The 66,954-nt window shown below is 49.6% G+C and overlaps 1 protein-coding gene across 1 annotated transcript; it reads right to left on the bottom strand.

Annotated features, from left to right (window-relative positions):
* Positions 1-8,149: 8,149 nt before the first annotated feature.
* Positions 8,150-48,790, bottom strand: Wdr1 (WD repeat domain 1). The gene is made up of 15 exons (XM_046423533.2): positions 48,632-48,790; positions 48,140-48,261; positions 38,586-38,676; positions 33,725-33,872; positions 32,517-32,697; positions 24,350-24,427; positions 24,060-24,140; positions 23,518-23,751; positions 20,991-21,078; positions 18,895-19,051; positions 17,246-17,333; positions 14,485-14,595; positions 11,541-11,714; positions 11,142-11,286; positions 8,150-9,260 (listed from the first exon to the last, which is right to left on the bottom strand). Exons 1-15 carry the CDS (start codon positions 48,645-48,647, stop codon positions 9,154-9,156), a joined length of 1,821 nt encoding a protein of 606 aa, XP_046279489.1. The 5' UTR covers positions 48,648-48,790; the 3' UTR covers positions 8,150-9,153.
* Between the last annotated feature and the right edge of the window lie 18,164 nt (positions 48,791-66,954).

The raw sequence follows: 66,954 nt of genomic DNA, 5'->3' as shown, positions 1-66,954 counted from the left end.
AGAGAGGCCTACTGTGATTTTAGGAAATGACCAAAACACCTCACTCAAAATTGCTCAGCTCCAACATGGTTAGTGGGCACCCATCAGGGGTGCAAAGGACTGCCCCCCCAGGCCCCGGGCTGAGATTCCACCATGGTGGGTCTTGGATGAAGTCGAGAGGGGCATGTGTGTCTAGTAAAGGTATGGATCTTAAGGACATGGCTCAGGCAAGTTTGCACATGTAGGCACAAATCTAAAAAAACCACCATTCAGAAGGAGGTGCTGAGCGTGTCCCATGCCCCAGCTGTCTCCCGCGTGCCTTTCCTGAGCAGGAACTCCACCATCCTCCAGGCACCAGTGGTCTAACTCTGCCATCATGGTTTCTCCTGCACTTGAGCTTCCTATGAGTGGACTCACTCTCTGCCTGGATTTTCTGCTCAGCAAGCTGAATGCATTCTCTTCATCCAAAGTTATTTACTTTTATTGCTGAATATGGATGGACCACATTTGTTCCCCGGTTCTCCTGTTGATGGACAGCTGGGTTGATTCCAGCCTTGGAATCTTTTGAACAGCACTACCCCAATAACCTTATCTGTTTCTTTGGATGCACACAAACACTCCATGCTCCCGTATAGACTTAGGAGTGAGACTGATGGGTGCAGGGTAGTTGAGGCTTCATTGCCACAGCTGCTGCCAAACTGGAATAAACACTTCGGTAAGGAGTTTCAGATCCGGGCAGTCTTGGAGCACACCTTGAGAAATGGTCCTTGCCTAAAAACTCCACTATATGGGCAAAGATATCCCCTAGTCCACCTTTCTTGGGGTTCGAGTGGGGAAGAGCTTGCTTTCGCCAAGGTGACCTGAGGAAGAAGAGAAACTCCATCCATATCAGCCATCAGCACGTCTTGGGAGAGTCATTGCAACTTACTCCTCTCTCTGCCCCAGAAAGCAGCTGAGAATAGGGGATTTCGAACAGGGTCAGGAAGGTGAGAAGCCAGAAATCTGTGCCAGCACACTAGCCCAACCCTGAACTAGAATAATGTTCATTATTTCCCAGTAAAAAGAGACCTCCCTGGAAACTCAGGTTATTCCTGCAGGGAGTGAATATCTCCTCTGCTCATCTTAAACAAGATAATTGCAAGGCAGTTTCCTGGTAGCCACCCTCCTCACAAAGGAGGTGAGATCAAAGCTGGCATGCCTCCTGCTGAGCCCGGCAGGCTTGAGAACCAGTGCCAGTGAGGGGAGCTGTCCCTTCCAGCCAACTTCAGATGTTTAAAACAGACCCAGCCAGTTTCTCTGAAGGCAGCCAGCCAGGAAACAGGGTTTCCTGCTTGGAGGCAGGGAAGGAGGCCTGCCAGGCTGCTGGCCCACACGGGGCTTCCTCTAGCCTCTCTGGCCGGAGCCTGTTAACCAGCACCCTGGCTCAGTCTCCACCAGCCATGATCTGAAGCTGCTCTCTGCTGTTTTTAGCTGTGCACTGCAACCAGGGACCTCGGAAACCAGAGACATGCAGGCCAACAGAATGGGGAGAAGGGCTTCTGCCTCCCCTGCAAGTCAGGAAGTGTGGGAGGTAGGTATGAAAGGAGCCAGCTCTATACCAGGCTCTGCGCGACCAGGCTCTCACTGGAACCTGAAAGGTGGGTTAATGGCCAGCCGTGCCCCCACGCCAGGTGGGTCTCACATCCCATCTTCAGGAACGTTATGCTCCCTGGATATCCTCTACCACACGTAGCACGTTCATTCCAGAATCTTCCTTCAAACTCCTCCCACCGCTCACAAAATTCAGGGAAATGACAAACCACATCTGCCCTTCTCTCAAAGCCGAGTGTGTCCCCCAAATTAAGCAAGGGGCTGGTATTAGAGGAAGTCCAAGGAGTATTAGTCATGAAGGAATCAAAAGTACGCCATTCTGCACTCCGACTACTTTAATTAAATGCATCTTTAAAACAGCAGGTGTAATAAAAGCACTCCAAACTTTGTGACATTTCTCAAACCAGATGACAGCAGATGAAGTTCCCATGGGAAGGATGCCGCATGCTTCTCAAGCTCGTCCGACAAGGAGGAGAGGTGCGGCGCTGTTTGCTGCCCTACCATTGAATACATGAGCAAATAAGCAGTTAAGTGAACTTTGAATGAATACAGTGAAGAAGTCAAATATATAATTCATGGATTTTTTTTAAAAAAATTAACTTATTAATTAAATTTAGAACGTTACAAAGCTCTTCTGCTTAACAATGACAGTGAAAATCTAGCTCTTAGAAATAAAAAGTGACCCATTTAAATTAGCAATGTCTAGAGACATTTTTGGTCATTACACCTGGGCAGGGGGTGCAGCTGGTATCTAGTGGGTAGAAGCCAAGGATGCACCCAAACTTCTTGTAAAGTTCAGAATAACAACCACCCCATGAAGAATTGTCCTGCCTGAAACATCCAAGGCTCTGCTTTCCCTTCCATAATTAGATAATTATTAAGAATTGATCAATGGTACAAAATAGAAGACACAGAGACAAACTCACATAAATACACTTATCTCATATTAGACAAAGGCTCCAAAATATTCACTGGAGAAAAGAAAGCCTATTCAATAAATGGTGCTGGGAAAATTGGAAATTTGTTACACATGTAACAAAATGAAATTAAACCTCTATCTCTCACTAAGCACAAAACTCAGCTCAAAGTGGATCAAAGACTTAGGCATTAGAACAGATACCCTGCACCTAATAGAAGAAAAAGTAGGCCCAAATCTTCACCACGTCAGCCTAGGAATTGACTTCCTTTAATAAGACTCCTAAGGCACAAGAAATAACATCAAGAATCAATAAATGGGACAGATTCAAACTATAAAGCTTCTACTCAGCAAAAGAAACAATCAAGAACATGGAGAGAGAGCCTACAGAATGGGAAAAAAATCTTTACCATATGCATCTCAGATAGAGCATTAATTTCCAGGACATATAAAGAACTCAAAAAAGTCAACATGAAAAAAACAAATAACCCGATCGATAAATGGGCTAAGAAACTGAACAGACACTTCAAAGAAGAAGGAATACAATTGATCAACAAATATATGAAAAAATGTTCAACATCTTTAGCAATTATAGAAATGCAAATCAAAACTACTCCAAGATTTCATCTCACTCCAGTCAGAATGGCAGTTATTAAGAATACAAACAACAATAAATGTTGGCAAGGATGTGGGGAAAAAGATTCACTCATACATTGCTGGTAGGAATGCAAATTGGTGTAACCATTATGGAAAGCGGTATGGAGATTCCTCAGAAACCTTGGAATGGAACAACCCTTCGACTCAGCTACCCCACTTCTTGGTTTATGCTCAAAGGACTTAAAATCAGCATATTACAGTGATGATACCTCAGTGTTTATAGTAATAGTGGCTCAATTCACAATAGCTAAACTATGGAACCAGACTATGTAACCTTCAAAAGAAGAATAGATAAAAAATGTGATACACACACACACACACACACACACACACACACACACATATATATATATATATATATATATATCATGATATATATATGATATATATATGATGAAATATTATTCAGCCTTAAAGAAGAATGAAATTATGACATTTGCCAGTAAATAGATGGAGCTGGTGAATATCATGCTAAGCTAAATAAGCCCCAAAACCAAAGGCCAAATGTTTTCTATGTGAATGGAGGGAGGCTAGGGAAGAATAGAATTACTTAGATTAGGTAGAGAGGACTGAAGGGAGAGGAGGGGTATGGGGGTAGGAAGGATAGTAGAATGAATCAGACATTATTACCCAGTGTACATATATAACTATACTACTGGTGGGATTCTACATCATGTACAACCAGAAGAATAAGAATTTATACTCCATTATATATGATATATCAAAGTGCATTCTACTGTCCTGTACAACTAATTAAAAAATTAAAAAAGAATTGATCATATGACTATACTAATTTATATTAATATGAATAATTAAAATATTTAAACTATTAATATAGCAAAGGTGAATAATTGGTTTATTGATAGAAAGTTAACCAATTATGACCCTTAAAAGAATACTCGTGATGACAAGTGGAGAGCAGGAGATAGCTGGGTGGCCCAAACTCACACCTCAAGAGATAAGAGCACACATGTTGTTACCAAGGCTCCTGTCACCCGCCGTCATCCCCAGAGTTCCTGAGCAGAGGCGTCCCCCGGATCTTGCCTCCCTGTTTCCATTTCCTAATTGCTGCTAAGGAGGATTCCAGCAGGCCCTGGTTTAGACAGGCTTATGACAACTGGTAGTGAGTCAGGAAAGAAAAGGCTTACAGAAATCTGGGACCTGAGACAAGAAGGGGGAAAATTAGGGACTGGAGGGTTAAAGAATCGTTTATCCCCACAGAAAGGATGAATGAATGACGCCAAGTGAGAAGAACACAGGATGATACTGAAGACCTGGAAGGATGTCAGGGGGAACGTCGGAGCCACCTCACCTGAGAAGAGTGGCAGCGAACAGGGAAGGCAGCGAGACAGGCAGGACACGCATCTTGGTTTGGGCATTACATTCTGCACTGCCACCTGCATGCAGGAGCCAGATGAGCCCAGGTCCCCAGGGAAAGCCGCAAAACTGGATTCAGCCAAACTCTGTGTCATGGGTAGTGGCCTTCTGAAGCAAAGCTCATCCACTGCTGACTGCTTTCCTGACGTGGCCCTGAAGCCATCTGGACAGAAGCTCAAGAGGACCCTGCAACCATGGTCAGCCTCCCAGGAAGCCCAACATAACATCCCAGCCTGGTGAAAGCCGCCAGAGGCTCTTAGGGACAGGGCCACTGAATTGGCGTGCTCTCCTGTGTGAGAGAAAACTTGGTGTGGGAGGGTCATCCCACAGAAGTACACTCATAAAGTGGCCAAGGAACAAAGCCTATGTCACTATGACAGAGGAAACTGTTATTTAAAAAATAAAGAATAGAAGCAGCCCACCTTGGACATCCAGGATGAAAGCACCCTCTCCCAGCCTTGAAATTCTGGGTAAGATTTTTTTTCTATAAAAATTATGTTACTGAAAAACTTGACAACCAATTTTTTGGATCATTTTTAAAAAGCAATAGTTTCTTATTACTAAATAAAAACCAACTTGATTGATTGATTGCAGAACTTAGATCCAATCCAGGGCCTCCGTCATGCTGGCCAAGCACTCCACTTCTGAGCTACATCCCAGCCCTGTTCTCTTTTTAAATAAAGGGATCGCTAATACTAGTCCTACTAAATTGCCTCTTAGGTGTTAGAGCAGAAACGGCATGGGTTTTCTTTGGGGGACTGTTTTGCTCACCCTTAAGTAAAATATATAAAAATAGTTATCAAAGGTTAAAAGTTAGAATCTTTCTTTCTGGGCCTAAATACTCATGGGCAAATTTGAAATTGGTTTTCATTTAGTAATAAGAAACTATTGCTTTTTAAAAATGATCCAAACCATTGGTTGTCAAGTTTTTCAGTAACATAATTTTATAGAAAAAAAAATCTTACCCAGAATTTCAATTTGTAAAAAAGTGGTAAGTGGATATTTATTAAAAATAGAATGCTCTAAGTTCAAATATATATTAATGCAAAATAGGTCACAATTAAAACTCAAGTTTGAATTGCAGATTGTATCACATTGACATGATGAGCATTAGTAATTTTATATCATATTTATATTATATAGTTGTTATTTTTATATCATTTTATATCATATAGTTGTATATCAGTCTCAACAATTTCATGTCAATCTCAGTAATCGAACATTTCTCCATTTCATTTTAGATGCACAGTATTGAGGAAATCGCGATTTGTTCAGATGGGACACTTGCAAATGAGATTTGTAAAAATTCAGCTTGTTAACCGAGATATCAGCAAAAATCATCTATCCCCAGATTTTCCCCAAAGCCATCAGAGTTCAGCAAGGCAAGTGAACGTCTTGATGGTGTTAGAATTTGGTACATATCTGAGGTCCACTGGCTCTCCTCCTCTCCCTCTTCTGGAGTAAGAGCCATAGTCAAATTTTTTGGTTTTGTTTTTTTTTTTGCTATTGTTTTGGAAAATATTTTTCTTAAAAGCATGCTATGGGGTTGGGGTTGTGACTCAGAGGCAGAGCACTCGCCTAGCATGCATGAGGCACTGGGTTTGAGTCTCAGCACCACATAAAAATATTGTGTCCACCTACAACTAAAAATATTAAAAAAAAAAAAAAGCATGCTACGATAACAAGTAGTGGGTTTTACTGTCCTAAGCTACAGTAGTGTTTTAATTTTTTTGCTTGGTTTTCAATGTCTGGTACAGTACATCTCCATATAATTACAACCTCTTTGGGGCCTTTAATGATTCCCAGGAATATCAAGAGTGCCACTGTGACTGGTCTTCATCACACTGGGGCTCCACTTGGCTCTGACAGGCTCAGGGGCATTTACTGAGCAAGTGAGTTCCTTGGAGGAGAATGCATATGCCCAGCTGGTTGTCTGGTGTTTGATACCATTATGCAAAGGCAGAGATCACGAGCTGTGGCTGAGATCCCTGCTACAGGCAGGAGGATTACAAGTTCAAGGCCAGCCTGGGCAACTTAGTGAGACATGACTCAAAAACAAAGACAAAAAATAAGACACGTAAATGCGGAGACCGGTGTCAACATGAAGGTTTTCTTTTTGTCAGGGATTCCATTTGGCATATCCAGTTTGCATATTCAGTTTGCATCGCTCAATGTGCTCAAGTGCAGGGCATCCACTCTGCCATCCAAGAACAGGAACACTGGAGAAAGCAGCTTTGCAATCCACAGAGGCCCACCAGTCCTCTAGTCATGCTTCCTCATCTCAACCCCAAGAGGTCAGCATGAGGGTGGAAAACAGAACCCAATTTCCCTGACTGGTCCAGCTCTTTCTATCACACTGTACAACACCTGGTCCAGGGTGAGGACCAGGTCTACCTGCTGCGCAAAGTAGGCAGATGAGGCTGACATAGGGCGCGTGGCCGCTCCCTCTGCCATCAGACATTGCTCACTGATAGTGCAGCCTAGAGAGGCCTTGGAATCTTAAATGGCTCTACAAAATGAATTTGGCCTACACTAAGGAATTGCTGTTGCCATAAACAAAGCTAGAGGGCAGGTCCCATCTCACCTGTGAATTTCTCCTCTCCAGAACTGCTTGCGATTTGGTGCAGGTGCGCGACCACTGATAATGAGCACACTGCTGACTCTCAAGTGCTACTTGCGCCTGTCTTCTCCCTCCAAAGGCAAAGTGGCCTTTTGATTTCTAATTTCCTTTTAAAGTTTACTGTGTGTACAAGTATCTCCCTCATTGAAGCAAATAAAGATCTTGGGTGCATTTTTAAAAAATCTGATTTTGTGAGAGATGCTCTTTTCCTTCCTCCCTGGGAACCTTCTCTCAAAACTGTTCTAAAATCCCGAGTGGCACTTTTTCCTAAGTGCTGTTACTCTACATGCATTGCTCTGTGACTCAGTCATGTATCTTGAAATCTATATGACACATGTAATTTCCATTAATATGTGTTAAAGAAAAACTAACATCATACACATCCTCTGGCCTGGTAGTGTCTGTCATGCTTTTGTGGATGGTATTTTTTTTCCCCTCTTCAATGTGGATTTAAAGTATTTATACACACAAACGTATATCCCTTTTACCCTCTAATTTTTGTTCTTCCACACTTGTACTGGTGATTAAACTCCTGTTTCCTTCTTGTACTCTAGTGTAAATGGTCCCATTTGCTAAATTTCAGAACTTTGATCTATAGCTAACTTGGCCTGGTCTAAGGACAAGGTAACCACCCCATCCCCTCAGATTGTCACAAGTTTCATCCACACCATTATTCAATAATTCCGTGTCCACCCCAGCTCTAGACATCAGAGTAATATTTAGTCTCCTCTTCCTGACTTATAGCCGCTTTACACATGAATCATAGGAGCCACTGATTAGCTCCTTAGGAGGAGAAAACATTTTATTGGGATTGTAAATTCCTACCTAATTTTATGATGTCTGTCCATCAAGATCAGCGCCTTTCACTTTACAGCTTATTTGGATGCTTGGGAATTTTATTTTCTTCATCTAAATGCCCCAGAAGGAGCTACCTGAAGCCATGAGGGTCCCCTAGACCTTCCCACGAGTCCCCCCCACAGGCCCCATCACACAAAGCCAGTGACCCACAATGAAGAGAAAAGATATTTAATTATTTCTCAGGCTAATGTCTTAAAGCGCTCCAAGTGTTTTTCACAAGTGCAAGGCGGGGATTGTTCTCAGCCAACATTTACCAGTGATTCCGACACACGCAAAAGACTCCAAATCATGGTGCTTTATACTTACTTTTAATTTCTGCACTGAAAAAAAAAAAAAGGTAAAACGATGACAATTAGGTAACAGTGACTTCAACTTTGCTGTTAAATTAACCTTTGCTCCTGTGGCAGAGGGGCAGGGAGACAAAAACATTGAAGTGTGACGATGGTGGTGACCAGGACATCTTAATCTGGCTAATAAGGGCTCTGAACGCCTGGACCTGGTGCTGTAGCCGCTAGCTCGGGAACATGACAGACAACAGTCAAGATACGTTTAAAAAAAAAAAAAAATCCCACAATTCCATTCTTAAAAGCAAGCACAAAATCGACAAAAGAAATACATCCAGGGTTAATATGTGCCCCTGTGTGATCTGGGGGCGGTTGCTGGAGGCAGCCCTGTGGCAACACACCACAGGGGAGACAGACATCGGCTCCTCAGAACACAGCCTGTCGGCTGCAATGCTCGTCCCTTCTTCCCTCCCTGTGCAGGAGGAAAGGGGGAGCCCACTCACTCCCTGTCCAAGCTCCCAAGCTCCCGTGGGACAGCAAGAGTCATGGGCTGGGTCTCTGTGCTTTGGAGGCTGCTGCCTCTGGAATGTTCCGCGTTCTCAAGCTCTGGTTGGGCTGTGGGTTTTAGTTACGCTCCACACGCTGTTTAAGTGCTCACTTTATTTTTCATGTGCAAACTGCTACTGTCTAAAGCTTTCAGAAGGACGCGTACAGACACGAGCACCCTGCAGGGACGGCAGGTGGCCACCCAGGCCCTCTTCCCTCCTGGGCGGTGGGGGGCGAGGGGCGCGTTACAGAAACAGTTAAGAGAATATGCTCCGCTGCGGTTAAACACTAGTCCCTGATTCGGTCCATGGGTGGGGAGGGCGTCCTCAGTAGGTGATTGTCCACTCCTTGACAGAGGCGTCGTGGGAGGTGGTGACCAGCGTGTGCTCGTCTAGCCAGGCCAGGCTGCTGACATGGTGTAGCCGGTGTGCATCTGGGGAGAAAGGGAGCCACTTAGGAAGCTGGACCTTCTCTGCTTCTGTGTACACCTCAGTCTAGGAAGATGGAAGCAGGCCTGTGCCATCCACAGGGCTCTGGGAACCTGGTGGCTGTCAGCCAGATTCCCTTCCACCTTCAGAGGGACAAGCCTGGAAGGACAGGAGCGGGGAGCAGCCATGGTTGGCCTAGAGCTATCGACACTGCAAGGTGATGAGCAGCATCTCTGGCCTCTGCTTGCAGCCCCCAGCAGCTCCTCCCCAACACCAAAATGTCCTCTCCCTCCACAGGGAGAAAAACTCCTTTCTCTTTTATGCATAAAGCATAAAGTTTTAGGTAAGAAAATAGATACTCAGCCAATCCTCAGCATCTGGATTTTTTTTTGTACTGGGGTTTGAACCCAGTGTCCCTTTACCACCGAGCTGAACTCTATCCCTAGTCCTTCCTTCCTCTCTTGAGTCAGGGGATTACATGTGAGCACCATGATGCCTGGGGTCTCAGTAATTGGGTTCTGCATCTGTGTTCTCAACCAGCCAAGGATCCGAACTGCAGATTGCCCACAGTGGCTATATCTATCAGAACACAGACTTCTCACTGTTCCCTAAACAACAAGGTATAACAATTATTTACACATTGTTACATTGTTTTAGGTATTATAAGTAATCTAGAAGATGTGTCTAAATTATATATCGATACCTGCTTTATTCAAGGGACCGGAGATCTTGAAATGTGATGATCTGAGATCCTGGAATCACTCCAGAGGGACTACTATGCATATCACCAGTGGTACTGAAATGGGGGGGTCTTTCCAGTTCCAGGAATGGGGTGCCTACCCTGGGTGGCCCCCCAACTCTGGGTCTATACTCCCACCTGGACAGGAGCAGATACAGCCCCAGAAGTTAGCCATGAGGCCTTGATCAGGAGCCTCTGAAGGCGGGTGGCACATGGTGCTGGTGCCCAGGTATGGTTGGACCTCAGTGCTGTATCCACATCACCACACTGGTGGGTGCGCAGCTCACCCTCGTGCACAGAAGGCAAGCTAGAGGCAAGTGGTGTTGGAGGTCCTGGCTGAAGTGCAGGTTCAGGACCCCCTTCTCCCCACCCTGCTGGCTCCTACAGTATTTGGTCCTTGATTGGTCTCACTCATGAGCCTGCTGATTCTTACTATGTGGCTGAACACCTCCTTACAGACCAGGACGGCCCCCGGGAACCTGTCAGGCCTCCTCCACCTGGGCCTTGGCACACCCTTCATTCCCTGCAGCTCTGGGGTGGACTCGGGTCATCCTAAATAGGAAAGGATCCAGCTGTACTCAACATAAAGATTATCTTCTGTGGGCAGAGTAGAGGAGTGGCCAGGGCAACATGGAAGCACTTGGGAAGAGGGGAAACTTGAGAACCTTGCTGTCCCACACAGGGTCGACAGCCACGGGCCACTGTAGAGCCCTGCGGATGAGCCGCTAGCATAAGTGAAAGTGATTAGATGCTGGGCTAAATCAAATATACTCTTAAAAATGACATATTTCTTTTCAAAACAGAAAATCTACTATCCACATGCAGCTTACGTTTTCGTTCTACTGGATACCATCATGACAGGAAAGGCTGGCTGTAGATGGAGAGTTAGGAGAGTGGATAGGAAAGACATCAGGAGCCCTGCTCCCAGGTGCCACCCAGGGAGAAGTACACCAGAGTCCCTCTGCTGGGGTCAGCAGAGCACCTTCTGTTAGCCAAAGAATGAGAGTCCCAACTCTACTGGTCACCTCTCTAGACGACGATATAACCCTAGACACTCAGCCCTGGGGACAGTAGCCAAGGTACAAGTCTCTGGAGTGGCCTGGAAGCCCCGCTAGGACATTCCCTGCTAAGGCGTGGGTGGAGTCACCTTGGATCTTGACTCTGGTTTCTGGGTCACTCAGGGTCCAGACGTACACCATCATGTCCATGCCACCAGAGGCAAAGTGCTCGTTGTCTGGTGACCAGGCCAGGCAGACGATTTTTGCATGGTGTCCATAAAAAACGTTGTTCTCCTAATTGCAGGTTGAAAACAAAGGTGGAAAGGTTAGGGTTCAGATGAATTCCTCCACACGAGGGCCCACGTTCGTTAAGCACATGCACTACGCTGACAGCACTTAGGGGTCTCCATCTCCTTGAAATAATCACAAGAGGTGTCTGGTACCCCCACGGACAAGGAGACAGGCTCAAAAGGCACAGCCAGGAGCCTCCTGCCATGGGTTCTCCAAGCCCATGCTGCCCAGCTCAGAAGGGTCTGAGGCCCACTCACCGAATAGCCATCAGCAACGCTGAACACGGTGACCACCTTACTGGCATCACACACGGCGAGGAAGGCGCCATCATGGGAATAGGCCACGTCTGTCACAGGGCCCTTGGCCTCCAGGAGCTTGCCCTCATCCTTCAGTGTGCTGCCCAGGATTGAGTACACACGGACATTGCCATCCTGTAGGTGTGGACAGAGGAGGGGAGTCACTCCCTGATGTGCAGGAGCTCTCACCTCTTTTGAAAGGAAAGGGCAGGCTGTTAGGAAGCAAGCCTTTTCCCCTGCCAACAGGGCTCTGGCTGCAGGGGAGCTGTTCTTTCTTCCCTGGCACCAAAAACCCCCAACTAAGGTCTTTAACAGTTCTCTTGGCTTCCTCCCAGCAGGGAAGAATGAGCAGGAGGTTATTAGAACTGAACTCCAGGCCTCCCTATTCCGAATCTGTGCACTGAATGCTTAGGAGCCTGCTCTTTCTGCTCACACCCCACCCCGTCAGTTGCCAGGCAGTGCTCACAGGCCAATCTGGAGAAACCCACGCACAGCCCTCCAGGGTGCTCCACAGGTACCTGCTCCCTCCAGTGGGAGAGCACTCCCTGTCCACATGCTGGCAAGCTTCCCAGTCACCTTGTGCTCAGATACCTCCTTTCAGGGAGGCCACACCTGGCTTCCAGGGACTTTGACATCTTAGTCACCACCGGCTCCACCTGAGGGCTGGCCCTAAGAAGCGTTACACATGCCTGGAAGGAGTGAGGGCTGACAAGATGTACAGTGACCCTGCTAGAATCCCCCCAGCCCTGTCCTCCTGTGCTGTCAAGAGCCCTTCCTGGACTCTTGATGCCTACTGGTAGCAAGGGGTCAGGGATTCGTGGTCTGGTAAGGAGGAAATCGGCCACAGGGAAAGCATTCAAATCAAAGGTGCGTTCCCAGATTGCCAAGATGGCTCAAGGTGCACCCAGGAGATAATGGCATCAACCACCAAACCTAACATCAGGCTAAATAAGCTGAGACACTGGCTTGCTGAAATGTTACCATGTCATTGAAACAAACGAAGCCTACTGAGTGTAGTACATGAGAAAGAGCACCGCAAGTACAGAGTTGTGGCCCACGTGGCTCATAAAGATGTGTGGCTAGATTAGGAGATACCAGGGCAATGGGCACTGTGGAAGCCTGAGAATCGGGTGTGGTGGGGGTGGGGGGCTAACCCAGCTTCCTCCTCCATGTGGCTATGTGAAGGGCACCTTCTCACCTAACAGGAAACAATTCAAGGTCTAAGGAGCAGGGCGTGGTAATGAGGGCACAGACGGGAGTCACCAGGCTCAGACCCAAATGTGCCAAGGACCTGGCTGTCCAGCCCTCATGAATAGACAAACATGCCAGAGGGCAGCTTAAGATGGACCAGGAAAGGCCAGTGTGGGGAAGGAGAACAGTGACAGGCCCAGAGCTCCAGAGCAGAGCCATGGGGACAACGGCCACTGGAAATAGGGCCGGGCTTGGGTACAGGCAAGAGGGGGCGGAAAAGTGATGGACCCTCATGGCAAAGCAAGGAGCATGATGGGCCTGTGGGGTCAGTGGTGCTGCCAACCAGAGCCAAAAGGAAGAGGTGGGTGAGGGGCTGCTCCTGGGCAGGAGCTGCATGGCTCAGGCACAGGACAGCAGGTGCAGCCACACAGACATGGGTTACTTCAGCTATTTAGCTGGCCAAAGGTAATGTTTTACATTTGTGAAAAGTAGAGATGGCAAGGTCTACATGTCACTAGGATCACCAAGGATGGTGACACTAACAGCAGTAAACAGTAGTTGTGATTGAGGTGCTAGGCCCACCCTCCTGGTCAGAATGACCCCCAAGGTCAGCTTTTTCCTGTCCAGCAGGAAACCAAATGGAGCAACATGTCTAACAGGCCCCATTAGCCCCAACTGGCTGATCCCATGGTCCTTGGTCTTATACCCTTCCATAAGCCAAAGCAGTGAGTGCAGGAACAGCTTGTGAGGAGAGGTATGGGGCTGCCGATGGGCAGGCAGGGTGCAAGCTGCAGAGCTGGCACTATAGCATGTTCCCACACGCCAGGCACTAGGCAAAGCCCTTCTTGCTCGCGCCTAGACAGCTGTGAGGAAGCTCACCAGCATCTTTACACACTGTGGCTTCCCGAGGGCCACAGCTGGCTAGGGCAAGAAGCTGACTTGCACCCAGCAGGCTGGCCCTGGAGCCTGGCCTGATGAGGGCAAGAGATTGCTTTCCTCAAGGGTTCAAGGGTGTGTATGATCCTCAGCGGTGGGACTCAATCAGAGGCACCACTCTCCTAGGACAGGGAGAGGAGGGCATGGGCTGCCTGTGAAGCCTTTAGGACTCGCCTAACAAATGATTAGCTGCTCTGTATGCCTGGACTGTAGCTACTAAAGGTGATAAGAATTACGCTATAAATGAACAGAAGCCAGAACTCAAGGCAAACAAAAATGACCAGGTTAATGTTTTACCCAGAGGATGTCAGGTATTCTTTCATTGTTGTCCTGCCAGCTATGAGTCTAATCAAGAGACACCAAGGTACACCACCCTTATTGTTCCCTCTCACCTCTCAAACATGCAGGTTGACTCCAACTCCATGGCCAAAATGTCCCCTCCTAGGTGGCTCCCTGACCTGTTTGCCACCCTTAGTGTCTTGGTCACTGGGCTCCTAAAGCCTGGGGACACCTTGGCCACACTGTGGCCCAGAGGACACTTACTAAAGGTCTACAGATGGAATGACCACAGTGCAAACATGGCCCAGCTCACCAACATACCTCTGGCGATGCTGTCTGCCCACCACAGGCGACACACCCACGGACCTCAGCAAACTGGCCGTGCCAGGAACCAGAGAGGCTCCCACCTCCCCAGCACTCACACAGCTCACGCAGTCCCTAAACTGCTCGCTCATACACAGGTTGGAGGGCAAAGGAGAAAGGAAAAGACTTTATTTACCATGCCTCCGACAGCCACTGTGTCCCCAGCAGGGTGCACTGCCACGACTTCCGGCTCGTAGCCAGGACTGTCGATGCTGAAACACTTCTTCTGGTCCTTCAGCAGGACAATCTGCAGGAGGAGCGGAGCAGCGTTGAGGCAGTGCGCCTCATCCTGGTGGACCTGGGCTCTGAGCATAGCCCAGGGTCAGTTCCAGCCTTTGACCCCAGTCAAGTGGGGCAGTGACAGGCCCTGTCAGCCAGTATCTCAGTAATGTTGGCCATTACTGTCATCACTACATTACGACCAAATACAGGAACCAGTTTCTGGAAAGCTGTGGAGGTCTCTGAAGGACAGGGACAGAAGGAAAGCAGCAGGGACATGACTCTACAGGGTGGGGTGATGGCATAGCATGTGGGGATCCAGACTCTGGTTTCTCAAGTCAGAAGACACAGCCAGTACCTGTCATGAACACATGTTGCCTGGTACAGCTGGGTGTCTACATGGCAGACAACACAACAAACTCAGTGCCCAGCGTTTGCCCAAACCCAGTAGGCCAGCAGCAGAGCTCTATGGACCCAGAGGGGAGGGTGAGGTGGAAGGGCATCACAGTGGGGGCCTGAAGGCCTGGCGCAGCCCAGCTGCTCTGCGGCGAGAGGACACCCACCTCTGTGGGCCCTAGGGATTCTGCTGAAAGGGGCAAGAAGACTGCCTGGGGTGGCCAAACTGCACTGGTCTCAGTCCTTAGAACACCGGATGTGCCAGCCCAGGTGTCCAGGGCTCTGCAAGTAGGCAGTAGCCTGTTTCTAACCCTGCCATCTACTGTTCATGAAGAATCCACAAATGGTCCAAGGGATGAGAGCCCAGCAGGGTCTAGACTGCATGCCCAGGAGGAACCAGGCACTAGGAACAGTAACCAAGCAGCATCTTGCTGTCAGCCAGAGGAGGGCCACCTGCCTCACCAGGAGCACTGAGACCTAGAGATAGCAGGGATCAGTTGTCTCATGTCACAAGGGAGAAACAGGGCAGAGAGAGCTTATGACACATGCCCAAGAGGCCCACAGCCCTCAAGGGGTTGAGCTGGGACTCATGCCCAGAAATCAAGAATCCCTGCCCCTGGCTGCCATCCAGGACGGAGGTACCCAGCAGAGGTCCTACATGCATGGAACCCTCCTCCTCCTGTCTGCCCTGAATTATAACTTCCTAGACTGTTCCCAGACAGCATGGCCTTGGTGTGTTGACAGTTTTGGCTTGGTTCCATCATACTCCTTTTCCTAAGTGTGGCCCCTGCCTTCTCAGGGGCCTCTCTTCTGTGCTGGGGTGGCCAGCACCTCATGTACCCCTCTGCTGTCTACCTGCCACAGGAAGAAGCAGCCTTGCCTCTGACAGGTGTGGATGAGGGCACACATACCTGCCTGAACCTCCAGAGACTAGACTTGAACCTGGCTTTTCTGATCTAATGTCTCAGGCCATTTGCAGTGCTCCTGGTCACATGAGCTATAATGGGCCCCTGCAGAACTCCTCACCTGGACAGGAGTCACAGATGCCCCTGAGAACCAGGTGAGTCATGGCAGATAAGTAGAAGATGCACATGCACTTCCTTGGGCCCCTGAGACTTCTGGGAGCCTGTACCTGGACTGCTAGGACGCTGCAGGGAAGCTCACCAGCACTTCCTGAGCAGCAGCTAGCTGGGCCCCTACCTGGCCCCCTCTGGTAACTCTCACCATGTAGCTTGGAGGCAGGGAGCAAGCACTCTGCTACAGGTCCTGCGCAAAGAGAAGGCCACACCCATATCCTCCCCCACTGCCTAGAAGGGCTGGGGTTCTGATGCTGAGGCTTCTCCCCTGTGGAGAAGCAGTTCCCACCCCAGGCGTCCCATGCTCCTTCTGTGCCCAACTGGCCATTCAGGCTGTGTGATAATTACTTGGCAGGGAGTTCCTGTTATCTGGGACACACAGAAATTCATTCTCCCTGAAGCAATTGGGTTTACAGACCCAGGAAAGGGTGGGTGCATCCAGAATGGCAGCTTTCTTTAGCATGGATTGTCATTGGGCCTATCACCACCTGACTTCCCTGTCCACACAGCAGGATGCCAGGCTGCTGACAAGATGACACGCATCATGAAACAAAATCCTGTTCAAGTAGGTCAGGTATGGATCGCAATCAAGGGCTCTGTGTTCCAGAAGTTCCAAAAGAGAAGTGAGTGGCCTCAGTGCGGGAAAGGGAAGCCAGGCTGTGCAGTCAGCCCACTCAGCCTGGGTGTCACCCTTCCAGCACGAGGCCTGGCAATGTCATCAGACAGCTCTAAACTTCAGCTTCCTTTTTTGTTAAAGGAGCTCAAGATATGAGTCTGACATGATCATATGTGAGTTTGTAATGCGCAGAGAGGGTGAGGCAAGTGCCTAAAGCTGCACAGCTCCAATGCAGCAGGGCTGGGATGTGAACACAGACATGACAAGACCATCTAGCCAAGCCCCTCACAGACCCAATGGGTTAATGGGCTGCAGTGTGGTCTGCTGTTTAGAGACAGATCCCAGCCCTGCCCTTTTACCTGCCTGACCACAGGTAGCAATGCATCCCTTATTTATAAATTGGGGGCAATGTTCTGCCTAACTGGTAGGACGGCAGGGAGCATGGCACAGTGCCAATGGGTGCTAGACAAAAGTGCTGGCTGCAGTTACTGCCACATGGGACATGAGTGGCATTTAGACACTAGACATCACAGTTGGAAGCTTCAACCCCCTATTCCACCACCTGCAGCCAGAATGAGCCAGATCCATACCTGCCCGATGCACACGACCACAGCATATCCCCCAGGGCCGACGGCTACGCACTTTGGTTGAACATCCAGTTTCACAACTCCTTGTCCACTGTGGAGAAAGGAAAGCATTACTTCCACATGCAAGCAGTTTGGCGCAGGTATTCAATATATGTGCACTGCAAACCCACACACTTAGCCATGCAGGAGGAGATCCTGCTGTAACCTATACTGAAGGAGCAATTTTCTACATTATGGAGGGTGGTTTTTTTAAAAAAAAAAAAAAAAAAAGACACCTTACTCTATGGCAGTGGTGGCCATTTATGATGGGAGACTAGCGTGTGGTAAAGGAGGTGGGGAAAGGAAGTGAACAGTCTGTTCCTATTTACCTGTGACAGGACCCTGCCACCCTGTCATTCCACCAAAGCTCAGCTTCTGTCCCCAGGGCTGCAGATCAAACCCAAGTTTTTTGCTACAGACAGAATTGAGCTCTGCTCCCTCCCAACGGTAATGGTAGGACCATTCTTGCCAGTAGCAGAACTTTTAAGATTTCATTACCTTTCACAGACATTACCTTCCTTTGGTCTTGGCTAATGCTATAAAAAATCATCCCTGAATAACTTACACATGCACCCACTTCTTGCAAACTGTAAACTGAGAACACTTCCATGCAGCTGGGCCAAATGTGGAGCCCAGTGGTTCCCTGGACGGGCTCTGCAAGGTCCCCAGGATATGGCTAGCTTTTTGAGAGTCTTGGGTTCTCTTGGAGCGTGTGGCCATGGCCTGCCCATAGGAAGACCTTCACAAGGGACATGTTAGGAACAGGGTCACCACAAAGCAGCAGACACTGGATGCCTTCTGTACTTGACAGGAGATGACAACAGGGTCAGAGGCTGTCAGCGAGCCAGTGAGGCATGGGTATCAAGTGCACACACTTAAGCAGGCTGTAGTGCCTATGAGGCTCAGCTGCTCCCCAGGATCATTGACCCCAGGTGAGACAGGTCCCAGGCAAAAAGCTGGGGTCTGCATAGGATAGCAGCACAGGGCAAGGGAGGGTCAACCCCAGGTGTGGGGACATGGGGTCAAGAGGCCCTGTCAAGTCTGAGTCTCTACGCCCCACATTAGGGACATGCAGCGCTCCCTCCACTGCCCCTCACCTGCACCTGGAGCTTCTGGTCCTTGATAACAGCTATTCCCTAAGCTCTAATGACTTGTCATTTGAAGATATTAGAGCAAAGCCAGGAGGACAGCATCTCTGAATCAGTGCCTGTGTACCCATCTCAAGCTTGAGCAGGTATGTGCTCTGTGCCAAAGCCAGGTGCCCTGAGGGCCTCACTTGACTGACCTTTCCACTAGCCTGGGACTCCACCATCACCCATCTTTACTGATGAGAAAAGAGGTACAGGCGGCCCAGCAAGCTCCAGAAGAGCAGGTGTATGATCTGCTATTCACTCCCGGGACAAAGCCTACCCCTGGTCACTGTTTTAGGAGCTACATGTAGGTCACATGGACCCTGTAGCTCAGACCTGACAACAGAACAATGCTTAGAAGTGGAAAGAGCAAATAAAACATCACTGAGAAAAGCCACTGCCCCTAGTGTGGGCCCTTTGTGGGCAGCAGTGGCTCATTATGGACCCCTCCAGCCCATCCCTGGCCCCACAGGCAGCTCTCACCTGTAGTCCCTCAGCATGAGGTTGGTATAGCGCACAGTGTCATCCATGCTGCAGCTGACGAGCTGCCCAGACTCGTCCACAGTCATCCTGGACACCTGATTCGTGTGGCCTTTTCCAGAAAAGGAGTCATTTTCCCCTGTCTCTGAATCCCAATAATGTAGGGCAGGGTTAAGGATGGCCTCATAAGGGTGGTGCCTGCCATAGCAATCCCTTGCCCAGGAGGCCCAGAAAGAGCAGCAAAGCAGTGAGAGGACACAGGCACCCTCTCAGACGTTCAAGCCCAGCATTTCAGAAAGCAGTGCAGTGCCCTGACTGCAGGGCAGCAGGTTGTCCGACTCCACGGACCGAGGTGGTAAGAGCCTGACTGCTCCAGAACATGGAATCCTATCTGTGACAGCACAGATCAAGCATCCCCAACCCAGAAAGTGCCAAAGTCTAAAACTTTCTGTGGACATGATCCTGTAAATGAAAATCCCATTCATTCACATGATGGTACAGTCAAAATGCAGGCATGTTAAAAATACTGTACATAAAGTTACCTTCAGGGTATAAGGTATACTAGGTACACTATAAAACAACTGCGATTTTGTGTTTAGACTTGAGTCCCCTGCAAACTTATATATGCAAATATTTCCAAATTTGAAAATAATCCAGCCCCAAAATGTCTGAATAAAGGATGCCCACTATGACTCATGGAAGTGCCCTCAGAGGTGGTTCACAAGAGACTAGAGAACGCTATGCGTGGAGTGGACAGCTCAGATGGACACTGTCTGCTGGAACTCTGGGCAAGTAGGCCGTCTCATTTGTTTTCTGTTACACACAGTCAAGCCCATGGCCATCCCCAGTGAGGCTGGCTATGCAACATTGCTCACCAGGTGATGCTAGGTGACAGACCTGGGGTGACACACCTTTCCATGGGCCAGTGTACGGTTTCTGAGCCTGAGGTGTCCAGGTGTAAGTTGTGGCTTAAGCAACGAGACTACTTTTACACTGACAAATAGGAATCTTATTTTCAATGAAGATCATGGTTCTTTGGAAGCTGACTGTGTGTTCAAGGTTGACACTGCTGGGGCGAGTCCAGCCAGGTGCAAGACACGGCTAAAGTCAGGGACTTTAAAGTCCTGACACTAGGACAAGAGAGCAGTGCCCAGGGCCTGCTGAAGTCCAACTGTGACCACAGGAGACTTGTCCTCGGGCCTTGTCTGCCACCAGCTGTGATGCTTTTCCTCCCATCCAGTGGGGCAGAGAGGGGCTTATCTGCTCCCTCTGTAGGCTAGAAGAACCTTCTTGGGTCTTATAAAAACCTCAAAGCCCTAAAGAGACAAGGTGGGCTTCTGAGGCATAAAGAAAGGAGTGTGGAGCAGCTCACTCCAGGAGGGACAGTGGCATGCAGAACAAAGGCTATCTACACACAGGATGGCCTGGCACTGCGGGAACATACATGGCAGGGGGCAGAAGGAAATGGTGACTGCTGACTCAACGGAGTGTGCAGGCACCTGGGCCCCATCTACCCTGGAGTGGCTGCCCAGGGCTTCAGTGTGTCCTTCGAGGACAGAAAGCACAGTAGGAACCCTTGGACAGGGGAGCTAGTGTGGGGGCCCCACATGCCTCCAGGGAATGTCACTGAGGAGACACATGGAACCTTCTTGGGACTTCTGGTCTCAGCTGTGCTGTTCACTGGCTGTGTGACTCTGAGGAAGAAATCCTATCTCTTTCAGCTTGTTTTTCCATTTTCAAGACTCCATCAAGGGGTTTCTAAGACCTTCTGAATTCTAAGACCCAATGACTCCACTGCCTGTGACAGGGACAAGGTTAGCACCAGCTGTCCTTTATAAGAAAAGAAGCTCATGTTCAGAGACGCCAAGCAGCACACTGAGCTGCACAGCAAGAAGTGCCTGGCTGTGCAGTGGCTGCAGGGCTTCCTGAGTCCACAGCCTGAGACTAGGAGCCCTCAGTGCAGGCCACGCACCACAGAGGGCAGCGCTGCTCAAAGCTTGGTGCTGGCGCTTGTGCCACTTGGCTGGCCTGACCTCCAGCACCGTGGGAACAAGAAATCTTGCCAGAGGCTAGAGCCAGCTCCCTGAGTCAAAGGATATTAATGTGCCCATCGTGGCTCCCAGAGTAGATGTAGGACTTGCCGCCGTTTTTGTGCACCGTCAGACACTGGATTGACTTACTGTGGCCCTGTGGAGGAGAAGGCCAGGGCAGGGTGAGCTGAGGACTTGCTGCCCTGCCCTCTGCAACTTGTCAGTCACTCTTCTGGTGAGAGGGAGGAAACAGGTCCCTCAACATGTGCAGACGAGGATGCAGAGACACTGGTCACCACAATGCCCATATACATGTTCCACAAATTGCAGCTGGTCTCCCCATGGTTGATCAATCATCTGACAAACCCATGCCATTTTGTGCCTCCTCCCAGGCACTGGCTCCAAGGACATGGTCCCATAACATACATACATACATGGTCCCAAGACATACATACCTTTGCCCAGCCACTTTCAAGCCACCTATAGGAGGAAATGCTGCTCCTGCCTATCACAGGTGAGAATCCTATCTGGATTCCACCTTGCACTGGATGAGGTGGACATGAGGGTAATTAGTGCTCACACAGCAGGCTTGCCACTCTGGCTTCAGGCCCTGCCTGGTGAGGTCTCTCCCAAATGCCCACTCCCAACCAAAGCTGTCCAATGACCTGACACCCCTACCCGAACCTCCTTGACTGCTAGGGACTAGGGTGCATGAGTTTGAGTGTGTGTGTGTGTGTGTGTGTGTGAGAGAGAGAGAGAGAGAGAGAGAGAGAGTGTGTGTGTGTGTGTAGAGGATTCGTCTAAACCAGACACGTGCTTCCAGAGGTGGCATTTAACCTCTCCTATAACTGCTTCTGGAACAGAAATCCTGGCCGATGTGTGGTCTAATCAACCTCTCCCCGGCCCCAGTGTCTCTCTGTTCTTTATCATCAAGTTCAAGTGCCAGCTGGCACAGTGCATTCTCAGGGCTTTTTCCCAGGAAATTTCCAAGCATTTTGTGGGGTTCCATTTGCTACCACAAGATGGCATTTACCCTCAGAGAAAGGTACACACAGTTCTTGGCAGGATGGAGAACCAGTGAGTCATTTCCATCTTTCTGGTGGAAACATGGGGGTGAACTCATTATGTGTCCCAGTAAGGAGCATTATGAGCCAGAGGATCTCTTCTCAACAGCATCCGGCCCATCCTGCTACTTAAAGTGTGGTCAAATCAGTGGGGCCCTTGCTGGGAATCTAAGGCTGCCTGACCAGCTGACAGAACCTATGCTCAGCAAGACCCTGGGGACCTGCATGCCCACTTGCTGCCTTGTGAAGGAGGCAAGCTCTCAACCTATAGCTATGCTGTCACTGGTGTCCCTTCCACGACCAGAGTATTAAAAAAGCTGGCTCTTATGTTAAGCAAAATAAAGACACTCAGAAAGTCAAAGGCCATATGTTTTCTCTCACGTGGAAGCTAGAGAAATTGCATGTGCAATTTCTTGTCATTGTTCTTGGGGGGCCCAGCAGAGCAGTGTTGGTCTTTGGTAAGCCTGCTTAGCTTCTCAGGCATGACCTCCCTGCCTCTAGGCTATGCACCCCTACCCTTCCATACTTGTCACCCCAAGGAATCTGGGATCTGATGCACAGAAGGACTTCCGATTCCCTGTCTTTAGGACAGCACTGGGCTTCCCCACTCAAGGAGTCACTTGCACGGAGGCCCCTTCCTGTAAGGAAGTTCACCTATAAAGTGGAGATGATGACCTTGCAGAGCTCGGACCCTCTGAGGCACTGTTACCTAGTTCATAGCAGCTAGGCCACAGGGCAGCAGGGAAGTGCTAGGGTTTCCACCCAGAGCAAGTAACCACAGGAGAAAGCTCAGCTGCCAGGATGGGGTTCCTGGCATAGGATCTGGTTGTGGGCTCACCTAAGTGGACTACCAGAGACAGGGAGGGTGACCTGAGCTACCAGCAGATGCAGGGACATGAGAAGTGGCAGGGGCAGGTGGAGGGAGAAGGCAGGCCCCACATGGCCTATGGAGCACAGGAGCCTGCAGCACAGTTGAGTCCTCCCATGAAAGGTTCAGAAGCCATCACCAAATTCTCCCCAGGCTTTCTCCCTTAGACTTTCACGTACTTCCTCCAAGTTCATGTGCTACTGTTCCCTGATACTGAGGGCCATGTCCAAATCATGCACACTGTCTGCCCAGTCTCCAGGTCCTTGCTGTCCACTTCATCCTCACACTGCACTACCACCTACACTGGTCTTGCCTTGCAGTCACTAGGCACAGTCTGGGCTCTCCTAACCAGGGGAGGACAAGTCCCTTAGGAAGTAATGACTCCCAGGAGTAGAGGGCAATCGTCACTGACCCTGAAACCCTCAGGCCCAACTGTCCAGCTTTCACAGTAGCTCAAGCCGACTTGGCATCTGGTCTCCCACCTCTGCTAAACATGTCCCAGAAAAGCAACCAGTATCCAGGCCTTCTGCCAAAACCTTGAGGGTGAGGAGGTCTGGGGGCATCACTATAGTTTCCACATGGTCTTAGTTCCCCCTCTTCCTAGCCACCCAGGTCCTTTTCCTACCTGTTCCAAAGGGGAACCACAGCCTGGAGTAAGCCTCACCTTGATGACCCGCAGGGGCTTGCTGGGGTTGTTCTTGTCCAGGTAATTGATGTACCCAGACAACGAGATGCTGAGCAGGTGGTCCTTCTGCCACAGGCAGCCCAGCTGCTGGTCCAGAACACTGGAGCCCATGGGAAATGTGCTGACAACAGAGTTCACGCCGACATCCCAAATCTTAGAGGTTTTGTCTCCAGAGGCAGAAAGCAAATGGGTGCTATCAGGGCTCCAACTAATCTACTCAAACAAAAATAGGGAGTCAAATGTCAGAGAATTTCTGAGTGGAAAGAGACCCCAGATACCTGCTTGTCCACAACCCCCATTTCTGAGTGGGAAAAGCCAAGCCGGGGAGGTGATGGGACTGCTCAGTCCCAGGCTCCACTCTAGCCACTGGCAGCCGCTGCCACCTCCCTGTAACCACACAGCTCCACTTTATCACCTTTACCCCTCTTTTCAAAGTTTTAACTTCAAAATGAACAGCAGTGGCGGGGAACACAGACTCGGCCAAATTACATTCACCGTGCCAGGAATCAGATCATACTCACAGCATAAATTCCTCCCTCGTGGGCCTTGCCTTCTCCAAGCGCACACACTTTCTCTCCTGTCTTCCCGTCATAAATGTATATCTTCCAAGAAACAAAAACGTGTGGATCAAGCAACCAATGCGTGAATGCCCTTGGGAAATTAGCACCTATTTCTCCAGGGGCTGTGACTTTACAGACTGAGCCTCCCATGCTCTTTACAAGGACACCCTGTGTCTATGCCTTAGGAGGTGGGAGAGTGGATGGAGGGTGCTCGGAGGCCTGCCTGTCCACTGCCCGCCCCTGATCCTTACCTGGCCATCAGCACTGGCTGTGGCAAATCTGTTCCCATCAGGAGAGAATCGCACACAGTTGACAAAGCGGCTGTGGTCCTGTGGGAAGAGGACAGTTACCAGCAGACCAACTTCAGGAGCATTCTCTATGACACGCACAGCTGCCTCCCACACTAGCTAGGCATGGGAATCTCAAGTCCCAAGAAAATGCCAGTGCTCAGAAAAAATCCAGGCAGTGGCCCCCAGTGCTCAATTCAGCTTCCTCGGCTCTGCCGCCCCATGGCTCTGCCTGGAAGGCTGTCCTTCAGCTAGGCCTCCTCTCCCAGTCATGCACACCCTGACCTGTTCTCTTCTGGGCTCTCAAGAGAGTTCCTGCCCCAACCCTCAGGTTTCACTGCAGCCAGGACCATGAGGCCCTGTCCTGAGGCCCCAGAGCCCAGAAGACAACAGGTGTTAGGGGGCATATGTAGAGGATGACTTCTATAAGAAACATGGTTAGGCTTTCTTTAGGAACAAGAGTCTGACTGAGGAGAAGTGCTCTGAGTGCGGCAAGGTGGGGGATTCTCACAAGGTGCTGCAGCTTAGGCAGGCCCAGGGCTCCACCCCATTGCTAAGATGTGACAGCAACCTCGGCCCTGGTTGCGGTGCTCGAAATTCCCTCCTTGAGTTTAAACTCTGCAGCATGTTTTAAATTTTAGTTTCTTTTGATTTTTCATGCTATTTCCGAGACAAACCTTTCCTGCTTAAGTGTTTTCTAGCATTTGGAGGTAAGATGAGTTGAAGGACAGGTGTAGTGGACCTGCCTGTAATCCCAGCAACCTGAAAGGGTGAGGTGGGAGGCAGGAGAATCCTAAATTTGAGGCCAGTCTCAAAAAAGACTGGTTATATAGCTCAGTGGTAAAGTACCTCTGGGTTCAACAACTGGTACAACGAAAAAAAAGCAATTGAGTTGGAGAAAAGCAGTTTACCAATAGGCACAACCCACCAAACTGCATTTAACTCAAAACTAACTTTCCAAATTCCATCTCAGGGCAGCAGAAGAACTGCTTCTACCTCTGCCACCCCGGCAACCTGTTTACTTTACTACCAACAGGGGCAATGGTTAGCCTCGGGCAAGCTATTTGCAGAACACCAGGCCCAGAAAGGCTGGGTAACTTGAGGAGTGCCTGCCGTGGGAATCTGGCCTCCAGTTTCTTGTTGGGAGTTTTGTTCCAACTGCACAGGCCTTGGGCCGTGGCAGGTGCTGGGCAGGCCCGGGCACGCTCTGGCTGGGAGCCATCCCAGAGGTCAGATCCTTAACTCCTGAGACCAACTGCAACCACCCTGCCATCCATTTCCCAGCTGTGTGAGCCCGCTGCACACTGAGTGCAATGTCCCTCTGTCCACAGTCAGCAACAGCACTCACACCACAATTCCCTCAGGAGTGCAGGGGCCAGCTGAGATGCAAAATCTGTGGAAGGAGGGCTTCTGAGATAGAACCTGCCAGATTGTGCCAGTGCACAAAAATCCTTTGGCCTCCCACTCCTAATCAATTCTCTAATCTTTGGACAACCCATCCTCGATCTTTTTTTTTTTTTTTTTTGGTACTGGGGATTGAACCTAGAGGTGCTTAATTACTGAGCCATATCCCCAGCCCTTTTTTATATTTTATTTTGAGACAGGGTCTCTCACTGAGTTGCTTAGGGCCTTGCTAAGTTGCTGAGGCTGGCTTTGAACTGAGGCTGATCCTCCTGCCTCAGCCTCCCAAGCCACTAGGATTACAGGCATGTGTCACCATGCCCAGCCCATCCTTGATCTTTTAATGATCCATCCTTTTCACCCAGATATTCTAAACTCCAAGGAGAGGCCTCTGTAAGGTCCCTGCTCTCTTTAGTCCCATGGTAAATGGCATTTGTCATGTCACCAATTAACCTGTAAACTGTGTTAAATAACTTGCAGAATAGTGGTATTTGGCTAAAAAGAAAATGACGATATTGACCCCAGGAAAAAAACATTTTTTATGTTTTGGGAAGAAAGCAAAGGCAGAGAGCACTCAGTGAGGAAGACCCTGACTGGCAAGTGGGGTGTTCTGCCCGCTGACTCACTCACAGTACCCTCCTCTTCCCTTATAAAAGCTCTTTATACCCTAAAGCCCCTGAAGATAGAGATTTCAGATGAAAGGCCTCCTCCATCTTCTGATTCCTTCCACCAACTTCTGTCTCTTAAGTTAATATGTGATCCAGTAATAGGATGGGTCAGCATGCATATCCCTGCCTTGCAGATGAAGTCCAACCAGAGTAAGATGTAACCACAGACAGACCAGCTGACTCTGCCCAGCTCTGCCTCCTCAGGGAGCTTGGCCTGGCCTCTGTGCTAGCTTGTTGCACTCCCCCAGTGTTTCCTGGATAGTGAAGGGGACAGAAGAGATGTGCTGTTAGCTCACCCCAGGTTTCTCTGCCTGCAGAGGCAGCAGGGTGTTCCAGAACTGGGAGGCCAAAAGCACTCATCCCAATGGAACAGAGCCGGGACTGAATGTGGTTCAGAGGGGGGCAGACTCCATCGGTAGGAAATGTACCATGAATTAAGAGAAGAATATTTAGCCAATTCAAAACCGTAATGAACTCCCATTTTCACAGGTTCCCTGAGACCACACACAGATACTCCTGGGAATCACCCCCAGATGCCCAGGCCCTAGAACCCCACAGCTGTCTGTGGTTCAGCCCAAGTGTTCACTCTGAAGGCTCTAGTAGGGCCAGTGTTGTGTGTCTTGGGGATCACACAGTTTTAAGAGAGGGGCCCAATGTAGGCTATACAAAGTAGATGCCCTTTGAGTGCCAGGGCCACATGCACCCAGGGCCCTCTGCTTTAGAGCCCCAGTTCCGTCAGGGATTCCTGCAACTCAGCCAAGCACCAAGAGTCCAAATGGCAGAAGACTGATGTCTGCTCCTGAAATAGCCCCTTCACAGGCAGGGAGCAGAGACTAGCCCATTAACCAAGGAAAGTGAGGGCTAAAAATAGCGCTTCCCACAGGGAGGAGGACAGTGCAGACAGGGAGTGTTTGGGGGACTGTCATGGCCAGTCTGAAGGCTGGGTGACTTCACGGGCTGCCTGACCTGGCCGCCTCCTGAGCTGGACTCCTAGCCTGTGCCAGTCAACCAGAGGGCTCACAGAGCAATCTCACAGGTCAAGCCTTAGATACAGAGGCCACTGTACCTGCCCACTCCTTCATAGCCAAGACTCATGGATCCCTGGTGCAGGCTGTGTCAGTAAGTCCCCCAAGAACCCTCCCTTCCCTCCTACCTCCCTCACTGTACCTCCACCCCCATCATCTCCCTCTCATCACAGGAAACCAAAGTTTGAAGCAATTAGATAACTTATTAATAACCACCCAAGTCCACACTATGGGCAGGGACAGGGTGACCCTGGGCTCTAGGTGGCCTGGCTCCAATGTGTACATGCTAACTACCTGGTCAGCTCAGGTGTCCTTTCTGGGAACTCTCAATTCCCATCAGCTTAGGCTGTCACTGTATATAAGAATGCCCACCCCTACCTCTCTCTACATGACCTATGTCCCCCAGATCCTCCCAACCCAGCCCAGCGCATGCCTCCACAGTCCCAGGGCTGTCAGCGCTCCAACAACAGGTTTCCCCTTGAACATAAACGAAGGTTTCCTTCCTTCTGCCCAATTTCCCCTCTATACATGGCTTCTTCCTCAGTCGCCAGCTGTCTTCCCTGTAAAGTATCCAGGGGCAGGACTGTGCCCTTCAACTGCCTCAGTGTGGGCTAAGAAGCCCAAAGGAGTACCCCGCCCCTTGCTGCCTACAGTTCCCCCTCACATGGGACAGGAAGCCCTGTTACAACTTTTCTCTGGGGCTCAAGGACCCGTTGAATGGACAACAGATTCACTCTGTCCCGGGGCCACTCCCTGCTGTAAGCAGGATCCTGGAGCTATGGGGGCCCAGAGGCTTGCTCAGAGCAGGCAGCCAGAAGCACTTAAGAATGGAAATGTCTGCTTTCTGTCCTGCCATGAGGAAGGACAGAGAAAAAAAAAACAAAAACAATAACCAAGAGCCTGACATGTTTAGAGCTCAGGCTGCCTGGTCTAGAAGATGGCACCTGCATCAGGAGCCACAACAGGTTCTAGCCTAGTTCATTCTCCTCCTCTCCTGGAGGTGGAAAAGTCCAGTTCAGAGTCTGCTGTGAGGGGTGAGTGCCATCCCGGGATGAGGGACAGAGTGCCACCAGCCTGGAAGACCAGGCCCCTCAGTGCACATCTGCTCCCCTTGGAATTGGCAGGGAGCTCCCAGTTCCAGGTCACATGGTCACTGCTACTCCAAGCAATCTACAGGATCAGAGACTTTACCATTCACCATCAACCCTGGGAACCAGGATGCGAAAGCAGCTGTGGAAGCTGTGGTCACCCCAGGGCAGTGAAATGCTCACCTTTCAGGAGGAAGTAGAGGGCAAGTGAGAGCCTGGTGGGTCTCGATCGCAAGTGCAAACATACACTTGTCCCTCTATAGAGGGACACACTTAGCATGAAAAAATCCCCATGGGGGAGCAAGGGAGACCACCCCCTTCTCCTTAGGCCACAGCCAGGTCCTCCATCCACAGAGTGTGAGTGCTGGAGAGGGAGCCCACTGGGCCCAAACCTCACCCCCTTCTCAGACCCAGTCTCTCCTGTGATCCTGGAGTGGGGGAACCACATGTTGCATCTAGAATGTGAGCAGGAAAGAACAAGGTGGTGTGGACCTGCTACAGGAGAAAAAAGGACAAGGCATATGGGGTCCACTCCAGGAAAAGGGTTTCACCACCACCCCCATCTTCAAATGCAGACAAAGCTGGGCCGTGATCCCAGGTCTCGAGGATGCAGGGGCATCTAAGGTGAGCCAGGACTCTAATTCAGTGGAGCCAGCAGTCTACACTCACCTTGGGCAAAGAGCTCTTGAACAGAAGGCAGTATGACCCCCAAACTTGGGCCTACCAGAAGGAGTGGCCCAACATGACCTCTGTAGAGAAGGTTTCTCCTGCTCTCCTCTGAGCTACGCTTTCACTGCCACTGCAGCACAGCATCCCAGGGGTTTGCCACAGCATACTAGGGGCTGAAATTCCAGACAACTCACTCTTCTCAAGGCAAAAGCTTGAACTGACCCTTGTACCCTTCCCCAGCCACATGCAATGGATCCCTTCCTGATCAGGTGCCTGGGAAACTTCCTATGGCGTTGTCAGCAATCTCTGCACTCCAGGCCCGCAGCTGCCCAGGTCTCTCGCCTCCACCAGCTGCGGGGCAGGGAGGGCTGTGTGGGAATGGATGGACGGCACACGACAGCACTGCCTGTGGGCTGCTCACTCTCAGCAGAAGGTTCCAGTAGGCAGTGGCCACTCAGTCTGCAGAGCTGGGGATGCAGCGGGGCAGTCCTGATCCCTGGCAGTCATGAGGTTAGGAACTAAAGAGCTGGGGACAAAAGACTGCTCCTGTTTGGACTTCACTGTAAGAGGAGCTTAATGTCCTCTCTGGCGGCGGGGTGGGGACTCCACACATTTTAATTTTTAAAAACCTTTTACGAAAGAAAGGTGCAGTTTTACAAAAGAAAGGCTCAATTAATTCTTTAGAACTTCTATGTCACAAGCTTTGGAGAACACTGGAAAACCCACACATAATCAGCAGCCCAGTAGGTGCTCGACCCATCAAGCCTCCCACAAACACCCTTACTGCCTCACATACGTCAATGCAATCCCTTCCTTAACCCATCTGTCTGCACACTTGCCCTTTAGTTTGGGGGGATAAATGGGCTTTCTGACCTCACCCTCACTCCCCATTAAGAGGAATGGGGCAGGAATGAGTACAGAGGACAAGCAGCCCACCACCAAGCCCCCACAACTGCAGCTTTACCCCTGCGCCTGTGCAGATGTGGACCTGGGCCATATACACGCCAACAATTATACCTGAATTTCAAAAACATCAACACCTACCAGGCATTTTGGGCAGGTGTGGGGTCCCAGAGCATATTCCCTGTCCCTTCCACCTGAGCCCAGAAGAATACCATTAGACAAAGTCTAAACCACCACTGGTGAACATGTGGACATTCACAGGTCTCGAGTCTTCCCACAGTGTGGGCTGAAGGGGAGGGTCACCATCACCTGGGGAGCCCAGAGACACCTAGTCTGAAGGTCACAGCCAGCCTCTCAGTGTCTCCAATCCTTGGTGCACAGCCCTATCCCACTGCTCCGAGGTCCTCAGACAGGACCTGTGGGCTTGGGCTCCAGGAAGGACTTTCTAAGCAGTAGTACATCCTGGGGACAGTGCCAGTTGACAAACTCTTCCTGCATACCCGGACTGGTGCTGTGGATAAATACTGTGTGCTGAGGTTAGAAAGGAAGACAAAAGACTCTAGCCCAGCCCCCAAACACACACAAAGGTCACAGGGTGCAGGGCACAGGCTCAGCCACTCCGGGACCCTGGTTCCATTATGCATCCTTTGGTTGCTCTGGCAAAGGAAAGGAGCCCTTGCAGGGTAGGACAAGAAGCCCCACCCACAAACAGCCAGCCCAGATCAAAGCCAAACAGAACTTAGTGGGGGACCTGGAAAGTGGGGCAGACTCTGGCTGGCACAGAACCTCTTACTCTCTTCCTTCCACCCTTGGATTTGGGTCTGGGTGTTTGGCTGGCTCAGCATCACTCACCCTATAATTCACAGGACCACTACCCCAGTTAAGAAACACTGACCTTGAGCTGCAGCCTTCAACAAAGTTCCCAAAATAGCTACGTCTCTACTACCTACCAATTAGACAGTAGCCACAGGAGACAGGATCTGAGAACTAGAGGGTGTTCAGAAGGAACCCAGGAGCCACATACTCAGCTAGACACAGAGGCCTCACTTGGTTTCCCAAACAGACTGCCAGCCACCCGAACCTGTTCAGGCTGAGGCTCCAGGATCAAAACGAGGCTGGTTTCACTACAAATGAAAAATCCTTGGACAGCCCATCTGTACCCGAAACCAGGATGTCTCAGGAAATTCTACCCACTGCAAGTCTTGCCCTTACCCTTTCCTGTGACACTACTGCTAGTTATCATTCATTACGTCAGGTCATTAAATGAACAGTTCTTAGGGAACCACATTAAGGACATTATCTTGTTACATTGTTCCTGAGGCATGGACACTGGAACCACTGAGGTTCCTCAAAGACAATGAGTCCCAAGACCCCTCAGCCTGATCCCCTCGAGGGACAAATAGTCTGACAACATGCTCATTCTTGTAGTTAAAGATGGCTGCATCCTTGACTATCACCAGCACTAGCACCGGCTACTTTTTCCATGGTGTATGCACAAGACTTGCCAGGAAAGGTATAGGACTGCAGGGTCACACCAAGCCCAGCTGCTGTACCCTCCCCTACTGGGTGTTCGACTCCTACTCTTGGCCTCTAGGCAGCTATTCATAGTTCAAATTCATGACTACTGTCCTCATATGTCTATGGCCATGTTCCTGTCTCACAATGGAAAGCATGAGGCTAAGCAAGGCCTGCTGGGACATGTGCAGAGTGGGGACCCTGAGATCCACCATATATACCCAAGACTGCCACGTTCTACCAGCGTGCTTGGGGCATGTTCCTTTCAGAGACTTCTGTTTCTTCTAATCATCTGCCACTCTGTAGGCATGTCTCTGATCTCATCGCCCCTACAGGGGAGGCACCAGAAAGACCAATCTAGATGTCCTGGAATTCATTTCCTCATCTGCCACTCTGTAGGCATGTCTCTGATCTCATCGCCCCTACAGGGGAGGCACCAGAAAGACCAATCTAGATGTCCTGGAATTCATTTCCTCTGTGCCTCAGCAAGTCTGAGGTTGACACAGACAAACAGCAGGCTCCAAGTGCCCTGGGCCCCCTTTTCTGACAGAGTTTTCCAGCTCAGGACACTCATCTGGTTACAGGCTCAGGACACCCCAGCCCTCACCTCAGATACATGTACATCATCCAGAAATGAGGCCCCTCCCTGCTGGAACCTCAGTGCCAGCCTAGGACAGGGGGAAAGTTGGGCTCTCTACCTCTGCATAATGCTTCCCGTGCTGAACTCCACTTTCTGCCTGCACATCACGGCGGCAACATGCATACTCTGACCTCCCAAATCAGCATCTAAACAGGTTTGAACTCCACCACGCTTCCATACAACCCATAAAGCTCACCCCAAAGCCCCAAGGAGTCCACTTACACCAATTGTAAACTTGAACTTGAACGGGGGTCCCTCAAAGAATGCAGCACAGTTGTCATCACTCCCTGTCACCAGCCTGTATGGCCTGCTCTGCTTGATGTCCACGCTGTTGATAACTTTGTTGTGTCCTGTGATCTCACCCACGGAAGAGCCACTGTCCCACAGGAAGACTGCGCCAAACCTTTATTCAACAAGAGGAGTCAAGGAGAAAAAAAAATCAATCCTGGAAGGAGGAGGAGAAATGCAACAGCTAAGCTGTCTGTGCACTAAGGCTGGGGGTGGACGTTGGTACTCTAGCTTGGGCTGCTAACAGGATATGTTTGACAGGCTGTGACTCTGGCTACACAGATATCTATCAAAAGAATCCAAGAATAAGCAGGAACAACTCTAATGCCTTTGGGAAGGGACTAGGTATCCATGGCCCAGTGCCAGTGCCTCCTATATGGAAGGCACCCACCCCAGGAAGCTGCCACTGGGGATACCAATTACCACAGATGCCCTGCTGGAAAGGAGATGCCTTGTTCTCAGCTGGCATTCAATGAAAATGTTCTGTGTTAGTTACTATTTGTTACTAAATAAGAAATGGAGCTGTTAAAACCAACAGGGAGGACTTGAAAAGCCCCAGAATTAATACCTGCAAGAACAAGTATTACAAAGAGCCTCTGAGAAAGATAAATAAAGTCACAAGGTTGTCAAATTCAAGTGCTTGAGGGCAGCTGCTGTGGGAACCCTTACCACTGGAACCTGTGCTCAGCACTGCCCCTGCTCGTCACCAGCCTCATGACCAGGCTGGTATCCCCTCTTCACCACTCAGGGAACCCCAGTGATGTGCCCAGTAGAGACACAAGGGTGTGTCTTCAAGGGTCATGTGTGAGCTCTTGGGAAGATGCTGATAATAGGTGCATCTCTTTCACCTATCCCACTCTTGCTGCCTGGAATGTGGGCTTGACAGCTGGAGTTCCAGAAGGCAAAGGGCTAAGGATGTCAGAGAGGGAAGAGAAAAGGGGCCTATGCCTTGACGAGAGCCCCAATGTGATGCAAGTCTCCCTGGCAGACCAGCCATGCATCTGGGCAAGAGGTCAGAGGGCTGATGCTGTCAGGAATCAGCCACACGGGCGGAGCAGGCACAGCCCTCACCGCAGCCCCTCCCCTTGGGACAAGCTGTGGTAGGAGCCACGGGAATGGAGGGATTGAGGTGAGCAACTCACTTCTCCCTTCCTTCCCCGACCACGGCGATCCTCTTACTGTCTTCAGTCCAAGCAATGTCCTTGATCTTCCCGGCAAAAGGCTGGTACTCATACTTGAGGAGGTGTTCCTTCTGTGTGGTATCCCAGATCCTCAATTTCCCAGAGACATCTAGGGACACAGATGAGCAGGGTGAGCCAGCCCTCCTTCAGCAGCAGCTCTGGTTTCTCCAGCCTAGTTCTAGAAGCTGTGTGTGCCTGGCCTAGGCACCTAGCCAGTCCTAAGTCAAGCCATCACTTGCAAAGGGCTGTCATGTGGGGTCTCTGCATTTCGCTTGGACACCATACCCTGTTTAGGTATCAGAAAAGCCCAGGGACACACAGTAGCAAAACCTGAATATGCTCTGAAACAGTTCTGCTTTATGAATGAGGGCATCCAAATGGTGCTCAGGCCTCAGACCACCAAGTGCACTCAGAACAGGACTCCACTCTGGAACAGCACCACTGCACCTCTCCAGTGTGCTCTGCCAGGGAGACGGCAGCCCCACTTATCACACACGCACATGAACCGTCCCATTCCTAGGATCTGGGGCAGAGAAAGATGCTCTCACGAGATGGCCACGGCAGAAGCTATGAATGAATGGGAGCTGTGTTCAGAATGTGGAGCCAGTTCTGCCGTCAGCGCAGCACCAGCAGTGGACACGTGAAAGGAGTACACCCCCACAACCACGATCCTACCAGTAAGCAAAAGTCCCAACACACGCTTTCCAAATCAGCAAGCAGTGTTGGCTGCAGGAAGAAATAATAGCACTTCACACTAAATTTTTCTCGTGCTACTGGGTATTGAACTCAAGGGTGATCTACCACTGAGCTTCATTCCCAGCTTTTATTTTTATTTTAAGAGAGGGTCTTAAGCTGCCAAGGCTGACCTTGCACTTGCAATGGATCTTTCTGCCTAAGGCTCCCAAGTAGCTGGGATTATAGACATGCTCCACTATGTCTGGCTATTCTGTTAAGGCCTTAGAACCTATGCCTCTTCCTTCAAGCAGGTAGGCATAGCTTCTCCGGGGGACTCCAGGCTCACTGCAGTGAGCCTGGACAAACTCAGCAGCAGGTTCCAGTAAAAAGCGCTTCCGTTTCTTTCTCCCACACTAAGGGAGGGCAGAGCAGAGGCAGTGTAGGGCAACTATCATGCACCTGGTCTTGGGAGCCAGTGCTGGATCCAAATTCAACCTCGGCTAAGTGTGAGCTCTGTGGGCCTCAAACAAGTCATGAGGGCTCTTTGTGGTCCTACCTACTACAGGAAAAAGAATACTGTCATCACTTAGGGATGCTGAAACTAACATGTGAAGTCCTAGTCCCCAGTGAGTACATGCTATGAGTTTACTCTGGCTTTGCAGAAAGACCCTTCCCCATGTGCAAACAGAGCCAGCGCCTAGACCCAGCAGGGCAGTGAGATCTGCAGATGCATGGGGGAACACATGAGAGGGGGCCTCTGTCACCTCTGGATGAGGTTCAAGAAGAAAGGCTGGCATGCTGCCAAGGGGTGTTCCAGAGACAACTGACCTGCTTAGTTAAGTCCCCCTGCTAATAAACAGGCTGGGGGTGGTCAGGGATGTAGGGGTGGAGCCAGCAGAACTGGCAGCACTGGAGAGGACAAGCCTGCACAACCTTACACATACATACCTTCACCCACGCTTACCACAGCCACATGCTCTGCTGTGCTTGGGCACATTCAGGGGCTATGCTGCCACACAGGGAAGACAATGCTCAACAGGACAGGGCAGAGGGTGTCCCAGCGCGTCACAGGACAGGGCCCAGCTTTTCCACCTCCCAGGCTCACAGACCTGCTGCTGATCCTCCTGCTAGCTGCAGCTCCATTCCCTGACTGGCATCCTCCCCCATCAGACGATTGGCCTCACACATTAACTAGGCCTTGCCTGTTTATTTCATTCTTTCCAGAAGCAGCTGGGGCAGTGACAGGGAGCCTGGGGATCAGGCACCGAGGCCTGAATCTGATGGGCCTAGGCCCACAGCAGTGGCCAAACCCTGACCCACACAGGCCAAGTATCTGCCCTGCAGAGGGCCCTGGAGGGAAAGCACAGTGAAAGAGGCATACCTGCAATGGTCTATCGGCTGAGATAAGACCAGGCAGAGAAATTATAGAGTGTAGGGAATAGTGGTGTCAGGGAAGAGCTCCTTCCCCAGCAGGCTATGGTCCATACCTGGACAAGGAGCTAGCTGAGGGAAATAGCTGTCATTTTCCCCTGGCACTGGGGTTAGAACCCAGGCATATTCTATGTCAAAGCTAGATCTCCATCCCCTTTACCAAAAAAAAAAAAAAAAAAAAAAATTTTGAGATGGTCTCACTAAGTTTGCCTGGGCAGTCCTGAAAACCCGCACTCCTCTTGCCTTGTCTCCCGAGTAACTGGGATTATAGGTATGTGTCACCATTTCCAGCAAGGAACAGATGTGTTTGGTGTGTCTGCATTATCCCTACACTCCACAAGTGCCACTGTACACTCAGCAAATACCATGGGGTGGAGCAGAGGGAGCACGCAGCAGTGGGCAGGGCCAGCTTTCCAGTCCCTAAGGAGATCTCAGCAACTCTTCATCTCTGGGCAGTCAGCTCTTCCTCTAGAAAGCCTTCCCTGGGCATAGGGCGAAACCAGGTATCTTGCCTTGAGGCCACTGCTGCACTCCAAGGGCTATCTGGGCATCACTGCCCAGATGCCAAGGGGCCTGCATGAAATGGCAGACCAACATCAAAGCTACCCCTGAGGAAGTTGCTGAAAAGAGAATGGAGGCTGCCCCGGAAATGATCCTGCACTCCAAGGATTACAACATGGGAGTTTGAACTCCCAGAGCTCAAGTCTTATTCAGTGATGGTAGAAGTCTTCCAGAAGGTTCTATTCTCCAGCAGCTGTTGACTAACAGCATCTTCTGGCCCCAGAGGGCTGGGGCTTTCCGGGAGTAAGCCGTGGCTTCCCAAGGTACTGGGACTCTAATGCCACACCAGGCACCAGTCTCCACTCACAAGCCAGAGTCTTTCCAAGCCTCCACACTCCAAACCCTCATCCACACTATTTTTAGCCCAGGGCCCTCATCTCTGCAGCAAATGTTCCACTGTAACCCTTAACAGTCACTTTGCTCTACTCAAAGAAATGGATTAGAAATACAAAAATATAATCTCTACCCCCAAACCTTGACTCCTCCATCATGTCTGGATACTTAAAAAAAAAAAAAAAATTACAACCCACTTTTAAGAGGAGAACCTCAAGCTGGGGGTCACTCATTTATGTAGGCCATCTTTTATGCCAGGCTGCTGCACAGCTCTGCATTAGATCTGAAGGCCACAGACTTCTGTCCTGTTGAATGGCCCCTGGGGATGGGGAGGCCAGGCCTGAGATGACAGGCTCTCTGCTGGGGCTGACAGCGTGGGAGCTGTGCCAAGCTGGGCGGACACCTTCACCAGCCACTTTTCTCTCCTGAGAAAACTTCTCAGAGCACCTGATATTGGACACAATTTAAAAAGGCACCAGGGCCAAATTTTGGGGCTTAAATGAAGACATTTTGCTGGCAAGCAAGGCCACAACCAGGTGGGGGTGGGTATTGGGCTAAAATACACTATAGGATTAGAGTAAATTTTAAGATGCAGTCAGAGTAGACCTAAACATAAAAACTATTAAGTGCCTACTCTATCCCAGACTTCTGGCCCAGCCCTTCTTTGTGACCACAGCAGGCTGTCAGCAGCCATTAGCACACAGATCATCCTGCTTCAGAACAGGATGAACAGAAACCCCTTCTCTAAAGCATGCCCTTGCTTCAGTGATGAATAAAATGGTCACCCTGGTGTCAGGTACCCACTCATGTAAGACCTGGGCTAGGTACCAAGGCACATGTTGCTTCTTTGGATCCTCCCGCCCTTTAAGGAGGCACTCAGTGCCCCAGCTTAAAGAACAGAAAACCAAGGACCAGGAAGCCAAGCTGAATAACTGCCTGCAGAAGTAATAAGGGGAGGCCTCAACCCTGCAGGCCACCATGACCCACATAAAGAGCTGCTGGAAGTGGTCACATGTCACCATGCACAGTGTGAGGGTGGTGCAGACAAAATGGCTATAGCACCTGAAAATCCTGGTCCTCACTCTCCTGGTTGGGTAATTCAGAATTCTCTCCCAACTGTCACTTTCCAGCAATGCTGATGAAGCCCACATCAGCTCATTCACACAGCCCTCCCTGGGGCTGAACACAGGCCACGGTATTTGTTGAGTGTATGAATGAATGAGCAAATTAATGAGATACAGAATGTGCCCTCTACCTTCTGTGCCTCCCTTTCTCATCTGTAAAGGGCCAAACTCTACCTCAAAGAGTTTGACCAGGTAAATGAGTAAAACTCCTAAAAAATGCAAAGATCCTCATACCCCCTTCCTTTGGCCCAGCCCCCTACTGAGCCATACAGAAAGCCAGGCTGGAAAGGGCAAAGGCCAGAACTTGCTCTGAGGCCAGCTGGGAAAGGAGCAATGGATAAGGATGACACAAAACACAGCTACAAAACACAAACCACACACTCACACCCCCTAGCACCAACATATCATGATGTAATGACCAATAGAGGCCTGGGGACAATCACACAGAAATGTGTCTGCTGATCTCAAAATTGGAACCTACTGAAACATTGCAAAATACAACATGTACTTTCTTGAACAAAGATTAGGTCTGAAATGGGGCATTTTGGAGGCACAGATGTTCTTGTTGGTTCCAACTAAAACTAATCACCTTGGTTCTCTCACTTCTTAACTAAAATCTGCACCCCCCCTTCAAGCTGGGAGCAGGACTGGTTCTGAGCCCCACCACAAGCATCCAGGAACCATGCTCATTCAGGTACCTCCAGAGGCGATGTAGAAGCCACTGGGTGCATACTTAGCCACCACAACCTGGTGGGCGTGCTCTGTGTAGATGTCCGCAACAGCTGGGTTCTGTGGGGAAAAGAGCACAGTCAGTGGAAGGAACAGAGGCCAACAGCTCCCTGCCCTCCAAATTCACCTATGAACACCTGTAAGAGTAACAGAGGGGAAATCCTGGAGTACTCTCATCTGCCCGCCCACCTTTCTTGAGTTTAGGTGAATCTTTTTTCGTCTGCTTTTGTGTAATTTCCACAACACATAAATATACTTGTGGAGCGTGCATTTGTATCGAGTTTGATTAAAAAAGAATCCTGAAACTAGCTTCTTCCTGTTTGTGGGGAGCTGTGAGCAGATGCAGCATTTGGCTATGCTCATTCAGGTACCTCCAGAGGCGATGTAGAAGCCACTGGGTGCGTACTCTTCCTGAAGTCGCCACTGCCAGGGAGTACCCAGGTCACCCCTGTGTCTGGTGTCATCTGGGGCAGCTCCTGGCTCTGAGCTTGGAGCCGTCTGTCAGAACCCTTGGCTTGGGAAGACATGCTGATTCCCCACGTTCCCGTGCTTCTTTGAGGCACTACCAAAGGCTGGCTGGACTTTGTGGCAAGGATGGGGCCAGTACTAGGGACTAGGAGCATCTTCAATATTCAGCAACAAGCTGTGAACAAGTGGTTGCCTGTCCTGCATCTCTCTACACCCACAATGGCTGCTCTCAGGTTCCAGTGGCGCTTGCTTCAGGGAGGGAGCAGAGAGGTAGCTTTCTAGAGTCTCTGGCTCCTGATGTCAGCTCTCTGTATACCAGAATTCCTTGGAAAAGAGGCAGCTTCCTACCCCAGAAGACACAGCAAGTCCACAGGGGAGGAAACAGGATGCCACAGTCCCCTCCCTTCTCCCTTTTACCCAACAACTTCCCAGGGGCTTGTCCATTCAGGCAGGCCTTCACCCCAAAGACTGAGATGGCCCTAACCTACAGCCCAACCAACACTTGGCACCTTCTGCCATGCTCATATGACTTCTGCCTCTCTGAGCACTGTTCCCTTGCCAGCCACATGGCACTTTGCATCCACTATCCCAATTTAAGCAGCATCTTCTCAAGGAAGCTCCCAAGGTGGCCCCTCCTGGTTCTTCCATGCCTCCAAGGCATTAGCACATTCCTGAGACATTTATCTCTTTACCTCATGGCTTTTAGCAAGTAACATGTGCTCAGTTAGGGAGCAGCAGTTGGCTATGTCCGACTTTTGGGGAGGAAAAAAGTTCACGTTAAGACTTAACAGCATTATTTGGTATATGTGATTCATAACTTAATCCACTTTGAAATAAACATTTGCGAGTGAAATATAGATATCGAGTATCCAAACAAGTCATTATGAATGGCGAATAAGCATACTAACAGGGGCTCAATGTCATTAGTCTTGGGAAATCAAAACCAAAACTACACCAGTACACACCCGCTAATATCAGTAAAATTAAAAAGACCAACATCACTGCATGCTGGCAAGGATGAAGGGGTGAGGGGATGTTCAGACAATGCTGTGGAAACACAAAATCTTAGTTGCAAATGATTCAGCTGCATAGGTTGTTCACACACACCCTACACCCAAACAATAGCCCCGCTCTCGGGGTATCTCCACAAGGAACGAAAGCCATATCTGCAGAAAGACTAAGACAGAAAGCAGACAATCAAGGCAGAATGATTGCTGGGAGCCAAGAGGGTTTTTCTTCCCGACTGTGGCCAGTCATGAGACTAGATAAGACTCCTCAGGACTCAAGCTGTTCACTTTGTCTATATCACATCCTCATGGAGGCCAAGATGCCCAGTGTCCACCTTCCATCTGCCTAACCCAACCCCACCTGCTCAGACTGGTCCTCTGACATCAAGTTCCCTCACAGAGCATGTGGCTGACTCCAAGACACTAGCTCAGTGTCCATTCCAGCTGACCGAGGGCCCTGCACTCACAGAGGGAGCTCACCAGACTCTACAGATGACCAAGCCAATCCCGAGGGCAGTGACCTCCTCCCTAGGCTGCACTACCCTCCAAGGGTGGGGTCCCCTCAGAAAGGAAGGGCATCCAGGAATGGAAGATGACTAGGCAGGGGCCACTGGAGGAAGTCCTACCCCTGAAATTCCATCCCCTAAATGGCCAAGGCGTTTGCAGACATGGTGTGTGGAGCCCCACAGGGCACAGAATCCCACGCGGCCAGATGAATCACTCACTCACTCTCGTTTGTATTCCACATACAACTGGGTCAGCTATGGGGTGAGAGACTCCAAATTACAGATAATGACTTATATCTGAGTCATCCAGCCTCCTCCCACCCTCCTCAGCTCACAGTGGGAGGCCGTTACTATGCCAGGAAGGTGGCACACTTCCCCTGCCCCCAGTGTGTCACTCTGGGTGTGAGGCCCAATCCAAACTCGCTGACAGCCCGTGTCCTTGCCCTGCAGATGCCTTCCCCAACCCCCCACCCCACCCCAGGGTCTCCTGTTGTCCTGAAGAACAGAATTCAGGTGAGCAGCCCATGTGTGGAGGAGTCCTGGAGTGAAAAGGTGAGTTGGGAGGAAAGGAGACCCACTGCAGGAGCAGGAACGTGCAGTTACCACTGTGGGTATGTCTCACCGGGGCTGGGATACGACCCACCTCCCAGGTCCCTCTCCAGCGCCCCTATAGGCTGAATGGGCTCAAGCAATTCCAAGACTCAGGATTACAGGCAGAAGGCAGGGAGCCCAGGCATAAGAGGCCCAGTGGACCTCGACCAAGGGACTGCCCAGTCTCCATTAGCTCCCAAGCATTTCCTTTTCCCACCCATTCCCAATTCAGTTTTCCTGTCCCTCTTGAGAACACGTGACAATGGCTTTCTAGCCATTCCCTCTACTTCCCTCAGTCTGTCTTTTGACACCGCTAATACTCCTCCCACCCCCCTCACATGGATGTCCTGTCTGTACTGCAGTCCTCTCTTCCCTGGGAATCCTGTCAAACAGGAGAAGCTGACTCCCCCTATACCTTCAGTCTGTCCTGCAAACAAGCACACAGCTGTGCACAACTCAGCCATGCTCTACCCAAGGGAGCACCCAGCCTAGCCACCCCTGCAGCTCCCAAGGTTCTCTTGCCTCGGGTGTTCTTAGTCTCAAGCAGTGAGAAATAGATGTGGGGGGGGGGGTGGCCAGGTCAGGGGTAGGGGTAACCAACAGGCCAGCTGTGATGGCCCAGGGCCCCACAGCTTGGCTCGCTCAATTCCTAGCTCGCAGTGACACTGACAGAACATGGTGCAATGTTGGACAGGCCTCCCAACCAAAATGTTGAAACAGGCAGACAAGCACTACAAATGGGGCCTCTGTGCACTTCAGTTGCTGAGGGCACCAGGGAGCCTACAGTGGAAACCTTGGGCTTCTAGCACTGCCAACCTGGGCAACAAGAACACACACTTCCAGGCCTGAGAGCAGATCCTGCTGGGCTGGACCTATGTGCTAAACATATGTGCAGTGCAGGGCCCTGCTGACCAAGGCCAAAAGCTGAATTGCTGCAGAAACACAGCTCCAAAGAAGTGAGATAAACCTTTGCACTTTCAGAAGAGATCTCATACCTAGGGAAGGCTGAACCCAAAGGCTCAGCTCTTGGCCGTACTGTCCCACAGACAGATCCTGAAAGGTGCACCTTGCTCCTTTTCTCAAAGAATTACCCAACACCTGCCCTGTGCCAGCCCTGGAGGCCCAGCCTGTGTGGATGGCCCTGTGATCCCTGAGTGCATCAGTATCCCTCATGGACTACCAAGACACTATCACCTCACTTCTGCCCCCACTTGTCTACCCAGCCAGGACATTACTGAGTAGTCACCTAGGAAGTCTTAGGGACAGCTAAAGGGTTCAAGTCCTAGCACCTCCCCCCAGTGTCAGTATCCTCACCTGGAAAAAGATGAATGGCAGCCCACACCCAATAGACCCTAAGGTGAAGGCAGAGAGCATACCTGCTGTGAGAGCTGACTCGGTTACACCTCATGCTGCCCATAGTAACATGCTCCCTGCTTGTTCTTCCAGGTATGAACACTGAAGAGAATGAGGCAAGTACAAGTGCCAGGATACCCTGCATGCAATGCACTGACCTGCCCTAAGAGGCACGGGGTAGTGAATGGCAGTGCTCCTGCAGCTCAGCAGCTGACCAGAGAGGTAGGGCTAGGGACTGAATACAGAGGTGAGATGGCCCTTTTATACCCGATCCTAAATGCAGGTACGTCCTTCAGGAAGAAGTGACAAGCGAGCCAGCAAAGCTGGGAACCTGGAGACATTTCTTGGGCAAAGGGCACATTGCCTGGCACTTAGATGGGACAGAGGAAGAAAGGGCCCTCCCCAGGGTGAAGGACACAGACGGACTCCTCTGTGCAACCTGAGCCAGTGCGGCTTCCACAGAATGGCCCACAGGACTCTCTCCGCACTGCCTGAAGAGGGAGGCTGCAACCTTTTTTTTAACCTCAAAGATGGTTGTGATATCACTCCCCTCTCCTCCCCCACAGGAAAGAAACACATCAAGGCCACTCTACAGGAGTCCTGGATGAGAGAATCCCAGCGCTATTTCCTCAAAGATGCTGTGTCTCAAGCCTTTTCCCTGAGAACTCTTTCTCAGCCCCTAAGACCCAACAGTAATGTGCTGCTCCTCCAGCAGTTCCTTACTACCCTGCTGCATGGCTGGCTCTTCTCTCATGTTCTCAAAGCTCTGGTGATTCTTGCAAAGTGCTTTAATCTGGTGTCAGAACGTCATTTATCGGGGTTCTCAAAAGGAGCACACTGGCATTTTGGGTCTGATAATTCTGTTAGAGGATGGTTCTCTGTGTTGTAGAATGTTTAACGGTATCTCTGGCTTCTACCCACTAGATACCAGTAGCACAAAAATGTCTTCAAACATTGCCAAACAGCCCACAGGGAGATGAGGGTGGGGGCAAAACCCACCCCTCCTGAGAGCCAGTGATTAAAGTCTCAGCCCCTGGCTTACAGGCATGGTTCACCAGGGCATTGAGTACCAGGAACCAAGGGATGGCTGCGCCTACCCACAAGTCCATCATGCATTCACCTGGGAGCAACTTCCAAACTTGTCTCCCTGCCTCAAGCCTGCCACTGCAGGCTTGATCTTACCACTTGTCTGCCTACCTTTTCTAAGGGCTCCAGTGCTCCCCAGCACAGGGCTGCCTACCCCACCACCACCACTATCTGCTCACAGACCACCCCAGCCTCACCATCTGCTGTTCCCAACTCAAAAGTGAGTTCCCTTATTAGAAGGGGAAGTCCTTCTAATAAAGACACACATGAGCAGAGACTTAGGGAGGGAGGAGGGAGCAAGAGCTGTAGTCACCTGAGGGAGACTATCCAAGCAAGGGCAAGCAATAGTTCTGAGAAGGATTCCCAACTCAAAAGCCACTGCTTCCCCTCACTGGTCAGGGGGTCAGGCTGAAGGGTCTCTTGGGGTTCCTGGCTCCAGAGGATGCGTGTGCCCGAAGGATCAGCACACCATTTCCTTCTGCTGCCTGAAATTCATTTAATTCCCTCCCAGTACAGTGTGCTCTGTGCGGCTAAGGCTTCTAACCTCACCTCTCCTTGCAAGTATAAGACCAGACAAGGGACCTAAGTCTTCAAGCTCTGTCCCATTACCCACACGTGCAGGGACATACAATGGGTCCTTCTGCATGGGACAGGTAGCATATCATGCCAAGTGAAACCTGGTGTGTTCAACAACTTCCAAACTGGTCTATATCTTGCTCAAGGAATTAAGTTCACTGACACAGAACCTGGCTACAAAGCAATGTCAAACTATTACAAACACTTCACTCCTTGAAATTCAATTTTATAGACATAATTTCCTCAAATGTGTATTTTAATTCCAGAATCTAGGAACTGGACACTTAAAAAAAAAAAAAAAAAAGTCAGTCTCACACTTGCCAGCATGGCAGAACTGTCAAGAAAGTTCGTTTTCAGGAGCAAGTGGAGTGATCCTGGCATAAATCACCACGAGGTTCTTCGACAGCCCCCGGAGTAAGCCTCTGGTGTCTGCATAGGTCAGACAAGGCAGGGGCAACATGGGCCTCAAGGTAGTAGTGTGTTAAGGACCTTGCAGCCAAGAAGGAACCTCCACAGACCTGAGCAGACACCAGCCCACGGGGCACCTTCATGAAGCCCCCTGCATGCACCAATATCCCCTCCTTGGGTTGCTTCTTGCCAAGCAAGCAGCCATGCTGCTCACTTTAACCTTACTCCAGGAGCTCTCTCTTGGACAATTAGTTCCTAGATAGATGGCCACTATCACACCACTACATTACTATAACCCTGGAGAGAATTTCTCCTTTAAGTGAGGCATGGGATGTGTTGAAAAAGAAAAAAAAATCCCTTCATTTAGCAAGTGCCATTATGTTGGGTTCACAAATCAACAAAATAAATGACAGGTAGTTCTCAGTAGAAAGAGTTTAAAAGTTTCTCCAGTGAGTTTAAAAGATGGGTTCCACAAAAATCCAGGTCTAGCCACCTAAACTAACTGAACTTTACCTCTCCTCAGGCAGGAAAAGCTTGGTACTTCAACCAACTGTAACTTTTGAGCAACTGCCTGTGCCAGACACTCTTCCAGGGTGAGGACATACTGTGTCTGAAACGGGGAAAGCCCTGCTTTCCTGAGGCCAATGTCTAGATGGGATCAAAGGCAGGCATCTACAGTTACAGGGGGCAGCGGTCTATCTGCCACTTACTGTTAGTAACAGAGGAGTGTGTAGAAATGCTAATTAGGGGAAACCCTTCTAATAAAGACACACATGAGCAGAGACTTAGGGAGTGAGGAGGGAGCAAGACCACAGTCACCTGAGGGAGAATATCCAGGCAAGAGCAAGCAATAGTTCTAAAAAGGATGTGCAGCATGTCCAAGAAGCAAGCAGGACTGGAGTTGCCAGAGGGGATGAGGAGGCCTCCTCTACTGAAGAACTCTAGTTTTCACTCAGAAAGTAAGGCCACTGGAGAGTAAGCACCAAGGAGACTTGATCCCATGTGCCTGAACACAATGCCAGCTCATGTTAAGAGCCGACTACTGGGCAGCAAGGGTGGAAGCTGGGAGAATTGTCTGGCCAGTTTTAGGTTCTTTTGGGCAATAATCCAGGTGGGAGAAGATGGTAGTGTGAATGCAGACAGAAGTAGAGGACTGCTAATTTGTCAGAATTCTGCAGATACTTTTAATGCAGAGCCAGCTGGACCTGGAGAATCAACTGTGGTGGGGCAGGAAGTGGGGGACACAGTGGAGTCCCAGGTCACAAGCTTTAACTGCTGGAGGGATGAAGCACTTTCTTGGGGTTAGGGGGAGCACATAGAAAACTCAAAAAGTGGCTTGGGGTATATTGAGTGTGATATGCCAACGAGATATCTCAATCTCCCATGATCTTCCTTTTTTTTCTTTTCCCTAAGCTTGTATTCTAACCAGACCATCTTTCTTCCTATACCCTGAATGTCCAAGAGAATCCATACCTCACTTTCACCAGAAATACTCTGCCCTGATAAAAATCTTTACCCTCTTTTACTTGAAGACCAGCGGCCCATCGAACAACGAAGTGCCTTACAACATCCAGTACAAGGAGGGATGTAGTAGTGGCAGGCAGCTCATGCTGTTCAAGCACTATAGGAACTTAAAAACTAGGTAGGAAGGGAAGGGGATGTGCCTTCAGTTGGGAATGGTGAGCCCTGGAGAGAGGTGTGAATGAGGACCTCAGAAAGCATAGGCAGAAGAGGCTTCATTGGGCTAAGTCCTTGCAAAGGGGTGCTCATCCCTAGCCTCTACCACGTGGCTGAGCAGGATCCTCTATGCAACAATAGGCAACGTGGGGGGAAGGGACAAGCCAGCATAGTAGTAGCCAGGGTTACTCCATGCAGTTCTAGATGGAAGTGAATAGACTGCAATGATATTGGGAGGTGATCTTGGGGACCCAGCCAAATACTGTTCCACATCCCTGAAAATACTTTAGTGCACCTTTACTACCAAACTACTGAGTGCCTGCTTGAGGCCACTTCAATTTTACCTTCTCCAAATCTCAGAACTTCATTCCAAGTTTTTTTTTTTTCCTTTTCTTTTTTGGTACCAGGGATTGAACACAAAGGTGGTTAACCACTTAGCCACACCCCCAGGCCTTTTTTGTATTTTATTTAAAGACAGGGTCTCATTGAGTTGTTTGGGGCCTTGCTAAGTTGCTGAGGCTGGCTTTGAACTCACAATCCTCCTGCCTCAGCTTCCTGAGTTACTGGGATTACAGGCGTGCAACATAGTGCTCAGTCCATTTTAAGTTTTTGATGACTATTCCCCAGCTCTGAGCCTGGCAGAGACAGCTTTCTAGGAATCCATGTGACTAGCAAGTTGTTAGCATCTTCAAGGCAGGTTCGCTCCCACCCACCTCATCATTTGAGGTGTCCAGCAATCCTTGGCAGGCAGAATCCACTGACAGAGCTCCATCTTCAGTAGAAGAACATCCGTAACAGGATGGCTTATCCAGGAAGAAAAGGACATAGCCAGCACCACCTCAAACCAAGAAGTAGTCTCTGCTCTTACACACATGGAAACTGAGGCCCACAGATCCCCTGCTTTCCCACAGGTAGCTAGCTGTAAGGCTAAGGGCATATGATGAGCCACAACCTTGACCCGCCAACGGTACCTAACAGCAGAGACTGAGTTGAAGCCAACATCTCTTGTGAGCAAATCAGTCAAACCCAACCTTATCAATCCCACATCAAAACACAGCACAGAAACCCTCCCAAATGGCCTTGCTGGCTCCTCCTGCTTCTACTCTGGATTTCACCTCCCAGGCTGAGTATGGGAGAAGCATGATTTAAGTAGCAATCCTGGAAGTGGGGGGGGGGGGGGTGTGTTTACAAACAGATTGGGTTATTTCAATACAGAGGAAAAAACATGAATTTCCAAGGACTTCCCTAGCTAGCTCTAGAAGGATTTTCAGCCTGGGTACAAGGTGCCTGCAGAGGATGATTCATGGGAATAAACTGGTTCCTGTTTTCACCGAGAGTCTCAGATGGGTAGCGGCAGATCAGGATGAAGTCCAGAGGACTGGGTGTGTTAGTCTGGGCTTGGTGCACTGGGAAACGAAGGGCATCAATATGATTCTGCGTGAGGGCCATTTACCAAGTGCTCAATGTGTGCCAGGCATGGCTGGCCTTGAGGACTATCAGCTCATTCAGTGTCAGCCCCAAGGAGTGAGAGGAAGTGTGTGTGTGGGGGGGGAGGGGGCCATCACCTCAATTTTGCAAATGAGAAAACTGAGCTCAGAGAAGCCCAAGTTACCCAATCACCAGGGATCAAGCCCATAAGGGTCTGTCTGATCCCTCAATCTAGGGCCTCAGTTTCCCCATCAAAACAAGGGGGCCTGGGGGCTCCTGAGGTGTGGCTCCAAAGCTGAGGGGGCGTGGCGCCCTCCCCCACCCCAGGCCACCGGGCGGGAAGACCAAGAGAATTCACATACTCCTTAGGAAGCGCGCAGGGGCAGGGACCCAACCAGGACGGGTGGGGTGCGGGGTACTCACGTCGATGTTCCTCAGGATGACACACTTGCCATTGGTGTACAGAAAATTGTTGCCCTTAGGGTCGCCGCCGAGGATTTTGGAAACGCCCCTCTCCACCTGGGGGAGGCTGGCGAACACCTTCTCTGTGGAGACACGAACGCACAGGAAGTGTGAGAGGCGGCCCCTGCCGCAGCCCGGGGCCCAGCGAAGGGTCCCAGGGAGTAGAGGGGGCCTCTAACCGGCCGAGGCCGGTCACCTGTTGCCTGTCGCGGGAGGGGCGGCCGCCACTTTCGAGGAGCGCAGGGGCCAGCGCGACTTCCTGGTCCATGTCCGGGGCAGGCCCTCCGAGGCGCGGGCTCCGCCGCCTGGCCCGCAAAGCCAACTTCGGGCGGCCCGGGCTTGGGGCGCCGGCCCGCACCCCAGGCGGCTGGGCGCGCCGCCGACCCGCACCCTCCCCGCCGCCGGGCGCCGAGGCCGGCAGCCGCTCCCGCCCGGGGCCCAGCGCGTACTCACTGATCTCGTACGGCATCCTCGCCCACTTGTTACCGCGCAGTGCTCGCCGAGAGCTTGCGGGGCCCGCCGCGCCGCGAGTCACACCTGGCCGAGGCCGAGTCCGGAGACTGGGACCAGGCGGAAGGCGGCGCCGGGCGTGCCGGGCGCGGAGGGGGCGGTCCGAAGCCAGGCTCCGGGGTCGGCTCGCGCCTGCCCTGCGCGCTACCGCTGCGGCGCCCAACCCGGAAGCGCGGCCCCGCGCGCGGCTCGCCCCCAGCTTTGACCATATATAGTCAAGCGCTCGGTTCGGCAGCTGCGGCCTCGGGAGCATGCGCGGGCTGCCGCGCCCCTCCTCCGGGCCCGCCCCGGAAGTGACGTCCCACAGCGGCTGCGGCCCTGTGAAAAGGCGGCGCGGGGCCGAGTTCCCCTCAGAAGGGTGTTTGGAGTGGGAAGGTGCGGGTTCTCGGGGCGGAAGGCTGGGAGGGTACTAGCTGCTGCTGCTGCTCTTTGAAGCGGGCGAAGCGTGGGAGGCTAGGGCACGGCGGGTCGGTGGTGGGAGCGGGTCCGGGTCTTTCTCGGGTTTTTAGGGTGGGCTCTCCCCAAATTTGAGGTTGGCGGCGCCGGGCGTTCCCGAGCCGGCAGCCTTCTGGTTTTTGCAGAAGTCTTGAAACCCGTGCTGGTTTTGCAAACAGGGTACTTCTTTCTTTTCGGGTATGACTAATTTTCGTTTTCTACGAGTGTAAGACAAAGTTAAGATGGCTGTGAGGAAAACGAAGGCACCAGCTTCGGCCTCTCAGGAGCTGGTGAATTTCGTGCGTGTGTAAAGCTCTATTGAATTCGACGGGGCGACTACAAAGCAAACGTGGCTTGATCGTTCCCAAACTTGAGCGGATGTACTTCTAGTTCCCTGCTCCTTGAGAACTTCTTAAAAGCCAAGAAATTAAGGGCCAAAAGGATGTGGGTGCTAAGAAAACCGGGGGTTGTTGCCTAAAAAGGCGAGAGGAGAAAAAGAACTCCCACTTAAGTCTACAGAGGGGAAAACCAGGTCCCTCTAAGCACTGCGGCTTCGAACCTCCATTTTAGCCCCCATCCGCACCCACCCTCCTTAAAGTTAAGACCTCTTAGACACTTGAGGATTCTTAAGAGTCCCAAACCCATGCTAGGAAACCTGGCGGTGATCATCTTTGTTCCTCAAGCTGCTGAGTCCTGTTGGTTGTACTTGAAGCTGTATCCACCTTCCTTTGCTACCTTCTCTGCTGGGTGCTGCTGCAGAATCCAGCCCTCACCTGGGCCTTGGTTTCCACCTGCACCTCATTGTTCTCTAGGGCGCCTGGGCTATCTCTTAAAATTGACTTAAACATGTAGGGGCTCCAAGTTCTACGAAGCAAACTGAAAATTTTAAACAGTCCATCAGGGTCTGATGGGGCTCAGGGTGGCTTCAGATTACTACTCTTGGGGTCCCTTCGTCCTCTTTGCACTAACATCAGTATCTTTGTTGCAGGAACATCCCAGGCATGTTCCTGTTCCCAGACCCTCTGATATTTTTCCTACCTGAAACTTTCTGCCTAGGGGATCTACCTGGATGACTTTCTGGAGTACTTCATCACTGATCTTTCACTTATCCTGATCACCTTACTTTAAACTTCAGCCTTTAAACAAATATCTGTAGCTCTATAGCAATCACATGTCCTCCAAGCAGACCTATTCCTGGTCCTCCTCCTTTCCCTGTGATACTTGTTGGCTGGAACATAATTTAGGTGTTAAGATCTTACAATACCTACTGGAAGAAGGAAATGGACTCCAGGTGAATTGTGCTGAGTGATCTCTTGTGTAATGAGAGCAAACAAATCTCTAGCTCTACAGCAATCACCTGTTCTCCACACTTGTTGGCTGGATCATAACCAAGGCTCAAATGGATGACCCCCACTTCCCACCAACCATTCTTGAGGAAAAGCAAAAGTGGCTCTCTAAACTGAAAGGTCCTAGGAGTGTTAAGGCTGTACAAAATGAGATTCCTGAAACATAGTCCACATACAATTGTACTGGTCCACCAGCTCTTGATCATACCTAAGAAGCTATTAAAGCAAGTATTGTAACTATGCCCACTCCTAGTACACTTAGTTTTCCTCATAGCTTTCCTAAGGAACCAGCTTCAAGCCCTTGGGAGTGGGTAGCCTTCGTGCGTGTATAAAGCCTTGTCGGAGTTGACGCTGCAACCACAACGCAAAAGTGACTCAAACATTTGAAAACCCGACAGGATGCTGGGCTTCATGGCTTATTTCAGCTTAACTAGGAATTTGCATGTCAGAGCTCCAGAATACTTGGATATGGGGGCAGCTGTTAGCTACAAAAATCACTTAAGTATCTAGAGAACATTTGGCGGGCAATTTGTTGGGTTTGAAAAGAGAGCGGGGCATTTGCCTGACAGGGAGAAGCCAGGGAACCTGGGTTGCCTCAGGGGTGGGGGTTCTAACACCTCAATAAAGCCAGCTGTGGCCAGTCTACTGGGTTTACTGTAGTACCCTCTCAAATCTTGTATATATCCTTTAGTATCCTTATGGTTGGTATTGACATTCAAGTGACTTTCAATTCTGTGAACCCACCTGGCCACTTTTCTACCCACTTCTGTAACCAAGTGCCTGGCATCTCAGTGGGAATATGTAAAAGGGGCCTTCTCGGGCCAAAACCCAGGTTGAGATCAAACTTCACCTTATTGCTGTAGACGTCTCTGGAAAGTCCCCACAGTGATCACTGTCCTGTGTCCATTTGTATTGGTCGAAACCTCACATACCCCACTCTCCCTGCCACGTTTTCCTTTACCAAATCTAGTCACTTTGAAAGTCTCACCACTATTGGTCTGGGCAAGCTTTTTGCCTCATGTGGGCACTCTTACCACTTCCTAACAAGTTTCCTTACATCAACTAGGCCTCTCATGACAGCCCAAATAGTTCTAAAAACCGGTCCTTCCTCCTGTACTTTTGAGGAAAAATGACCTCTGGGGCCTCCAAGGCCTAGAATGCTCTGACCCTGCTGGCTCTCAAGCAGCCTAACACCGGAGGTGGTTGTGCTCTGCCCACCACCTGCTTTGGGCTGCTGCATCTGTTTTCTGGCCATTCCTGATGTCACGTGTTTAAGGCCAGTTCCTTCTCAAACTACACTTCTCACGTGGTACTTATTGCATAGTCATCACCATGACTATAGGGTTAGCTTCTCCTGATCTATAAATGACATCAGGGACCAGACTTGTTCCAACACTTAGCACAGGGACTGCCAAACAACTAGAAGCTGATTTTCACTGAGGAAATCGGTGACATAAGCACCAAAATCTTGCAGTGAGTTCCAGAATTTCTTTTTTAAACTTGCCACTCTAATACTCAGGCTAGACATAAGTGTATTAGTTCCCTTTGCCTGAGTTGGGTAACTTGGACAAACGCTAAACTGTTTTTAGGTGTGTTAAAATCTTACAATATCTATTGGAAGAGGGAAATGGACTCCAGGTGAATTGGGCTTGAGTGATCTCTCATGTAATGAGAGCAAACACCCATAGCTCTATAGCAATCACCTGTTCAAGAAGTTGCCTGAGCCATTTCCATCCCTGCAAACTGGGATTCTACAAGAACTGTAAGAACCATGCTCTTGGAACCTTTGGGCAAGGGCAGAAAAGAGCAATAGAATAGTTTTGAACTCCCTCCAAGGCTTATGCTCCCACTTCCTCTCAGCCCTCATGTTAAGGCCAAAATGAAAGGGACTTCCTTTGCCCCGTTTCCTACTCCTTGTAGGAAAAGACTTATGCCAGGTGCTGGAGCATGCATCGGGGAACAAGGTAGATGCCACTTCTCCCTCTGGGAGTTCTCTGTAGACTACTACTCCTGGAAGTAATGTTGGGTGCAGTCACTGACCTGGCTTTCAAAACAGCCCCCAGGAATGTCAGTACCTCTCCATGTCCTTCCTTGGACTTCCTAAAACTTAGAAAAATCACTCTAGAGGATTCTCTAGACTCAAGTGGGTCACTTCTAGCTCCACTATCTTCAAGTGGTCTCACTGCCTCTACCTCCAATCCGAACCAGGAGCAGATCCTCCAGGGGACTGCTAGTGAGCTCTAGAGGCCATCTAACCCATGGGTGGGAAGTGATTGTCCACAGCCCAAGTTAAAGTGCAAAGTATTTGATTAGTCTGACTTTGAGATGTAGTAGAAACTATCAACCCAACCCAAGTTGGATCAAGTTTCCTTTCATAGTCTAATTATGTTTGGGGTCTAAGCAGGGTGTGGGATTGCATAGGGCAAAATTAGCCATGAGGCATTCAGCTGTGACTTGCAGAATCTTGGTGGGGCCTGGGGTTGTCGCTTTAGAAAGAGCTAGGCTATCATCCCTCAAGCTTGCTCTACTGCTTCTGTCCCCCAGGACTGACCACCTATACAAAACTTTATGGAATTATCAACCTCTGCATTGTAAACTAATGGGCAGCAAGTGAATTCTTATCCCTAGCCTGAGCAAGGTTAGTGGATCCTCTCTTGGCCTATTTATAAATACCTTTAGTTTCCAATTGAGCAGCTTGCTGGGGAGGTGTGGATACCCAGTTCCTTTAACCAGGGCCACGCTAGCTTCCAATCCCCTATAACTTATGGAACCTTGTGTTTCTATGGTAAACATACTTCTAAGAACTAAACACTACTGACAATATCAATACCAGTTGTAACATAGTCCAGGGATTTTGCTCAAGTTTTACTGCTCAATTTCTTTAAGCTGTCACTTTATAGGCAGCTAAGCTATTAGCTGAGATCTTTATAGGGTCTGGGCAAGGGCTTAACCAGCTGAAGTTGACAAATCTCATTTGAAAGTCTTAGTGGGCCTAAACTTTGTCCTGTATAGCTTCAATCAGAACTTTTCCCTTAATTACAAGGGGTCTCTGGGCTGTCATCGTCTCCCATTCCCCTTTTTGCACAAACTCCTGAGGGTGGTGCTCAGCCGCTTCTCCTGCCCTGCCCTGCTGGTGAGACTGCATATGACAGTGCCTAGAGCGACAGTAGTCCTGCTCCTTCTCCCGCCTGTCTTGTCTGCCTCCCTGGGGACCAGCCCCTTCTAGGGCAGTGTTTTATGCCCTCAACACTGGTTTAGCACCCTGAGGGAGCTGCACTAGCTGTGAGCTCCCAGCTCTCATTTTTCATGAGGCAAGGTCTGAGGTTATCAATCAAGTTCAAAAACCAGTGGTGTACAACAACCAGGACTCAAGGTCAGATTGCTCCTCTCAGATCTGGAGCTGATGGCCCTTAGCATGTGAGAGGCTGAAACTGAAGGACCACTATTCACATCGTCACTGTGCTCCTGAGTAAATTACCATTCCAGTGAGTAGAAGCCAGTGGCTTTTATCCCACAGAGTTCCAGGATGGTGTAAGTAACTCCTGAACTGAAGTGTCATCTTTTTTTTTAAAGAGAATTTTTTAATGTTTATTTTTTAGTTTTCAGCGGACACAACATCTTTGTATGTGGTGCTGAGGATCGAACCCGGGCAGCACGCATGCCAGGCGAGTGCGCTACCGCTTGAGCCACATCCCCAGCCCTGAAGTGTCATCTTTTGGGCAAATATTGATTTCCAATGCTTCTGCCTTCTTTCTACTGACTTTAGACCAAAGAGACTAGCGCTTGCTGACCTCTGGTTGTGGTCATGACATGATCAGCTCTGGGCATTGATGTCTTGCCCGGTTGTGCCTAGCATGGGGGTTTGGTTTTGTGGTCATCCTGCAGTGCTGGCCTGGGAGGGTCTTGCCTGGGGTGCCCACTGCTGATGCTATGGAGTTCCTAGTCCTGGGCCTCTGCTGTCTGTACTCTCCCTTGCAGACCCCTTGGCCTTTGCCTAGTGCTGAGTACCTTAGCCCCTCACCCCAGGCCTGCTGCCTAGAGGAGCTCTACAGACCTCCATACTCCATGTATCAGGCGGACTCAGATTTCACTGTTGCAGAACTGGATCCAGCACTCTCCAGAGAGTGCTGAGGATGTTGGGAGGTGTTCCTGAAACATCTAGTAGTCCACCTTAACTTTGGCACCTACCACTGCAGAATGGCTGGCCATCCTGGATTCCTTGGTGGTAGCCTCCTGGCTGCTTCTAAACTGTTTCTTTAGCTTTCGCCCTAGTCTGACTCTCTGGACAGAGGCCCAGCTCATTTGCAAAGCACAAACAGGTGTTAGCAGAGTTTAACTGTCCCTTTCCACGGAGAGGGATGCTGACTACTGGCCACTCTGGGCTTCTCTGTTCTCTTCTCTCTTGATGGGGAGAGGTGAGCCGACTCCTAGGTGAGCCAGAGAACAGGGTAAATGTCATTCAGCCCTGAGATTGGGTCTCTGCCTGCTGCTGAGAACAGGTTCTGACTTGCTTCCTTCAGGTACTCATGAGTCCATGTAGACATCACATCCAGGCAGGCATGTGACCGTTTTTATCTTGCTATGGCTGCCATAACAAAATACCACAAATAGTGGCTTCAACTGTTGGGAAGTCCAGAAGCCCCACATGGAGTGCTCAGGGTTGATTCCCTCTGAGGCTGAGGGAAAATCTGTTCCAGACCCCTTTTTCAGATTCGGGGGTTTTGGCAGCCTTGGTGTTGCCTGGCTTGTGGGAGCATCACCCACTTTATCATGTGACATTCTTGTCTCCATTTTCCTATCTTGTAAGGATTACTGAACTAGACCCCATGTTCTGCAGTGACCCGATTTTCAGTCACATTGAAAATAAGGACTTCAGCGTATGAATGATGAGGCATGATTCTGCCTTTAACCGGTCAGGCTGGGTTTGTCATTCTTTCTCCCCTAAACAAGAATACCAACCCTAGCCTTTAAGCCGGACCCCTTTGTAGGAAGGCTATAAGGGCAGTTGGTTTTCTAAGACATGCCTATGGGATGGTGGCAGTGACATACCATAAAAGTTTTGTCACCCATTCCTGAGGCACTAGCTCTTGGGAAAACCTTGAACCAGGATGCAACTTGAGACCCCTGGGCAGGTGCCTGCATGACACCTTCCTGGCCAAAGTGTTGCTGAAATGATAGCAGCTACTCCCCGTCCCAGCACCTGACCCAAGGGGAATGAGAATTTATTCAATGTTCAGTGTAACAGTTCAACAATGTGCATACAACGTTCAAATGCAGCAACTTTTAAAACGGACTTTAAATGGCAGCCTTTAAAACTGCACTAGAGCATTTTGCTTTGTTAGGAAGTTACTTGGCATCTGTCCCTGTCCTGAGAGAAGCCCTGATCAAAGCCCTGAACACTTCAGCTTCCAAGTGCAGTCAGAGGATGGTTATGCTGTAGACTGAGGCTGCCGTCTCTGCTCTGGGTGGGGGCCTAGGCCAGGTCCTTGGCTAGGCTCCAGTCACTGCCACTGGTGGCATCATTGGGACTGGCCAGTAAGGGATCCTATGTTATAATTTAAGTAGTGTTGTGGTTTATTTTCATAAGATTAAAGGGGAGATTTCACAGTTGAGTTTGGACATGGGTGAGTTCAGACTTACGCCAGTGGATCAAGCAGCCACCACCATGCTCACCTGGGAACACTTGGCAGCTGGTTTTGACTTTTAAGCAAGGACTTCAGTTTCTCACTAAACTGAGGGCCTTTTGATACAAGTGTTCTTGGTACTACAGTGGTCACATTAAGGACAGATACTGCAGTTTTGGCCACAAGATTTAGACACTTGGGAAAGTAGGGGTAGATCCTCAGCCTTGCCCCTGCAACTTGGAGGTGACTAAGGTCAGGCAGTGTACCTGGTGTCTGCCTTGGTATGCTGTGTACATTGAACAAACGAGTTTGTCATAGCTAGTGTTTCAGGGAAGTGGCCCCTAAGTGTGCATAATAGTGTTCTTATAACTTCAAAAGCTTGGGAGCCATAAATGCTTAATCACGGGCCACCATTGTGGGGATGTGTCGTTTGTGAAAGGTCAGAAGCAAATGTAAAGTCTGGAGTTGTTGCCTGGTAGGTTTTTCTTTGTGAAATTGTGTATTTAGTAAAACTTACAACCTAGTTTTTACTAGGAGTAAAATCACATTCCTTGGAAGGCCTTAATGTCTTGTGGGCCAGGTGTGCTAGGTAGCTGGGGTGCTATGCAACCATAGGTGAATGTCATCCCTCTTACTTAGAAATGACTCCAGTTCATCTGAAGGATCAGAATAACAAATGGTAACCTAGAAAGTACATGATGGTATGTTCCCATGACAAGGAAATAGGACTGAAGTGACTGAGGCAGTTTCATGGAAAATCCCTGAGGCCCTCTGAGGTACAGACTCATGGCACTGAGGAGGGGCTTCAGGACCTAAAACATGACCAAGGTCAGGCTTACTTTGGGTCCTAACTTCAGCCATGTGGAGCAGGTTGGATATAGCAAGGCTGGAGATAGGAGGACCAGCTGGAATCCTGGAGAGGACTAGCATGACTAAATGGCCGGCATGAGGTGGAGAGCAGCAGGACTCGAACGTGTGCAACATTTTATACAGGGCATGGCAGGGCACAAAAGGAGCCCAGGGATGAATGCCTTTCTGACTTGGACAACTGGGTGGACTTAATCACTGAAAAGCTAAGCCACAAGCCTTAAGGAACTTATGCCTTAAGGAACGTGGCTGCACTCCGTGCTGGGGGATGGTACACATAACCGAGTGTTGATAAACTAGCTGATTTAAGGGGCATCTTGGACACAAGTACCTGTCGCCACTCTCATGGCAAGTTAAATCACTAAGACATGATCAAAATGACAAATAGCAAGTGACACAAGCAGTGGCTAACTGCTGGATCAAGAACTCTCATTTTGGTTACTTGGGCACACCCAACTTGGGTAGGTTTGGGTCTTGTCACTTACCTGTTGAATTCTTGGGTAATGTAGAATTGGGCAGTTTACCCAGTCTGTAAACTAGTCCTGTGGACAGATCTTTATTTTGCCCCCACAGATCTATGCTATACGTGAAATCATGTGGTTGCGTCAGAGGCAGTGATAGAATGGGACCCAGGATACTTTCTCACTTGACACTGTCTGAGTCTATAAAATAACTGGCAGAACTCAGACTTAAGTGTTTTGTTAAAACTCTTTATGAATGGGGTAAAAATTCTCAAACTGCTCGGATATCGTGCTGAGTGCTCAAGATGTTAAAAGGACAAGGGGGACCAGGCCCAAGTCTATGCTCATGACTTAGGCTGTGAGAATGTAGGGCCTCCTCCTAGAGATGGACTCCCTCTGGCAAGGACTCACTAATGAAGTTAATTAGACAAAAGGGTGGTGGGCTCAGATAGGGAAGACTCTTCCTAACCTCTTGATGTTAGAGAGTTCTCAGTGGGAGCTCCACCTTGCATTAAGTTGAATTTTATGGATGCAAAAAGCACGGTACTCCTGTGGGGGAAGGGTGCCCAGAAGGCAGGAGGTCCTGGTAGCCAGTGTAAGGTGCCCTGTGAGCCTGGCGGGTCACTCAATGCAGGGATTTCAGAGGACTACCCTAAGAGGATTGGGAAGCAGGCCTGGATCTCCAGGATGTGCCAAGCTAGGAAAGGCATTGTAACTTTTGAAAGACTTGAGGAAAGCTTTTAAGATCTGTCGGGGAAAGCTCTTCAGAAATGAAGGCGAGAGGGCCTGAATCTTGTTACCAGCACATCCCCAGGGACTGGCAGAGAACTTGGTGAATGCCTGCTTTCCTAGGGAAGGAAAGTGGGGATGATGCCACTGTTAGCAATTTTCTGTTTAAAAAACTGGGAGAACTTATCCCAGAGTTGCCAAAAGATGAGCAACCATGCTCTGGGAACTTATGCTCAAGTTACCTGGAAAGACATGATTCCCCTTGAGATGACCCGAGCTTGTATGATGCCAAAAGGAGGGGTTCAGCAAATACTCAGATTGCAGAGGATTGGAAGTCTTACAAGATTCAGATTCTGTTTCAGGAAGATCGGGAGATCCCCTCATTCCCATCCTTCAGGTTGGGAGAGGCAGGTCTGTCAAGCTTGGTATACTTTTATCCAGTGGCCATAGAAATGTGAGGTCAGACAGGCTGACAAGATGGCTATCAGAAGATAGTATTATAATATCTAGGCTGCCCAAACTACTTCATTTCTCCATAAGGTCTCAATGCTCCAATGGGTCACATTTGAATGACCTGGAAACTCCCAAATAAGAATGCAGCCTCTGAGGAAAATGTGGCTCTGTAGGAAAACCCTATTCTGACCTGTGATGAGCTCCTTGGGATCTTGTGCTCTGAGAAGACTCGGGACTTTTCTAGTGTAAGGGAGAGGCAGCACATGGCTGGGGACAAAAATCTCATACCAACGTTAAGTAGAAAGGTATGTACAGCATCTTTTATGGCATCTCTGGGATAGGCTAGGATCCTATCTCAATGCTCTTACATGTAGAGGGGATTTAGTGGCATCTGTGCTTAAGATTCATGAAACACATGGCTCTTCACAATTTGTCTCCATGTCAGGGTGATTTCTAAAGGTAATCGTAGGTCACTTCAGCTACTATTCTATGCTTCCAGTTGCTCCTCACCACCTGGAATTGACCTTGGGATACTTCCTTGGGTTTTGGAGCAGAACAGGGTAGACCACTGCCCTGCCTCAGTGGGGTTGACCTTAATTTTCCTGTTACAGCTACTTAATCTGGGCTGACCAGTCTTGAGGACTGAGCTGACTTCCTAACCTTTCTCCTGGTTTTAATTTTACACTGTAGAAACTGGTTCACACTTTCACTCCTAGTTTTCGAAAATGTCTGTAACCCATACATAACTGGGTACTGCTTGGCTGTCCTGATCACCTGAGATGTTGCTCCCTTGATCTTATGGTGTCCTGTTTTCATGGGGGCCATTCTGTTCTTTACCAATGTCTTAAGTGGTTTCAGGGCTTTCCCTTAGAACCATAAATTCATGTGCTGCTTGGGTTGACCCCTGCAATATTAAGTACCTAGGCTGAATCATCTGTTGGGTAATTTGCATCTGATCCCCTTAACCACTGTGGTGTCCAGATGTGAGGACACTAGTCAGGTGTGAGTTGTCACTATTTTTTACTCGTAGGTGGACACACCACATCTACTTGGTTCTAAGGATTGAACCAAGTGCCTCACGCATACTAGGCAAGCGCTCTACCTCTAAGCCACAACCCCAGCCCACTATGCTTCATTTCTTATAATCTTGTTTACCTTTCTCATTTGGAGTTACTTTTGTCTTCAAATTTATTAGCTTATAGCAATGAATAGTCTTAATAAACATTTTTTATGGAATCTTGACTACAAATACAAGCAAAAGACCATAACCTACACATAACTATGCAGTTGAAAGATAGTACAATGGAGACCCTTTTGCCCACCCCAACCTGAAGGCCAACTTCTCACCCTTTTTGGGGAGGTGCTGGGTACTGAAACCAGGGGTACTTGACCCCCTAAAGCTATGAGCTTGCTGAATTGCCAAGACTGGCCTGGGATTTGTCATTCTGGTGCATGCATCCAGTTAGGAGGTCCTTCTATAAGCTTCTCTTTTTCATGGTTCTAGGGATCAAACTTGGGGCTTTATACCTGCCAGTCAAACACTATACCACTGGGCCACATCTTCAGTCTGAGGAATGTGATGAGGGTAGCCATCCCTTGACTACCCAACTGCCACTGGGCTCCAGTGAGTAGAATCTACCTCTGACAGAACACAGCAGGTATAAACCTAGATGTCATGGTGAGGCCTGGTGTTCCTCACAAACTGCATCAATTCCACCTGAATCTGGGCAAGTTTCCCAGCTTTGTTTTTTATTGTTGTAAATCCAGTTGTGATAGCACTCCAGAGATGGGGCATAGCCCTTGGCTTAACAGGATCAGCCTAGCAGTATGAAGTGGCTTGTTCTTCAGGGAGGACATGGAGATGTGGTTCCCATAGAAGAAGAAATATCAGTCCTGGGATGGAAGGATGGCATTTCAGCTTGGGGTCTGTGATCTCTCAATCCTGTAAGACCAGGCTGTCTGACACCTTCTCTGGCAGAACTCGGCAAGGTTTAGGACTTGCATTTCATTGATAATCTCCTTAGATATCCAGGTACTTCAGCTGATGGGTGCTCAGACACTGGGATAAATGCTTTGTCTGAATCAAAATGGAGTCGAACTCAATGAGTCTTCAAGGGGGCCTGGCTCCTGAGTATTCTATGCAGTACTGTGAAGACATCTTATAAACAAAGCTCCTGGAGATTGTTCAGCCTTCTCAGACAAAGGCTTTGTTTATAAGGATATCACCTATTTTGCCAGTGGGAAAAAAAATTTAGACATTTGGTGAAATGATTACTGGTCTTGCTCGGGTAACAAAATGTTTGTCCCTGACCCCAGGAAGCATCCACTTTCAGCTCCTGGACACAGTTTAGCCACAGAACATGCGGAAATGTAAAGATGAAGCACAAATTGATCCTTCACTTCTCACAGCACTGCCTTCTCTGCAACCCACAGTGAGAAGTGGGTAAGGAATTCATCCTTGACCATTTCCTTGACCTGTGAATGTCAAGGGCTGCTTTGCTACCATCTTTGGACCATGTTTCATTGTTGCTTCTGACATGAGGCCTCTGGGTAGGGATACCAGCTATGGCTTTGGATCCTATGATCCAGAAGTTCTGATGCACATCCCAAAAAATCTAGCTCTTGGAGTTTCTGCCGCCTGGGGCAAATCTTCAGGGCAAGCAGCATGTCCAGTCCATCCAATAGTTTGGTGTCCTCATCAGGGACCCCAAAGAGGCAGATGAAGGACCAGGCCAGCACAATCTTCAGGATGTCCACGTGATCTTCCATGAAAACCTGATTATGAGCAGCTGTAGAAAGAGCATCTTGGGAAAGTCCTCCAGAGCATGATATGGCCCTGGCCTAGTGGCCAGCCTCTGCTTCACCAGTTCTGGAATTGAGGGTAGGGCCTTGGATGTTCCTTCTGATGGGTCTGCAAGGAAAAGGGTCCAGACCTGGATGTGGGTGGCAGGTTGCTGAGTCTCAGTAGGGCCAGGCGGTGACTCCAGTCTCCAAGATTCCTGAGTGATCAAGATTGCTCTGAAATTCTGAACTTGAATGTGATTTTCAGGAAGTCTTGCTGCTAGGCTTTCATGGTTCTTACAGAACAAGGTACTTTTGCACCTTTCTGTTAGGAGATAAATGTTTTGCAAAACTTGATCACTTTCCATTTTTTAGAAAGCACAGCTATGTGCACTCACAATGCCGGTATCTCCTGGCATATGACCATGCTGGCTTTGAGAATCCATTGACCTTTTGCTGATTGTAGTTGACAGACTTTCCTTTTTACCTTAAACTAGGTGCCAGGGTTCATGGGCATGTGTGAAGTTCTGGGGGAGAAGCTGTTTCTACTGTGGGAGAATATAATAAAGGATGAGAGGGTGAAGGGATGGGAACCACTTACCCCTTCTATGGGAGAAAGGGGAACATCCACCCTGCTTTGCCGGAGGAAGCTGCATTGTCCTGTGAATTCCCCCACTTAATTATTCCATGGAATTGCACCTCTGGTCAACGAAGTCACTCTTGCATGCCTTGTCTTTTCTGGATAAGTCTGTGGCTGACCTTATACAGCTGTGCTGTGTAGGACGTTTATCAAGGAAACTTGCCTGATCAGAGCTCCCAGGTTGGGTTGGGCCTCCTCCCTCCCCCCACACTTCTCGTGTTCAAGCTGGATGGGAAGAACTAGACTAGACTCCAGGTTATACAGCTTCTGTGTAGCGGGTGCTGAAGATGGAACCAGGATCTAACACATGCTAGGCAAGAGCACTACCGCTGAGCTACACTTCTAACCCCCAGAACTCCAGGCTAAAATGGAGCTTCCTACTGACAGGGTGCAGCTTAATTTGTTGCAGACAGAGGCCAACATGTTATAGGGAGAAGGTGGCTCCTGATCTTGCTGGTCGTCTTGCCAGACGTGAGCTATATAGAAAGGCTGCTGTGTGCATATGTTGGCTGAAATGATCGGCTACAACTGGCTCTGGCTTACGTGGCCGTGGCTCTTGCAACATCTTGAACCAAATATGCCTTTGACTGCAAGGATCCAGCTAGATTATATCCCCAGGAAAGGGTTTCACCTTGTGGCTAAAGCAGACTTATCTGAGTTCTCAGTTTGAGCAGACCTAAGGATTTGAGCCGAGAGCAACTCCGGTGGTCTGAAGAGGCTTAAGGACAGAAGGAGGGCTTAAGGACATAGTCCCAGAACTAGTGGCCCAGAGAGGAACGTGTCCAACTATGTTGTATAAAACTAAAAAAATCCATGCTGCTTTCAGCCTTCCCTGGCTGGGGATGTGTGGGGAAGCAGAGCTGAGGACACACACTATATGATGCATATGGGGCAGGAGCCCTGAGAGGCTGCATGGTGATCAGAGTCTAAGAGGTTATTCCAATGATGAGGATTTGGTAATCTGAGGATATGTTTTCCTGAAGAACTTAGATGTGAGGTTGGCTGACTTCTGCAAGCCATGATCTGAGTAGGTCAGGAGTCTAGAGATTTCACCATTGGTGTTTAGCCTCTGACCTGAGCCTATTGGGTGTTGTCCCATCCTGTATAGCTTAAGGACCTTATTCAAACTGCCATCAGCTGCAGTAACTGCTCCATTCATTCCCCACGTGTGCTGAACTGGACCCCACCATGTGACTACTGATCAGCAGCTGGAATCAGTGGGCCTTGGGGCAATGACTATTCAGAGAACAGGGCTTTACTGGACCTTTACTGTGAACTCTGGGACAATGCTTTGAACCTCAGGAATGAAATCTTCGGGCTTAATGAAGCAGGTTGGACCAAGATGATATAGCTACAGTCTCAACTCCAGTAACATGAGGTCACTGCTACTGGAAGTAATTCTTTGAATTCAGTGTTAAGAATCTTCAGTGAACTTTTACAAAACATACCCTGCCCCCCAGAGAATAGATGGGAGGCCAGGAATGTAGGTGAGGGATCCCACAGGGGCAAGCACCCAATTCAAGGTATGTGGGATCACCTTAAATGTTTCAGATCCTTCAGAGGCAAGTGATCAGCATGGAGAGGAATCAATGTTGGAAGACTTTGCTTTCTGTATTCTTAGAAAAATTGAATCCTGTTTGAGTGTTGAGAGCCACAACCAAGTCAAGATGGCACCTGGCATTTTGCCAGGAGTGGTTGAGAAGTAACGCCAGTGAGCCATTAAGATAGTTAAGCTGTGTATAATTAAGATAATGACTGATAGCTTGTTTCAATTTAGCATCATCCAGTTACAGCAGTGTATTCAGTTGTGTATATAAACCTCTGCTGTCTGGCAACAAGGCGGCTCCTCCTACCTCGGGTGCCTGCTACGTTGAATTATCTCGGAGTTCCCGTTGGTTCTCGCGGAGTTTCCGTTGAGTTCCAGTTGAGTTCCTGTGGGGTTGGGGTAATAAAGTAGTTCCCGTTTGAACCTACAAGTGGCTCGTGACCTCCAGGTTATTTGTGCCCAGCCAGACTGCAGCAGGTGAGAAAGCCTCACTCCCATTTACCAGTCCATGCATAGGTAGGCTACCTCTTATGTGCCAGATTTCACTGGAGGGCAGAGTGGAAATGCCACCTATGAAATACCCTCAGTATAGCCCCAACGGACCTGAATTGCTTGTCTCTAAAGTCATACCCCCTAGGAACAGTATTCTCAATCCTGTGGCTCCAGGCCCTTTGGATGAGCTAATCCTGTTACTCCTTTCCAGTTCTGCAACTCAGATTTTCTGGGGCTATTTTGAGTTTGCCTATGCAGTTTCTGACCTTACACAAGGGAAAGGCTAGAGGGCGTACCTGAGGCTCTCTTGCTCATCACCAAACTTATGAAAGAGCATAGTGCATCCAGGGTTAAGTGCCCTGGATTCAGTTTTGTTCAAAAATCTGAGTACCTAACAAGGAGGGGCCACAGCTGCTAAGGTACTGGTCCATGAGCGCAGGTAAGAGGGATTTGCCTGGGGCACACTGGGAACTCCCCAGGCCTGCTCGGCTTAAGTTGAAGTTAAATAGGAAGTTGCCTGAGACCTGGTCTCAATGCTCAGCTTCAATCCCAATATCGAAAGAGAAAGCTAGTACTGAGGCCACAGCACCTGCTTGTCATTGGGCTACGCAGGAGGCAGTTGAGGATGGAAAATGAATGATTCCCATGTACACTGAGGATGTGGGCAGCCCAAGACTTGGGGTCAGGTGTCCAACTTGACAGCATCATGCTGGTGGGATAGTCAAGGCTTCCTTGCTCTGGTCTTCACTGAAACTTCATCTCAACCGCTCTTCGCTGGCTTTTTGCAAGAGGGTTTCTCATGAATACCATAGTGTCAGTGATTGAAACCCTCCATTCTTGATGGAGATGGTTATGGATGGACACAGATGGCTTGATAGGGTAGGTGCCACCAACTGTCATGGTGCGTTGTTGGCTCATATTTCCAAGGATGACTTGATATGGCCTATGAAGGTGAAACGAGAGACGTCAAGTAAAAATGGATCCTATCAGCTTAGGGCAGACTTGAATTGATATAATCAACCTAATTGAGATTTGAAGTCCAACTGAGTTCAAGGAAATAAGTGTTTCCTTAACCCTGGTGTAAGGCTGTCCCCTAACCCATGAACATTCCCTTAGGGGTTATAGCTTAGCCACTTCTCAAAGTTAACATCTGTACTTCCCTAGAGGCCCTATTCAGTGAAAGAGGAACCCCAAATGTGATGTACCTGAAGGAGTTGGCTGGGTGGGGGTCAGGGAGGGTGGTCAGCTCTGCATAGGGACATGGCTGGGGTAAGCCCACCAAACCATTGTGGGGAGGGATCGGCTAGAGTCTTGTTCCCAGTTTGTTCATCTGGCAAGGTAGACCGAAGAGTACCAGCAGCTTCTTGGGAAATCACTTGGGGGAAAACCTCCCTCCCCATTCCCCTAGTCCTTGCTTTTTGGACGCTAAAGATAAGTGGGTAGGTCCTGTGAAGGGCAAGTGAGGAGTGAGAAATGAAAGAACAGGCGGAAATACACATAGGCCTTTGTCAGGTCTGACAAAAATCTCTCTCTCAATCCAGGAGTGGCAAAACAGGCTTGGGTTCCAGGACTTTTATGGGGCGGGCTCAGGAATCGAAGCTGGGCAGTCAGGGGTTGGGTTGGTATAAGGGAGTGGTGTTTCTCAGAAACGCCCTTGGGTGAGAAAGTGAAATTTTTTTCCTTAAAATGGCGGCTCACTTACGATGGCCATCCAGATCCTAAGCAAGGACCTTACACCCTGTGCTATGCCCTCACTGTGGGAATAGGTGACTTCATTTGATGCTAAGGAACATAGCCATATCTTAATCTGAGTTTCTGCTGGGTCTGGTGTCACCCATAATCCCAGCAGCTAGGGAGGCTGAGGTGGGGAGGAATGCAGGTTCAAAGCCTGCCTCAGTAGCTTAGTGAGGCCTTAAGCAACTCGGTGTAGACCCTGTCTTTAAAACAAAATGTATGGAGATTATGGCTTCAGTGCTTAAGTTCCCCTGGATTCAATTTTTTTTGTTCAAAAAACTGAGTACCTAGCATAACTAGGAGGGGCCACAGCTGCTAAGGTACTAGGTCCATCAGCGCAGGTAAGAGGGATTTGCCTGGGGCACACTGGGACTCCCCAGGCCCCTTCAGTTCAGGGCTCAGATGGGATTGCATGTTTATCCTGGGGATGGAATGTTCTTGGTGACCAGGTTCTAGAACCCATGGACGTGGTGTGGTAACTGGGTTGAAAACATGATACAAGGATTGATGTCTGATTAGGCCCTTCATCTTCTCATTTGCAGCATATTTGGGAACCTTATTCCAGGTCAAAAAGCCAAGCATTCGTGGCCCTGGTAAGAGGATGGATAATACTCGATGCAGGGTGTTCAGGCCTAGTGGCCTTACTGCCCCTACCCTGCCACAGTGTACAGGTTTTAGTTCTCAAAACAAGCCAGCATGAGTCCTTGCTTGCCTCCTGCAGAGTTCTTTCTATTCTCCTGGACCCCAGGGTGGGCTCTTGATCTTGAGGGGTTTCCTGGAATTCCCTGGAAAAGGGTATTAGTGACAAGCTCAAGGATTTTTTTTGGCATCTGGTAACTTGGAGAGGGATATCCATGACATCGTGGCTGCTTAGTGTCAACACAGGGTACCTTAGGGGTGGCGGCTGCTTGGGGTTAATGGAGGTGGTTTTCGGGTAGCATCCTGGCTGATGCAGATTTTGGCAACACATGTCTGCCTCTTGTAAGCTAGAGCTGCCCTGCAGCACAGCTAGGGTTATTTGCAGAACCAGGAAAGATCTTCTAATCTGAAACCTTTACCTGTGTAGGTAGCTATCAGTCCACCAAAATGACTCCTTGTGTTCTAGGGCCCTTACTTGTGAGGGCCTATGTCAGAAGGCTGTCCATAAAGAGCTGTCTG

The sequence above is a fragment of the Marmota monax genome, unplaced genomic scaffold (assembly GCF_021218885.2).
Source record: "Marmota monax isolate L192 unplaced genomic scaffold, Marmota_monax_Labrador192_F-V1.1 WCK01_AAM20220418_F8-fsc00009, whole genome shotgun sequence".
NCBI lineage: Eukaryota > Metazoa > Chordata > Mammalia > Rodentia > Sciuridae > Marmota > Marmota monax.
Note: the sequence above shows the minus strand (reverse complement) of the source record. Positions and strands in the feature narration are given on the sequence as shown.

Coding starts and splice junctions, on each gene's coding strand:
- Wdr1 (XM_046423533.2), bottom strand. Junction 24,428..32,516: donor AGTTCAAGTTTACAATTGGT/GTAAGTGGACTC, acceptor CTCTTCCCACAG/GACCACAGCCGCTTTGTCAA. Junction 11,715..14,484: donor CAGTGGCTGTCGGAGGCATG/GTAAATAAAGTC, acceptor CCACACCTACAG/GATGGCAATGTCCGTGTGTA.